The sequence below is a fragment of the Apium graveolens genome, unplaced genomic scaffold (assembly GCF_009905375.1).
Source record: "Apium graveolens cultivar Ventura unplaced genomic scaffold, ASM990537v1 ctg7820, whole genome shotgun sequence".
Classification (NCBI taxonomy): domain Eukaryota; kingdom Viridiplantae; phylum Streptophyta; class Magnoliopsida; order Apiales; family Apiaceae; genus Apium; species Apium graveolens.
This window is the reverse complement of record NW_027420657.1, coordinates 25,922-98,010: the sequence shown is the minus strand read 5'-3', so window position 1 is coordinate 98,010 and position 72,089 is coordinate 25,922. Positions and strand designations below refer to the sequence as shown.

Here is a 72,089-nt window from a genome sequence, read left to right as displayed (position 1 = left end):
TTTCAATGCCTTAGTGTGTGGTGATTGTATGATAACCTACTATTGGTTGTGCTTATTCGTCTTATGAGCATCGCGAAATTATAAGATAGCGTGTTAATTCTTAATGAAGCGAAAGTGAATTTGAGGATTTAGAACTTGTCATGCTAGCATAGGTTCATGTGTTATTGTTATGCATGATTCGTAGGTAATTTTAACTATCTTACTTGCCCTATGTAATCATGATAGATAATTTGTACATTAAACCGTCATGTTGTCAAATTCTATAGACATATAGGGTCTCAATATAATTGGTGTCTATTCAACTTCTATGTAATAACCCTAATTTTTGGAATTTTTGAAACCCTTATGAATAGTGATTTTGCCGATTATGCTGAATAAGAAAACTTTTCATACCACACTATGTAGGGGTTCTTTTATTGATCTTCTGAGATATTATTAGTACTCTATGTGGTATATAAGTGTATGTAAAGATCGTCATAATCCAAATCCGAACACTTTGATTTTTTCCGAAAATCCACCAGATACCGAAAGAATTGAGTATAAGGTAACATGGTTAAAGGGATTTAAATTCAAGGATTATAAGAGAGGATCATTAAAGGATTATAAGATATTGAGAAAGATTTAGGGGAACCCAAGTAATAAGATCCCGGATGTGATCCCTCAAACAACGAAAGAGAACAGAGTTAAGCGAACCGTAAAATAAATAAACGACCAAGGTACAAGCACATACAAGTAGAATGGGAAGGAAGCTTCCAAGAAAAGCTAAAACAAGTGGTTAAAAGAGAAGGTGACATCATCAAACCTTAAGGGAAAGACATGTGGCTTGGAGGTGAGGTCATCCAAGTGATGTCATCACTTTATCAAAGCAATCTCCACCAAGTATTCATTTCACAAACACCAAAATCAAAAGCAACCAAAACAAACTCATTTCTCTTCTTCCCCCATCTATTTCTCTCGGCTTTTCCATGAAAAGCAAAGGAAAAATTTCAAAAATCAAGCTACACACCTTCATAATTCAAGAAATTTGTTTCTTTAGCTTCCATAATTCATAACTTAGATGAGCCATAAGTTTAAGCTCAAGATTCCATGTTTAACATAGCTAATCAATTCATCAAAGTTCTTGGTGAATAGTGTTTTTCAAGAACTTGAAATTTTGTTCTTGAGTTTTTGTTTAGATTAAGCTTTGGTAAGGACTTTCAAGGGTGATTCCAAGCTCCTTAGTTACTTTTACTCACCAAGGAAGGTATAATATCATACCCTAGCCCTACTTTTGTATATTTAGAGTTTTTGTGTTTGGAATGGTTCATGAGAAGCTTGATTATTGTGTATTTAGAGATGTGTTGGTTTTGTGATGTGTTTGGAGTTGTAAATCTTGTTGATTAGTTAAAGAACTTATGTAAGCTTTTAGTTCATGATTGGGAAGTAGTGTAAATTGGAAATATTGAGTTGTTGGGGCTGTTGTAGCATTGTATGTATGGAGTTTGGTTGTATGGTTGAATTGTGGTTGATTGGTGGTTGATTTGGAGTAGGATAAAAATTGGTAATCGCGTAAACATAGCCGTCGTAATGTCCGATTTACTTTAGACTGTTTGTTCTTAACATCAGGACCCGAGAACTCACTGTTAGGTTTTGACCACTGCCATGATTAGATAGTTCATGTTACGAGCTTCATTTTGATATGTGGTTCATTTGAATCCGATGTACGGTTTAGGAGAAATGACCGTTTTAAGTAACGGCGTTTCGCGAACGAACCATTACCCCTCGCCTTACTTTGAAACCTTGGTTAAGGACTTTAAATGACTAATTGGGATATGAAACAATTATGTTAAGTGGATTAGGAAGTTGGTAAGGTACTCACAAAAGAATCGCCTTAAAACTCTTAATGGTTAATTTATTAAAAATGGTGGAGCCGAGGGTACTCGAACGACTTAGGTGATTCATTAAGCGTAGGAGTGACCATAAGCGAACGTTAGGGTTCAATTGGTTAAAGTCTAGTTTCTTAAGCGACCAGGTTTTAATTCCAACTTATGTTGTTGTTCATAGGTTATCGGACCCACTCTAAGCTTAAGTCTATCCGGGAGCACTCAGGCAAGTTTTCTACCCGTTATACTGTTATGGTGATGTATATATGTATATGCATTATCTTGTGATAGATGCATGATTGTTATTAGCAAATTTTGCGATATATTGAAGCATGCTGAGATGGTATATATATGCATGTCTGTTTCGTAATCTGGTTATCTATCTATTGATTTCAATGTTTATAGTTGCATAATACCTATGCTAGAGATAAGCAGTAGTTGCGTATACCCTTAGTATAGGGGACCCAAAGGTGAACATTTTTCTAAACCGGGAGTCGGTGTTCCCGAGTATAATATATATATATATATTTATATATATATATATTGATATAGTTTTCAAAACTATTAATCGAATAAGGTTTATTCGATAACTTTATTTTATTTATTTAATGAATATTATTTTGAATATTCATTCGAGGATTTATGACTCCGTTATTTTATTTAATGAATATTATTTTTGAATATTCATTCGAGGATTTATGACTCCGTTATTTTATTTAATGAATATTATTTTTGAATATTCATTTGAGGACTTATGACTCCGCTTATTTACTAAATATTATTCTTTATTTTATTAAAGAATAATGTTTCGATAATCAAACTTATTTGCGATTATTCAAATAAAGATAGTACTTTCGTATAAGTATATCTTTGATTATTTAATACTCATTTCAAGTATGAGTTTTAACACTTCTACTTCGATTATTTTTATAGAGATTATCCTTTTTGGGAATATTATTTAAATAATAATATTCAGATATTTTCTAATATATTGGGACTGATTTATTTTAATAAATCAGCAGTACTCCAAACATTCTTAAAAATGTTTCGAGTCTTCAAAATGATTTTTTAAAAGTTAGAGCGGATCCCAAAACTCATTTTTTTTTATATTTAAGATCTTCCTTTCAAAGGGGATTTAAATACTCGCTCAAAACCTAAGGGATCCGGCTCTGTGGTGTATTTTATATTCGCAACGAGGTTGCTGTTTGGATAAATGAATTGATTACTTACCCAACGTTCAGGAAGTAAGTCCATCTATTGAGTCAGCATAAGCAACATGGGCTCAGTGGGCGTCCATGAAAGTGTAAGTAGCTCAGTGGGAGTTCATCAAATGCGTAAGTGGCTGAGTGGCAGTCCAACATAAGGTCCTATTGCGGCCAGGGTGATGACCAGTGGGGAATTCATCCATCTACTAGTAGAAAAGGTTACTTATTGGTATCTTTGCCTGATCAGCAAGATATCAGGTTTATGCCAAGGTTTTCTCCTTTCCAAATTCATTGGATATTACAACTCTGTTTATAATTTTCATAACAGAGATTTTCAAGGAGTGTATGAAATGTATATATATATAGGTGTGTATATATATATCAGGACTTAATGAAGTATCTCGTAACTTCATTATTTATAATGATATTTCAAAGATTGAATCTATTCAAGTCTTATCTTGTAGTCTCATCAGTGTGATGAACTTTTGAAACTAATTATAACTTGAACGGTGGTAGTTCAAGTAGTATTCGGAAAAAATATAAGTATATTGGAGTATCTTGTAACTTCATCTTTTAAACTTATATCTAGTAAATGATTATCTTATGCATATCAAAGATTTTCAGAAAAACATTGAGCCAAGGTTAGATATATGAGATCACCTTGCAACGATATTTTTATACAGTTATAAACTGGAACTCTGTGTATATTATACATGTCAGAGGATTTCAAAGATTGTGAAAAGTATATATGTATGTATATACTGAATATTTTGCGACTTGGTCGCGTTAAGATATCAACTTGGTTCATTTCTTCTTGACCAAGACTTTCATGAGTACTATGAGAATGCTCATATATTGTTAATTATTATACATATTATTTCGGTGGGCTTGTTGCTCACCCTTGCTTTCTTCTTTCATCACACAACAACAGATAGAAAAGATGAACAGGACCAAGCTTCCAATTCGCAAGCGGTTAGGAAACGTTTCGCAGTTTTCTGGAAGCGTTGATGCCGCCGTAGCTGAGGTAGGAACTACCAATAGGCTAGGCTTTCAACTATTGATGAACCAGACTTATGTATATTATGAATTGTAATAATGGCAAAGAATATGTAAATTATTCAGAAACCCTTTTGAGGTGAAATGGTTTATAATTGTGGAGTAAAATGACTTGTGTTATTTTTGGTATTCATCTCTGAGACTATAACTTGTGGTGTGTGTGTGTATATTGTGGGGTCACAGTACGCAGCAGTTGGTTGATTGTTAAGGTTAAGTATTATTAAGGGAAATGAAACTCGTGACAACCCGAATCCCCGACCCCGGATTTTGGGGTGTTACATTCTATCTCTTTTGTGGATGTCTGGTAGTATGGTATTTGTAACGACCGAGAAAATTACGCTTATATTATACTCTAATAAAGATAATTATGTGTATTATTATGTGATTAAGTGTGTTAAGTCATAAAACCCTAACTGCTACGTGCTACGTGTTGTCTGTTTTGATCCGAATGTGTTTCGGGTAATCATTAAGCGTTTTATTATACGTTATAGGTTTTATATCAAAACCCGTACAACTTAAACAGTGTTTTAAAAGCCCGTATTTCAAACAAGATCATTGGCCCTATTTTTCCAAGAACGACCTATACCATATCGATATTCTGAACCCATAGACATTTTACAAATTTACATTTTTCGCGAAAAATGACTTTTCCGGACCCCTTCGGGAATCAAAAACCCCACAAAAATTACAATTTTATTTTTATATGATCATGAAATTATCAAACATTATTTTTCTTTGCATTTTTATAATATTCATAATTTTTGGGAATTTTTGGCATTTATTTTGTAGTTATTGGATATTTAAAAATTCATAATTGATACCCAAAAGTTATAAAAATTGGGGCCAAATATTTTTATTAGATGTGTAATTAGCCCCTTAATTTTATTTAGGGGTATTATTTTCATTAGTACAAATACCTGTTTTATTATTAATAATTCATTAATTAATTATTAAAAATCAGAAAAAAATCAAGAAAATCCGTGTGGGTGAAGAACATGGCATAAATTAAACCACAGGTTTGAAGGTGATCTGTTAACCAAATCGATCATGTGAGTAACCAAAATGATCCTCTTGATCTCTACTTTCTATTCATACCATCAATTTTATGTGTTGTTGATTTGATTTTCAATTCATTTTTTAGGGTTCATGTTCGATTTAGGGGTTTTTAATTTAAGAATCGTTTGTTTGTTCTGATGAGTTGTATAGCTTTATATTAAGTTGAGGAATGATTTTACATGATTAATTGGTTCGTATAACCCCTAGAAGGTATTGTTCGAGTTCTCGGGTTTTAGTAAAGTTTGAATTCGTTTTTATTAATTTGTAGATATTTTTGGTTATTGTGGATTGTTGGGATAGATTAAGGAACTCTGTAGCTTTGATTTGGCATATCGATGTTAAAGTTTGGTGTACGAACTTGGAAAATCGTCTTTTGGCTGGAAAAACGCCGGTGGCGGGCCGTTGATTGGTCGGAGAAGACGGAGGAGCATCTGGACGTGGTTTCGATTCCAACAATGGGGAAGAGGAGGTCGTGGTGATGGAGTACAGGGGAAGAGGGGGTCGAAACGGTGGAAGGCTGAGGTGTAATCGAGTCGTCGGATTTTGGCCGGAAAAGCTCGCCGGCGTCGGATTTCTGGGCAGCCAAGGGGCTGTTCTTGGTGACCCGAGGTCGACCCGGTTTCGACCCGGGAAATGACCCGGGTTTGATCCTCCAGAACCCGAAACCCTTCCCTGTTTTCTATTTTTGCATTTTTAATTATTTAGTTTATTTTATAAAAATCAAAATCAGTTTTTAATAATTCAAAAACCTAATTTAAAATTAGTTTTAAATTCTGAAAAATATTTTAATTAATTTCTAAATTATTTTATTAACTTAGAAATTTGAAATTGATTATTTGTTTATTTATTAAAATATTTATCTAATTATTTATTTAATTATTTATTATTTAATAATTAAGTAATTAATTAATAAATAAGATTAAATGTATTAAATAATATGATTAATAATTCGATAATTAATCGAATAATGCGAGTAACTCATAGTTGTATGAGTAGTAGTTCGATGAGTTGGATTATTATTCGAGCGTTAGTATATTTATTCGAATATAGTTATAATAGTTATTTGTATTGAATAATTATTCGTAAATAGTTGATTTAATCGAATAATTGGTAATAATTTGTAATTAATTGTAGCAATTTGTAATTAATTCTAATAATTAAGGATTAATTATTTTAAAATACAATAAATATTAATTAATTATTTAAAAATAAATTAAGGTTTACTTAATTATGATTAATTAATTATAATTGATTTATAATTAATTAAATCTTATTTAATGCATAGTAATTGAACCGTTAGTCCGATTTAAGTAAAACGAAGACCCTTAAACTCAGAAAAATGACCTGATTCCATTAAAAATAATTATAAATCATAATTTCTTTCGGAAACGAGTTGTCTTGTGGTAGTTAATTGTTTATAGACCCTATTAGGGGTAGAACCGAGTCTAATAAATCCCGAAAATGAGAAATCGAACCAGATAGTGTTTGTTAATGCGAGTTCAAGTCTAGTATCGATTCTAAAAATAATTATGAGTCTAAAATCAATTATGTGCCTTATGTGCTATATGTTTTACGTGATTATGTGAACCTTATGTGCTATATAATTATATATGCTAGTCAGATAGAATCATATGGGTAGACGATTAGGGTTACGTGGTATCAATTCGAGATACGCGTATGAACTAAGTTATCTAAACGAATATCTTTCCATGATAGATTCCATATCCTCAAGGCGAATCAAGCAAGAGGCAGAAGGCAGTGAATCGCACGAGGTGAAGTGCATACCAGGCAAGTTTTTCCCCTATTCTAAGTTCAGAATAGTGAAATATATCCCACTTTCCATAACAATTACACCTTGATAATTATTGTTCACAAACACTGATACACAATTATTGATTCTTGTTTCTATTTCATTTCGATTCTTGATTTCTCCCAATTTATTGAATCCTCTATTCTTATTCCAATACTTTTACTCTTGTTACATATACTCTGATATATCCTGATGTTGGGATACATCAAAAGCATACCGATTGTTCTGGATGCTAAGCTATGGACTGGATGGTTACGATATGGGTCGGGTATTAACTGGACCCTTTATTATTAGGCCATAGTTGCCTGGGTACCCCTTATGTTGGTTGGGTCTATGCAGTTGGGTATAGATCCGTATTATATCCTGACTGATCATCAGGTTATAGTGTATATGTTGGTTCTTATTTCCAGTCTTGTTCATTTGGCACTCGCCAGTAATGGTAAATTATGATTCTTTACAGAAACAAATGGTTGTTCAAACCAGCAGATCACCGGTTCATTTATTCTTCTCTCTTTACACTATATATATTGTTGCAGGCTTGTTGAGCAATTTTGGCTCACCCCCTTTTATTGTTGTTCACCTTGTTTTTCAGTTAAGGTAGAGAATGAAACCCATCAGAACCCGAGTAGTCAAGAAGCGAGTCAAGCAGCGGGACCCTCTTATACCAAGGGTGTTTGTCCCTATCCCAGAAGAGAGCTTTGAGTTGCCAGATCAGGTGTAGCAGGAAGAGTAATAGTTATAGTTTGAATAAAAGATGTTTAGTTTAAAATGTAAATAGAATAATGTTTTGTAACAAAGAGAGTTCTTGAGACAGGTTGTTTAAACTAGTTTGTAATAAAGTTGGTTTATCGTTCTTGTTTTCAATCCTTAACCTTGAAAAGATCTTGAGTAGTAGTAGTTTGGGGTAATTATTTTATTTATATCTTGTTTGTACACGTTTAGTGAGTAGTTAGTGTTAAAAATGTCCCAAATCTATACCCCGGATTTGGAGTGTGTTATAGTTGGCATCAGAGTTTAGGTTTTGGCCCTCGAAAACAAGAACATTAGAGTTAAGATAAGATAGGGAGATCACATAAGATAAGAATAATGGTATTAGGGTTGTTTGTTTATTAGATTAGGAGTTTGTGAGTTCTAGGAATGTGATTTGATTTTCCTTGTGTTATGGCTATTGTGTCAGATGACATCCTCAGCATCGTTTTCCGAGCGGATAGCCTCAGGACCAGCGATACCCCTAGGGTCAGTTCAGGTGTTTCCCCCATTACCACCACCTCCACCCTTGCCACAGGGACTAGTAGCAGATCAGCTACCAGCACCCGAGGTATCGAATTTCATTGATCACTTTCCCTACTTTGAGCCAGAGATACCTCAGCTCCCTTCATTAGAGTTTCCAGTATTCGATGTTCCTGATATAAATGAGTTTCCTCTGTGGGAGGATTTGGATCCGCAGGTTCCGATAGAGCAGCCTCAGATTCCATAGCCGCAGCTACAGCTAGAGCCCCAGATGTTCGCACCACCAGAACAACCTGTATTATTTCCTGCACCATTGGCTATATATACACCTGTGCCTAGGATATACCAGTTTCCTCTGCAAGAGTTCATGGATGAGGTAGTTGTTGACCAGCCATTACCTACACGAGGTTCTCACACAGATCTTCGCGAGCTCCATATGGTATCTTACCAGCAGTTCCAGAGTGAGAGGGAGGAGAGAGTGAAGCGTCTCAGAAAGAAAAGGGACCAGGAAGTTTCCAGAACCATTCCAACAAAAGGCCGGGATTTCAAGCCCGGGGAAATGTGAATTTCATAATGACAGAGTAGGGCAACCAGAGGATGGGTAACCGACTCCCAGCCCCAAACCAGTAGAGACTTATCCGACCACTTATACCTGATTGTAGAATATGTGGAAATAAGCATACTAGGATTTGTAACAAGCCAAATGTCACGTGTTTCAAGTGCAAGCAGAAGGGACACTACTCTGGGAGATGTCCAATTGGAAAGGCAGAAGTCACTTATTTCCAATGCGGAAGAAAATGACACATTGCCAAGGACTGTAGAGGAGCAACAATGGCCGCCAACATTCCAGAGGTTTTAGCATTACCATCACCACCACCACAAAATCAGCCCAAGGCAAAGACTTTCAACATGTCAATGAAAGAAGCGGTACATAGTCCGAATGTGGTTGCAGATACGCTTCCTGTAAATTCTGTAAATGCTCAAGTATTGATTGATTCGGGAGCTACGAGGTCTTTTATTTCTGAAGATTTTATTCCTAAGATATATTGTGAGATTCAATGGTTAGATGAAGTGTTAGTCATAAAGTTAGCAAATGATGATCAGATTGCGGTAGATCGAGTGTGTCTAGGTTGTGATATCGAAATAGCGGGACCTCATTTCTCAGTTGACTAGATACCTTTCAAGTTAGAAGAATTTGATGTTATTTTAGGAATGGATTGGTTAGCCAGTAATAATGCTCAGATCGATTGCGTAAATAAGAAGGTAAAACTGCAAACCAAAAAAAATGCAACGGTAACTTTCAAAGGTGAAAAGCAGAAGCAGAGATTCTTAACAATGATGCAAATGAATCGATTGTTACGTCAATGATGTCAAGCTTATTTAGCTTATGTATTGGATACGGAAAAAGAAAACTCTAAGATTGAAGATATTCCCGTAGTTTGTGAGTTTCTCGATATTTTTCCAGATGAACTTCCAAGTCTACCTCCGGATCGGGAAATCGAGTTCACTATTGACTTGGCACCAGGAACTGAACCAATTTCAAAAGCTCCGTATCGAATAAAGCTCGTTGAAATAAAAGAGTTAGCAAAACAATTGCAGGATCTTCTCGACAAAGGAATCATAAGGCCCAGTTTATCCCCATGGGGTGCACCAGTGTTGTTCGTGAAGAAAAAGGATGGTAGCATGCGACTATGTATCGATTATCATGAGCTGAACAAGTTAACTATTAAGAACAAATAACCGTTGCCCCAAATCGATGACTTGTTTGATTAACTGAAAGGAGCGATATGGTTTTCGAAGATTAATTCAAGATCAGGTTATCACCAATTGAAAATTAAGGTAGAAGATATTTCGAAGACAACGTTCCGAACGAGATATGGACAATGCGAACTTCTTGTGACAGCGTTTGGACTAACCAATGCACCCACAACATTTATGGATTTAATGAACCGAGTATTTAAGAGGTACCTGGATAAGTTTATCATTGCATTTATTGATGACATCTTGATCTATTCGAAGACTGAAGAAGAACATGTAGAGCACCTGAGAATGACATTAGAAATATTGAAAAAGAAACAACTTTATGCGAAATTTTCGAAATGCGGATTTTGGTTGAAGGAAGTGCAATTTCTAGGACATATCATCAGTGTTGAAGGAATTTAAGTCGATCCAGCGAAGATTGAAGCTATTTTAAACTGGAAAAGACCAAAGACTCCGACGGAAGTCGGCAGTTTCTTGGGATTAACAGGTTATTATAGAAGATTTGTCAAAGATTTTGCAAAGATAGCCACACCATTGACCAAGTTGACCCGGAAGAATGAAAAGTTCGAATGGAATGAGAAATGCGAAGAAAGTTTCCGAGGATTGAAGAATCGGTTAGTAACCGCGCCTGTACTTGTTTTACCTGACGATCAAGGACACTTTATTATTTACAGCGACGCTTCTTATCGAGGACTTGGATGTGTTTTGATGCAACATGGTAATGTAATCGCATACGCTTCTAGACAACTAAAGCCTCATGAGCAAAAATATCCGACACATGATCTGGAACTAGCAGTAATTGTATTCGCACTAAAACTCTGAAGACACTATCTTTATGGCGAGAAGTGTGAAATCTACACGGATCATAAAAGTCTGAAGTATATTTTCACGCCTAAGGAACTCAACATGCGACATCGATGCTGGCTAGAACTAATCAAAGATTATGACGTATCAATCAATTATCATCCAGGCAAAGCGAATGTTTTGGCAGATGCATTGAGTTGAAAGGAAAGATTGAATTTGTTAACATCTTCAGAAGACTTGATTAAAGAATTCGATAAATTGGAAATTGAAGTTCGTGTTCCAGAAAGTTCCACGGAAATTGTTAGGTCACACACACACTGTAGAGGGGGTGAATACAGTGTATAGTACACTCAAATCGAACTTTAAGAACTTAAGTAACAGAAAACAAACTTTATTGAAACAATAAACTCTGTTACAGTATGGAACTGTTACCTCTCAGTGATGAACAAATATCACGAGAGCTGCTAGGGTTACAATGAATAATCTTCTCTAATAATGATAACACTTATAGTGTAAACCCTATGTCTGTGTTTATATACTACACAGTTACAAGATAATAGCTAATTGATATGGAATATAATTCTACTTCCTAAAATATATCAATCAGATATCTTTTCTTCCAAGTATTCCATTCTTCACGGAATTCCTTCTTCATGCATATCTCTTCTTATGTTTATCTCAATCTTCTTTCCTTTAATCAACTACTGTCCTTATCTGATTATCCTTCAGCACTTAAGTTCTGATATCTTTCTTCTGATGATTATCTCCTGATAACATACGTACTGATATCCTTAAGTCCTGACTTCCGGTATAAGTACTGATCAACAGTTAAGTACTGATTTATCCTATTCAGTAAGATCTGAAAGCTAAACATAAAACATATTAGCCATGACATTATCAAATATATCTAACAATCTCCCCCAACTTGTAAATTAACATAATATACAAGTTTAACAGATATTTGATGATGTCAAAAACATTAAGTACAAATGCATGAGAATTAGACTAGATAACTACAACTTACAGTCCTTAAAGTTTTTACCAATTTCAACTTCTGATAACAACTTCAGTCTGTATAAATATCAGAATTTAAGCAGTTGTAGATCTTCGACTTGGCTTCTTCATTTTCTGATCTCTCTGATGTCAGGAGTTGTTCTGAGATAGTTCTTCAACAAACATTTCTCAGCATATCTTAGTTCATCAATCATTCTCCTTTTAACATCTTTAAGCTCTGCAGTATCTTCACCAGTTTGAAAGATTGCAGCTCTGAGATCATTGATCTTTGCTTTTCTCAACTCCTGATCTAGTCTTATAATATAAGCTTTGTCAGACTCTAGATTGAATTCAAGTCCCTTAATACCAAGATACGTTCTGATCTGTGCAGTATTAGGCTTCATATCAACAATATCACCATTGTGATCTCTCTACTTTGGAACATATATGCTGTCAAACTTAACAGAATAAAGCCTTTTCTGTCTCTGAATCTGTTCTTTTAAGTAGTTTGCAGCAGTCCATGTTATTCTGTCATCCACTTGAAGTAAGAAAAGTAAATGCTCCAATTCTTCAAAATACTTCAATGGAATGGCATTTTGTCTTATATGATAAACCCTACCATCTGTCATGAAATACAACATGATATATTCTTTCAAGTAGGTATGATAAACCATCTGTACAGATTCCAGTTGATTCAATCTCTCAGGAGTTGCTCCAATACCTGGTTCACTCAAGGAAGTTGGATCATTGGTAGTGTTGTGTACTCTTCTTTCATCAGCACTTCCCAATCCAGTTTTATCTCTAGCTTCCTTTCCAGTAACTACTCTTGCTTCAAAACCACTTGCAGTAGTCTTCAAAGATTGAGTCTGTTTTGCTTTAGTGAATCCTGGTAGGAGTGTCTTTGATCTATTTTCTGATATCAAGTTAACTTGAGCTCTGTCAGAGGTTATTTGCTTCTTCTGAATATCAGAACTTAAAATTTCTTGACTCTGAACAACTTGAGCCATGTCAGAGGTTGTTTTAAGAACTTTTCTTGAAGTCAGAGCAAGATCATCTTTTTCATCAGTAATTTCTTCTTCCTCAGGAGGTACATAAACCTTGATAGGTTCACCAACCTTTTCTTTACCCTTGGATCTTGGATCTATCCGTGGTTGTGATCTAGCCAATGTTGTTTCAGTATGTGTCCTTTCTTTGATCACAATGCCTATAAGTTTTGGAAGTGACTTTTTACCAGAAGCTTCAGATTTAGATGTGACTTTCTCTGATTTAAGTCTGGCTTCTTCTTCCTTTAAACTTTCCAAGTCCATTCCTGGATTTTCTTGAAGAAATAACTGTCTTGACATTTCTTCATCAAGATCTAGAAGTTCATCAGAACTTATCCTTTTACCAGCAGCAGAACTTATTCTTTTCCCAGTATCAGAACTTGTCCTGTGACTAGCTTGTCTTGATGTAAACCTTCTACATTGACTATGACCGCTACCCATTCCAGAGTATCCTTGATCATCATTTCCATCATCCTTTCCTTGCAGTGTCTTGTTAGTTTTGCATTTGGACTTAATTACCTTCTCCCCTTTTTGGCATCAGCAGGTAGTAAAAGAGAGATAAGTAATTCCACTGAGGATTGGATTTCAGTAAGTTGAGATTGCTGAGAAGCTTGATTGTCAGAATGTCATCAATCTGAGCTTGTTGTTTCTCTTGAGTTTTCTCAATATAAGCAATCCTGTCAATGGTAGGTTGAAAGAACTTTTTCTTATCAATTTTCCAAACTTGTTCTTGTTTGATAAAGTTCTCCTGAATCTTGTGTAGCTCTGCATGAGTAGTTGAATGAAGACCTTGTAGATGTTTAGTACTCAATGCACTGACTCTAAGCTGGGTTTTAAAATCATCAGAATTTAACATTTCATCAGCTTTAGTCAAGTGCTCAGCAAGATGTAATGCATTTGGAACACATGAAACTGAGTTCCATTCCTTAGTCCACTCCTGACCTGCAGGAGTTTCACTCCTAGGTACTGGTGCTGGTGCAGCCCTAGTAACAAACTTCTCTACCAGTTCAGACTTAGGAAGAGTCTGTTGAGGAGTATGTCCTGAAGGACCTGCTTCATCAGCATCTATAGTTGGAGCAGCATCACCAGTATCTCCACCATTTGCAGCATCAGAACTTAAAGAATCAGCATCTTCGGATAAGACAACAGTGTGAGTAGCAATGGAGGCTTCAGCATCCTCTAATTGCTGATCTGATACTAAGTTCTGATCAACAGCCAAATCCTGATGCTCACCTAAAGTCTGATCATCAGCATCTTGATGCACAGAAGGTGTTGTTGATAACTCTGGAGTTTGAACAGTATCAGTAACAGGTGTTGTGAAAGGATTATTTGCTGTTGGAGCTTCTAAGAAAAGTATTTCAGGCACAACCAGGTTCTGAATATCAATTTCAGCACTTGTGCCTGGATCAATAAGAGACACAGATGGTGAGTTAGCCTTGTCAGATACAGCTTCCTGAGATGGAGTTGATGGAGAAGAAGTGACTGGAGCAAATTCCTTGTCTTGTGAGATCAAAGATTCCTGATCCCCTTCCTTAGCTGCTTCCTCTTCATCATCTAAAACTGGCCTTTGTGCCCTCTGTTTCTTGTACTTCCTTGTTGATTTGGATTCCTTGGGAGTTTCAGGAACTATCATTCGTCTAAGCCTCTTGAGAAGCCTAGAACCCCCAATTGCAGAATCCTTCTGAGAAACCTCTTTCTCAGCTTCAGTAACAACAGGTTCTCGAGAAGAAACCTGTTCCTCAGAATCAGATTCATCTCTCAATACAATCCTCCTTCTCTTTCGAGATGTTTGAGGAATAGTTTTTGTCCTCTTTGGCTTGGAGGATGAGGGTTGAACAATCTGTGAAGTAGAGAGATAGGATTTGAGATAATTCCTGAGGGTAGGTTGAGTAGAATGAGTGGTAGGTGCTGAGGATGATGGTTTTTGGGTGCTTGTGGTTGGTTGGAAATCAAAGTAAACAGATCTATAAGTATCAGGATCAGCATTTACTAGGATCTGTTTTACAGACTGAGGAATCTGTAATGGTCTAACCACTTTTTTCTTAGTATCAGCATTTACCAGATCATTTAAAATATCGTTTTGCAACTCTAAAAGGTGGGGTTGAGGAACTGACTAATTGAGGTTCATCAGTACAAAAAGTATATAGAAGTTGACAGAATCTAGCAAAATAGACAATATTTCTATTCTCTGTCATCCTATCCCCAATAAAACCAATTATTCCAGTTGCAAAATCAAAATGAGTTTGATGAATAATAACATACCCTATGTGCTGACTCAGAATTGGGATAGCATCAAAATTCGAACATTTGTTCCCAAAAGCTTTGGTGATGCAGTCAAAGAAGAAACTCTATTCTCTTCTGATATTAGCCCTTTTTAACTGTCCAAGCTTTGCCAAACTCTTTTCATATCCCAAATCAGCCATTAACTCCTGAAGTGCTGATTCCTCTGGAGTTGAAAAAGTACAATTTTCTGGGAGATGTAGAGCTTTGCGTATTGTACCAGGAGTGACTACATAAGATGAATCACCCACTTCAAAAACAATACTGGGAGTGCCATGTTTACCACCATCATCAAAGTGCCCAGTCCGCCAATACGTCAGAACTTGTTGACTCGAAAAGACTTCAGGCTGTGTTAATGCGTACCCAATCTCACTGTGTGCAAGAAGATCTTGCACAAAATGCAATTCAGATGGAGCTTCAGCATGATCAAGAATTGCAGCATAGTTGTTTGGAACAAACTTAGCTCCATCAATGATTAAATCCTTTGGCGCCATGTGAAAAAATATTGAGATTCAAGTATGCCTGTTAGGTGTTTGAGATAATGTCTGTATGAAAAACCAACGTGAGAAAGAAAGAGAAAGAGAGTAAAAGAAAGGAGAGAGATAAAATGTAAAGAAAATAAAAGATTAAAGAAATCTTCTCTCTGTTGTACTTATACTCTGAACAAAAATGTTACCGTTGGACACCTGTCAGACATGCAGTAATAACGGACAGTTACTGGGCTCGAGAAAACAGGAATCATTACTTACCCAGTTGCCTAGTTTCAAGGAAAAACCGTTCCATTTATCAAGAGAAACAGTTTTAATTCAAAATTTAAACCGTTAGCACTGATTGAATTATTTTTCACTGCATCATTGAAATTCTGAAAATACATCACATGAAAATGACCAAGATAAATTAGATATGTAAGTGCTGAAAATGAATCAGAACTTAATATAAAACAAAAGTTATATGGTCATCAGAATATCAATCAGGATTTATCAACACAAGATAAAATAACTCAGAGACAAAATCTTGAAGTAAAAACAATTTTCATTAATATATCAAGACAATACATTTATGAAATGGAAATTACATCAATACTTATACAAGATTTTCCCTAAGCTTCTAATCCTAACATCAACAGCCTTAGTCCTAGCTAAGAAGCCTGACAAAGCTGATGATGAAGAAAAACAGGAAGAAGACGAGATTAAGTCATCTTCTTCTTCCTACTCTCGACAAACAGAATGGCGAGTCTGATGATTCACTCTTGTTGGCGGAGAGCTTCCAGCCTTTCCTCCTCCAATCGCTCCAGATGGCGATGAAAGTCCATATAGAAGAACAGGAGGCGTGTCAGTACCTCCTGTGGGACAGAGTCCCATATCTCCTCAGGAATGGCTGTGACATGCCATTCCTGCTGCCAATCGGCACAACTTAGCTCCATATTGAAGGTTTGGTAGTTCAAAAATATGTTGTATCTGACCATTGTGTTTTTGAAAGAAAAAGGAGGATAAGTGTGTGAGAAGAATGTGATGGAAAGACTGATGTGAAGTGGTTGCTTATATAGACAAGAGAATGCCAGGAGACGCAAAGAAATTGAATGCTGACAGGTAGAATTAATTCTACCTCGTCTCCCTAGACTTTGAAAAAGAATAACATTCATTGGAAAGAGGAATCATGGTTTAAACCGCACAAGAAACAAGAAACAGTGGACAGTTCAAGGACGAATACCATTAATCCTAATCATAGCGACTATTAATCTTCCACTTCAACATATTCTAGTTCGAACTGAGACTGTTATCAAATTTTATTCACAGATAAGCCAAGTAAAGGATTAGACTGAGAAATCAGAACTTAGACCTATACCAGAACTTAACAGTCATCAGAACATAATTTCTTAACTCGAAAAAGGAATGCCCATCTTAGTAAATCCTCATACAAGTTCTGAGTTATAGACGTCAGAACTTAATCATCAGAACATGTAACTAGAACTTGTCCTCAGAATTAGTGCAAAGTGACACAATGACTGTTTATCTAAAATAACATAGACCACCACAGAAATTTTCATCATTCAGATGGAGTGATTAGTGTGTGCATTAAGCTAAATAACAGACAAAGAGTAAAGTATGATTCACTTCAGTACATCTTAGAAATAAGGCATAACTAAAATTTTGCTAAGGAGCTGTCATTGTCCTGAAACCTACTGATGAATGAGTTTATGCTTGAGTCCACCTCAACTGTTTTGTGCTAATTTTATGCATCTTTTGAAATTCTATTTTACAGTGGCTTCTCAGTGTAAGTGAGTCACGACTGTTTATCAGAATTTATGCTATTATCAGAGTATTTCTCCAGTAATCATAGAGTGTGAAAAGTCACCAAGAAAATATTTTGCTTTTCTAATGCATATTTACTTAATACCAGCAATGCACTTGGGTCGTCCCTTCCATATTTTTACTCTAGATCTCAAAGGAGTACCTGATTTTATTCTTTGATCTTTCTGCTTTTTCTTTTAATAAGTGAGGTTTATCAGCACTTAGTACATTCAGCAGTTTTACTAGTATCAGAACTTAACAGATGAGTAGCATTATTCTAATTTATGACTTAGTAATAAGATATACAAAGTAAACTTAACTAAGCTCAATTATCAGAATTTGCTAGTGTCATAAGATTTCCACTGAAATAATTACTTCTTACATGGAATCATTTGTTTATTGAAGACTACTAGGTCAGTATCTAGCACATTTATCCTCATAGGATTGAATAGGTACTAGAACAGACATATCACTTATCAGAGTTTAGAAATATATATCAGACAACAGTCAGTACTTAAAGACATTTATCAATTAAGCACAGAATATACAATGAGATTAATTCTGTAAATACTGAGCATAAAGTCTGATAACACAGAACAAGTCTAAGCAGATTTAGAGAAAGAACCTGAAACCATTCCAAGTTCATTTATCAATCTTGTAAAAGTAGCTTCACACAGTGGTTTTGTGAAGATATCTGCCAGTTGTTGATCTGTTGTAACAAAATGCAATTCCACTGTACCGTCATCCACATGTTCCCTTATGAAGTGGTACCTGATGCTGATGTACTTTGTCATAGAGTGTTGAACTGGATTACCTGTCATAGCAATAGCACTTTGATTATCACAGTAAATAGGGATTTTGAAATATGTTAACCCATAATCCAGTAACTGATTCTTCATTCAAAGAATCTGTGCACAACAACTTCCTGCAGCAGTATACTCTGCTTCTGCAGTTGATGTGGAAATTGACTTTTGTTTCTTGCTGTACCAAGAAACCAATCTGCCTCCAAGAAATTGGCAGCTTCCACTTGTGCTTTTCCTGTCAATTTTGCACCCTACAAAATCTGTATCTGAGTAACCTATTAGTTTAAAATCTGATTCTCTAGGATACCATAATCCCAGAGCAGCTGTTCCTTTAAGATACTTAAAGATTCTTTTTACAGCTGTTAAGTGAGGTTCTCTTGGATCTGCTTAAAATCTTGCACAAAGACAGGTAGCATACATGATATCAGGTCTACTAGCAGTTAGATAGAGTAGAGAGCCAATCATACCTCTGTAGTCAGTAATATCTACTGATTTATCGGTATCCTTATCCAGTTTTGTAGCAGTGGCCATTGGAGTGGATGCACTTGAACAATCTTGCATTCCAAATTTCTTTAGCAAGTTTCTGGTGTACTTGGTTTGACAAATAAAAGTGCCTTCCTCATTTTGCTTGACTTGAAGGCCCAGAAAATAGCTAAGTTCCCCCATCATACTCATCTGATATCTTGACTGCATTAGTTTGGCAAACTTCTTGCAAAGTTTGTCATTTGTAGATCCAAAAATGATATCATCAACATAAATCTGGACTAGAAGTAAGTCCTTTCCATGGTTGAGGTAGAACAGTGTTTTGTCTATTGTCCCTCTGTTGAATCCACTTTCCAGAAGAAACTGAGCTAACGTCTCATACCATGCTCTGGGAGCTTGCTTAAGTCCATAAAGTGCTTTATCAAGCCTGTAGACATAATCTGGATGTTTGGTATCTACAAAACCTGGAGGTTGTTCAACATATACCTCTTCCTCCAATTCTCCATTAAGAAAAGCACTTTTCACATCCATTTGAAAGACAGTAAACTTTTTGTGAGCAGCATAAGCCAAAAATATCCTTATGGCTTCTAACCTAGCAACTGGTGCAAATGTTTCATCATAATCAATTCCCTCCTGTTGAAAATATCCTTTTGCAACCAGCCTTGCCTTATTCCTTGTAATTATGCCATCACTGTCAGTTTTGTTTCTGAATACCCACTTTGTACCAACAACAGATCTATTCTTTGGTCTTGGCACTAGGGTCCAGACTTTGTTTCTTTCAAATTCATTCAACTCTTCCTGCATTGCTTGCACCCAATCAGCATCTTGAAGAGCTTCTTCCACTTTCTTTGGCTCAGTCTGAGAGAGAAAAGAATTGTAAAGACATTCATTTGAAGTACCTGTTCTAGTTCTGACACCTGCATCAGGATTTCCAATTATCAAATCAGGTGTATGTGATTTTGTCCACTTCCTTGCAGATGGAAGGTTTTCTCTAGAACTGGATGCTCCCCCATGATCCATGCTATCTTCATTTTCATTTTCTGATGCTCCCCCTGAAACTATGCTCTCTGAGTTGGATTTTTCAGTATTTAGATTTTCAGCACTATCAGAGCTTGGCTTATCAGAACTTGACGAATCAGAACTTGAGGAGCCAGTTGCATGTTCTGATGTTTCTTGAGATGTGGTAGGATCTTGAGTATGCTCCCCCTGCATAGGTGCATCTTCCTTTGACATAGTCACCACAGTTTCAATAACATCAGAGTTTAATCCATCAGAGTTTACAGTATCAGGACTTAGACTGTCAGGATTTTCAGTATCAGAATTTGAGTCTTCATTTTCAAATCTCAGCTGATCATGGTCAATGAAATCTTCAAGACCAGTAATCTTCTTGTCATCAAAAGAGACATTGATAGATTCCATGACCACTTTTGTTCTCAAATTATAGACTCTGAAGGCTTTTGTGGAAAGTGGATATCCAACAAAGATTCCTTCATCAGCTTTTAGATCAAACTTTGATAGCTGTTCAGGATGAGTCTTGAGAACAAAACACTTGCATCCAAATACATGAAAATATTTCAGATTTGGCTTCTTTTTCTTCACCATCTCATATGGTGTTTTTCCATGCTTGTTAATGAGTGTTGCATTTTGAGTAAAACAAGCAGTCTGCACAGCTTCAGCCCAGAAATAGGTTGGAAGCTTTGCTTCTTCAAGCATTGTACGCGCAGCTTCAATGAGAGTTCTATTCTTCCTTTCAACAACTCCATTTTGCTGTGGAGTTCCAGGAGCAGAAAATTTTTGCTTTATTTCATGGCTTTTGCAGAACTCTTTCATTATCAAATTCTTGAACTCAGTGCCATTATCACTCCTTAAAATTTTCACAGAATCTTTGACCATTTTATCCAGCTGTTTGACATGATCAATCAAGATAGATGCAGTTTCACTTTTTGTGTGCAAGAAATACACCCATGTGTATCTGGTGAACTCATCCACTATGACCAACACATACTTCTTCTTTGCAATAGACATGACATTTACTGGACCAAATAGATCAACATGTATTAGATGATAAGGCTCAAGAATTGATGATTCAGTCTTGCTCTTGAATGAAGATTTTCTTTGTTTGGCTTTCTGACATGAATCACAAAGACCATCAGGAGCAAATACTGTGTTTGGAAATCCTCTCACAAGATTTTTCTTGACCAGTTCATTTATATTGTTGAAATTTAAATGAGAGAGTTTCTTATGCCAATTCCAGCTTTCTTCAATTGATGCTCTACTCATCAGACAGATTGCAGAACCATCAGTACTTGTTGAAAGCTTAGCTTCAGAAATGTTACCACGCCTGTATCCTTTCAGAACAACTTTGCCTTTAGATTTACTCACAATTTCACAGTGTTCTTCAAAGAAATCAACATGATAACCTCTGTCACAGATTTGACTTATACTCAGTAGATTGTGTTTAAGTCCTGAGACCAGAGCTACTTGTTTAATTATGACATTTCCAAGATTGATATTGCCATATCCCAATGTTTTTCCAATGTTGCCATCTCCATAAGAAATACTTGGGCCAGCTTTCTCCACAAAGTCTGATAGCAGGGCCTTATTTCCAGTCATATGTCTTGAACATCCACTGTCCAGAACTAGAATATTTTTCCTGTTGCCCTGCAATCACAAAGACCACTAATTATTAGTTTTAAGGACCCAGACTTGCTTGGATCCTTTGGCCTTATTAAGTTTGTTAACATTTACAGCGGATTTAGCATCAGAGTTTATGTTAACATTTTTCTTATCAGAACTTACACTATCAGACTTTGAATCAGAATTTACACTAGAAGGAACAATGGAAACTTTCTTCAAAGAAGGTTTTATTTGATAATAATCATAGTACAAACTATGATATTCCTTACAAGTATAAATGGAATGCCATAAACTACCACAATGAAAACAAGGATTTTGTGGTTTGTATCTAACAGACTGACTCTTAACTCCTGATTTTGAAGGTAAGGAGTTAATATTCTTATTCTTCCTGCAAAAAGAAGCCAGATGGTTAGAACTTCCACAATTATGACATGTTTTCCTAGGAGCATCAGGAACAGGTTTATAATCATTGCTTTTATTCACACCTTCCTTTCCATTCCTATTTTTCCTAGGTGATTTTACCTTGTTTGCATTCTTAACATCTTTCAGCTTATGTTTAAGCTGCTTCTTCGTCATTAAGCCTATGTTCACTTCAGCTGTCTTTTCCTGTTTTAGTTTGTCAGAAGTTGATTCCTTTGTAACTTCTGATTTTTCATTTTCAGACTTTACAGTTACAAACTTAACAGGTTTTAACTTTGGCTTTTGCTTATCAACAGACTTAATTTCTTCAGTTCCTTTATCTTTCTTATCTTCTCTATAACCTAAGCCCTCTTTCCAGTTTCCACTACTTAGCAAATTTTGAGTTGTTTTGCCAGAGTTAGTCCAAGTCCTGATAATCTCTCTTTCCTTTTCTAACTCAGTTTTTAGAGATTCATTTAATTTTAGCACTTCATTCCTAACATAAAAAGCATCATCTCTATCCTTCTGAGTTTGATGGAACATGACTAACTCTTTTTCTAAGAAATCATTCCTTTTCTTAAATGCAAGATTTTCAGAAGTTAATCTTTCACATGTTAAAGTTTGATCTCTATAGCTAACAAACATGGTTTTAAGATATCTTCTCAACTCATTAATATCATCAGTATGAAAAGCATAAGTAGTCTGAGGTACCTTTGTTTCAGCAGCTTCAGAACTGCTCTCAGCACTTTCTTTATCAACATTTGCCATCAATGCATAGTTCTCCTCACTTTCAGAGTCTGAGGTGTCTGTCCAGCTTTTCTGCTTTGTGACAAGAGCCTTGCCAAGATGTATAGAGATTTGAAGGAAAACTTTTGGTGGCCAGATATGAAGAAAGAGATAGCGGAATGGGTCAGTAAGTGTTATACGTGCCAAAAAGTCAAAGCTGAACATCAACGCCCGAGCGGATTACTACAACCACTAGATATTCCAGAATGGAAATGGGAGCACTTAGCAATAGATTTCGTAGTGGGACTTCCAAGGACCAGGGCAAATCACGATGCGATTTGGGTTATCATCGACAGATTAACAAAGTCAGCATATTTTCTTCCAATCAACGAAAGGTTTTCGCTTGACAAGTTAGTACATTTATATCTCAAGGAAATTGTGATGCGTCATAGAGTACCTGTGTCCATAGTATCGGATCGAGATCCCCGTTTTAATTCGAGATTTTGGAGACAATTCCAGGAATGTCTAGGAACCAAATTAAACATGAGCACCGCTTATCATCCTCAAACGGACGGGCAAAGTGAAAGGACTATTCAGAAGATTGAAGATATGTTACGTGTTTGCGTAATAGATTTTGAAGGCAACTGGGATGAGCATTTACCGCTAGTGGAATTCTCTTACAACAACAGCTATCATGCGAGTATCAGAATGCCACCTTATGAAGGTTTATATGGAAGAAAATGCAGATCACTTACATGTTGGGATGAAGTTGGAGAGCGCAAGATTCTAGGTCCAGAACTGATTCAGCAGACCAAGGAAAAAGTAGAACTTATTCGAAAGTGACTCGAAGCTGCGCAAAATCGACAACGTAAATATGCAGATCCAACCAGAAGGGATGTGGACTATCAAGAAGGAGAGCATGTACTGTTGAAAGTATCACCATGGAAGGGATTGACTAGGTTTGGCAACAAAGGCAAGCTAAAGCCTCATTATATCGGTCCATTCAAAATTCTGAAGAGAGTCGGAAAAGTTGCATATGAATTAGCTTTACCGCCCCATATGTAGCATATTCATAATATATTTCATGTGTCAATGTTTAAGAAGTATAACCCTGATACAAGGCATGTAATAGAATATGAGCCGATAAAACTTCAGGCAAATATTTTCGTATGTAGAGCAACTAGTAAGAATTTTGGATCGGCAAGAGAGAGTATTGAGAAATAAGTCTCTACCATTAGTGAGAGTTTTGTGGAGAAATCCCGTGGTTGAAGAATCAACTTGGGAACTTGAGAGTGATATGTTAGAAAAGTACCCTCAGTTATTTTCATAGCGTGATTCTGAGGACGAAATCCTATTAAGGGGGAGAATGTAACGACCGAGAAAATTACGCTTGTATTATACTCTAATAAAGATAATTATATGTATTATTATGTGATTAAGTGTGTTAAGTCGTAAAACCCTAACTGCTATGTGCTACGTGATGTCTGTTTTGATCGGAATGTGTTTCGGGTAATTATTAAGAGTTTTATTATATGTTATAGGTTTTATATCAAAACCCGTACAACTTAAACAGTGTTTTAAAAGCCCGTATTTCAAACAAGGTAATTGGCCCTATTTTTCCAAGAACGACCTATACCATATCGCTATTCTGAACCCCTAGACGTTTTACAAATTTACCTTTTTCACGAAAAACGACTTTTTTGGACCCCTTCGGGAATCAAAACCCCCACAAAATCACATGTTTATTTTTGTATGATCATGAAATTATCAAACATCATTTTTCTTTGCATTTTTGTAATATTCACAATTTTTGGGAATTTTTGGCATTTATTTTGTATTTATTGGATATTTAAAAATTCATAATTGATACCCAAAAATCATAAAAATTGGGGCCAAATATTTTTATTAGATGTGTAATTAGACCCTTAATTTTATTTAGGGGTATTATTTTCATTAGTATAAATAGCTGTTTTATTATTAATTATTCATTAATTAATTATTGAAAATCAGAAAAAAAAATAAAGAAAATCCGTGTTGGAGAAGAACAGGGCAGAAATTAAACCACATGTTTGAACGTGATTCTGTTAACCAAATCGATCATGTGAGTAACCAAAATAATCCTCTTGATCTCTACTTTATATTCATATCATCAATTTTATGTGTTGTTGATTTGATTTTCAATTCGTTTTTTTAGGGTTCATGTTCGATTTAGGGGTTTTTAATTTAAGAATCGTTTGTTTGTTCTGATGAGTTGTATAGCTTTATATTAAGTTGAGGAATGATTTTACATGATTAATTGGTTCGTATAACCCCTAGAAGATATTGTTCGAGTTCTCGGGTTTTAGTAAAGTTTGAATTCATTTTTATTAATTTGTAGATGTTTTTGGTTATTGTGGATTGTTGGGATAGATTAAGGAACTCTATAGCTTTGATTTGGCATATCGATGTTGAAGTTTGGTGTACGAACGTGGCAAATCGTGTTTTGGCCAGAAAAACGTCGGTGGCGGGCCGTCGATTGGCTGGAGAAGACGGATGAGCATCTGGACGTGGTTTCGATTGCAACGACGGGGAAGAGGAGGTCGTGGTGATGGAGTGCAGGGGAAGAGGGGTCGAAACGGTGGAAGGCTGAGGTGTAATCGAGTCGCCGGATTTTGGCCGGAAAAGCTCGCAGGCGTCGGGTTTCTGGGCAGCCAAGGGTCTGTTCTTGGTGACCCGAGGTCGATCCGGTTTCGACTCGGGAAACGACCCGGGTTTGATCCTCCAGAACCCGAAACCCTTCCCTGTTTTCTGTTTTTAAAATTTTAATTATTTAGTTTATTTTATAAAAATCAAAATTAGTTTTTAATAATTTAAAAACCTAAAAAAAATTAGTTTTAAATTCTGAAAAATATTATAATTAATTTCTAAATTATTTTATTAATTTAGAAATTCGAAATTGATTATTTATTTAATTATTTAATTATTTATTTAATTATTTATTTAATTATCTATTATTTAATAATTAAGTAATTAATTAATAAATAAGATTAAATGTATCAAATAATATGATTAATAATTCGATAATTAATCGAATAATACGAGTAACTAGTAGTTGTACGAGTAGTAGTTTGATGAGTTGGATTATTATTCGAGCATTAGTTTATTTATTCGAATATAGTTGTAGTTATTCGTATTGAATAATTATTCATAAATAGTCGATTTAATCGAATAATTGGTAATAATTTGTAATTAATTGTAGCAATTTGTAATTAATTATAATAATTAACGATTAATTATTTTAAAATACAATAAATATTAATTATTTAAAAATATAATTAAGGTTTACTTAATTATGTTCAAATAATTATTATTGATTTATAATTAATTAAATCTTGTTTAATGCATAATAATTACACCGTTAGTCCGATTTAAGTAAAACGAAGACCCTTAGACTCAGAAAAATGACCCGGTTTCATTAAAAATAAATATAAATCATAATTTCTTTCAGAAGCGAGTTGTCTTGTGGTAGTTAATTGTTTATAGGCCCTATTAGGGGTAGAATCGAGTCTAATAAATCCCGAAAAATTAGAAATCGAACCAGATAGTGTTTGTTAATGCGAGTTCAAGTCTAGTATCGATTCTAAAAATAATTATGAGTCTAAAATCAATTATGTGCCTTATGTACTATGTGATTTACGTGATTATGTGAACCTTATGTGCTATATAATTATATATGCGAGTCAGATAGAATCGTATGGGTAGACGATTAGGGTTACGTGGTATCAATTCGAGATACGCGTATAAACTAAGTTATCTAAACAAATATATTTCCATGATAGATTCCATATCCTCAAGGCGAATCAAGCAAGAGGCAGAAGGCAGTGAATCGCACGAGGTGAAGTGCATACCAGGCAAGTTTTTCCCCTATTCTAAGTTCAGAATAGTGAAATATATCCCACTTTCCATAACAATTACACCTTGATATTTATTGTTCACATACACTGATACATAATTATTGATTCTTGTTTCTATTTCATTTCGATTTGATTTCTCCCAATTTATTGAATCCTCTATTCTTATTCCAATACTTTTACTCTTGTTACATATACTCTAATATATCCTGATATTGGGATACATCAAAATCATACCGATTGTTCTGGATGCTAAGCTATGGATTGGATGGTTACGATATGGCCCGGGTATTAACCGGACCCTTTATTATTAGGCCATAGTTGCCTGGGTACCCCTTATGTTGGTTGGGTCTATGCAGTTGGGTATAGATCCGTATTATATCCTGACTGATCATCATGTTATAGTGCATATGTTGGTTCTTATTTCCAGTCTTGTTCATTTGGCACTCGCCAGTAATGGCAAATTATGATTCTTTACAGAAACAGATGGTTGTTCAAACCAGCAGATCACCGGTTCATTTATTCTTCTCTCTTTACACTATATATATTATTGCAGGCTTGTTGAGCAATTTTGGCTCACCCCCTTTTATTGTTGTTCACCTTATTTTTCAGTTAAGGTAGAAAATGAAACCCATCAGAACCCGAGTAGTCAAGAAGCGAGTCAAGCAGCGGGACCCTCTTATACCAAGGGTGTTTGTCCCTATCCCAGAAGAGAGCTTTGAGTTGTCAGATCAGGTGTAGCAGGAAGAGTAATAGTTATAATTTGAATAAAAGATGTTTAGTTTAAAATGTAAATAGAATAATGTTTTGTAACAAAGAGAGTTCTTGAGACAGATTGTTTAAACTGGTTTGTAATAAAGTTGGTTTGTCATTCTTGCTTTCAATCCTTAACCTTGAAAAGATCCTGAGTAGTAGTAGTTCGAGGTAATTATTTTATTTATATCTTGCTTGTACAGGTTTAGTAAGTAGTTAGTGTTAATAATGCCCCAAATCTATACCCCGGATTTGGAGGGTGTTATAGTATTCGTGCAACAAAAGTTGGCGTTTATCAGTTTCGTTTTATCTGATTAGTATCATCACCATTACATGCTAAGGTTAAGAACGAAAAGACTATTGAATGAAGTTGGAATCCCATGTTTGTCATATATATTAACTCAACCATTCTTATTCTCTTAGTTATAATTGTTAGCTTAACTTTAGTTAAAAACAATCTCAATTTATTAATCGTCTTAGCATTGAATAATAACCATAGATTGTTGCATAAATACATTGACTGAAATTACAAACTTAATTCTCTGTGGGAATTAACGAACTATAAGATATTCTATATTACTTACGAACGCGTATACTTGCGTGAATTTTAGCGCGTGTTTAGCGACTAACAATTATACGGTAGCACATATACATATCGATGACTAGGTGTAACAGCCCGCACTTTCGGACTATTAATTCTAAATAAAAATAAATATAATTTACTTATGCAAAATTCTATTACAAAGGTGATTATACGAAAGCGCAGCTAAAAGAGGAAGTCCAAAAGTCAATATACTCAAATTTTAAGTCCGCGAACTCTAATGCTATCCAATTCAAATCTTAGGCGAAACCTGAAATATTAAAAGGATGGGCGGCGAAGCCCAGCAAGTAACTACCGTCCAACGGATCAAAATAATATTTTTATATCATTTTCAAAATCACAACTTAGACATGCGACACATAACATAGATCATATTGGATTGCACAAATATTCGATAACAAAAATCACACAATATATTTTCTATGACAATGATCAAAACGAATGTTGTTTTATAATTCCCATAATCAACATTCTTAATCAATCAATAAATATTAATAACAAATTCTTATCTTTAGTCCAACAGTCCTAAATCACACCTTATGCCACACTTTACCAGTGACCGACATCTTATACTTTATGCTACACTTCAAAAGTGACCGGTTTCTAATTCTTATTCGATGGGGGGCTAGTTTACGTCTCTCGTCAAGTGAAACTGAAGCTTGACAAGATATCAATGTATTCTGGAACGTGCATAAACTAGTTCTAAGTTCTATGTATCATATTACCCAGTGATCGAGTTTTAATTCTTATACATGATTAAGACCGGGGATCTCCAAAAATTTGTTATCTTATTAATCACATACCGACATCATACTTATAATCACTAAACAAATATTGGAGAACATGTAATCACAGATAATATGACATGTTACACAATAAATACGGAGCAACATATAACTACATACATATTTAGAACATCTAATCAAACAAAGGTCACGCAATAATACAGATCAACCGATAGTCACTTACATAACACGTAAACAAATAAGTAATACAGAGTAACGAGTAGTTAATTACACAACACGTAGGCAAACAAATAATACAGAGCAACGAAAAGTTACTTGCCTCAATCATGCAAACAGATAATCAATAGTAGAGCACATAATCAATCGTTAGCAATCCATCAAAACGAAACATCTCATATCTCGAAAAACTCCACGATTTCAATTCTGATCAAATTCTAATTTTCCCTTTTGACCCTCCAAACGATGTTTTCTTGGAAAATACGAAACACGAAAGTTGTAGAGAACGAAAAGACCTTTCCGAAAAGTCAAAGATCAGCGAATTCAAACTTATTATGAATTTTCTACGAATTTTATAAGATCGCTGATTTTTCTATAGAGAAGCTCTACAAATTTTTATAATAAAAATGAGAAAGACGAATATGATGTATTTATAACGATACAAAACCATATTTCTTAACCTATAAGTTATCCATATTAGTATTATAATCTGATCCAAATTTTAAACCCATTACTCTAATTCAATTTTAAATCTTAAACCTTATATAATTTTAATATTTTTTTTCTATTATTCTATTATTAATTCGAATTCTAAAAAATTACGATAAAATATACCCTTTTCTCTCGGTGGTCCTATTGTTCAAAGGTAGTTTATAATATATGAATTCATTTGATTTCAATAATAATAATATTTGAATATCATCAAATTTTAAAAAAATTAAAATATAGATTAAGGAGAAATTATCAAAAATACCCTTTTTTGCGATTTACTAGTTTTTAAAAATATTTACAAAAATAATATGCAACCAAAATTAACAAGATATGCAATTAAATGCATAAACTTTTTTATTTGAATTTGAATTTAGTTGTAGAAATATGTTGATGTTGCAATTATTGAATCGAATCGCAGAAAAATCTTAGTTGTTTAAAAAATAAAATCAAAGAAGGTAATTTTGCAAATAAAATAAAAAAACACATTATTATATTTTTTTAAAATAGGATAATCTTTGCAAAAATCTTTTTGAACTTGATATTTTCAAAACAAGCCCAAAATTAAAATGTTGATCAAAATAGGTCAAAATCTTAGAACTGTTATGTACAACCTATTTGTGAATGACTTTTGCTTAACACAACTTTTGAAGTTCACAACCTTTTGCCTTCCCAAGCTTTAGATCTCCCAAGCCTTTGGCTTTTCATTATCTTGTAACCTATGATTAGATGGCCTATATAAAGGCTTGTTTGTACATTATTTACATATATGAATAAGATGAAGATTATCCTCTCCAAAGTTTCTCTCTAGTTTCTAGTATATCTATTATATAAATATAACACGTTATCAGCACGACGTTCTTATATTTAGCGTTTCTGTTTTTCTGGTGGCCGAGAGTCGATCTTTTAATGTACTTTATCTCCTTACTTCTTGTAACATGAAGTGCATGCTAATACTAAATGTTCTGAGCTCACATGCTAGTACTGGGTAGGCATCCTGCGCCATAAGTTTCATGTTCTTTATATGACGGCTCACATGTTTTCTGTAATGTATGTGTAATTACTTGTCCTTAGCATACAAATACATGACATGTGCACCATGGTTTTCTTGGATTGTGAATCACAAGTGACATGTGGTGGTGTAGCTTTTAAACTTGTTCATTTAATTTTCTGTATATATGTTTTGGGGTCTTCCTTTTGCTTTTGACTACCAGAACCTACTGTCTTTTCCTTTAGTTGGTGGAGTTGGATTTAGATTTGGTAACTCATTCACTCTTATGTTTGTACTATGGACTCAACGATTGTGGTTCCTGCAGTTTTTATAGTCTTATTATTTCCTATTATTTTCTAACCGTGTTATGATAATTAAGGTGAATATATAATTTTATTATATGTTCTGTATAAAATGTTTTATTCGACTTATTTATTAGTGTTCTTATCATCTTTGTTATAATTTACTATTGTTTCATATGATTTTTCTTTTAAATATAATTGTTTTAAATATTTGTGATTAAAAAAAAATATGTATTTGTAATAGATTAATGTGCACATACTTGTCCCGTATTTTTCTGAATCAAGTGTATAACATATTTTTAGTATGTACATTATATTTACTTGGTAATATATTTTAGTGACATGTTTGATCCTTTTATACCATGCATATAAATTATGGTGTATTTTTAAATATTAAACCGGGGTTTATTAAAATTATTATCCTCTTATTTTGATCTTTTCCTGCATAATATACCTTGTACGTAGCTTTTTCCATGTGAAAGATTTTATTTATATTCAATTGATATGCCTATTTTTAAACTTATAAACGTATTTGGTTGTCAAATTTTTGTTATTTTGTGAATATATGCTTACTTCTTAATAGCAATGGCTCGTGTATGAATGTGTATTCTTTTATACGTGTTTGATTTCATGAATTTAATTTAATTATATTTTTATAGAAAGAAAAATGTCAAATCTCAAGAAACTTGAATTCAACGCACTTGATATCACCGACAATAATTATTTAACGTGGATTCTTGATGCTGAAATCCACCTTAATGCTATGGGTCTTGGAGACACCATAAAGGAAGGAAATGTGAAAACTGAGCAAGAAAAGGCAAAAGCCATGATATTCCTTCGAAATCACCTTCATGAAGGCTTGAAAACTGAATACTTGACTGTTAAGGATCTGTTAAACCTTTGGTATGATCTAAAAGAGAGATATGATCATCAAAAAACTGTTATACTCCCTAAGGCTCGCTATGATTGGCTACACTTACGCTTGCAAGATTATAAAAGTGTAAGCGAGTACAATTCAGCAATGTTCAAAATCACTTCTCAACTGAAATTATGCGGTGAAAATGTAACCGATAAAGATATGCTGGAAAAGACTTATTCCACTTTTCATGCCAACAATATGCTCCTGCAGCAGCAATATCGTGAACGGGGGTTCACGAAATATTCTGAACTTATTTCTGTCCTGCTTCTTGCTGAGCAAAATAATGAACTTTTGATAAAAAATCATCAAGCTCCTCCAACTGGTTCCACACCATTCTCTGAAGTGAATACTGTTACTAATAATGATTTTGGACGAGGACGTAGATTTGGACGAGGCCGTGGACATGCCCGTGGATGTGGTTTTGGGCATGGTCGAGGTCATAAATATCGAAACTTCTCAAATTTTAAAAGGAAGCCTCACCACCAGAAGTGGACAAAGAATGAGGAAATGCCTAAGGGAAATATGATGGGTCAAAGGGTTGAAAGCATTTGTCATCATTGTGGAATGAAAGGGCACTGAAGTAAAATATGCCGTACCTCCAAACACCTTGTTGATCTCTACCAAACTTCTTTAAAAGGTGTTGAGACTAATTTTACTAAGCAACATGATCCTCTGGGTCTTTCCCAGCTTGAAACTCACCTTGGTGGAGATAATCAAATTGATCCACTCAACTCTACTCACATGGAAGTGTCTGATTTCTTTGGAGATGACAATATGGAGGTGGCCAAATTTGCCGGTGATGATGCCAATTAAATAAAAGGCCTTATTTTATTTTATTAAGTGTTTATGTATTTACGGATGAACTATAAACTTTTTGTTTGATATATTGCTTAATTTCAAATCAATGGAATGTTATGAGATCTTTTATTTTCTAATTTTGCTTTTTTTTGTGAAGAACATGGCCAGCAGCCTCTCATCATATGTCATAAAAGATGAGGAATCACTTTGCTTAGCAGACAGTGCAACAACACACACAATCCTAAAAAATCAAAAATATTTTTCGTATCTAAAGTTAGCTAAAGCTAATGTGAACACCATATCTGGTGCATCAGATCTTATTGATGGCTCTGGAAGAGAAAATATAGTGTTACCTAATGGAACACGACTTACTATTGATGATCCAATGTTTTCCATCAAATCAAAAAGAAATCTTTTGAGTTTCAAAGATATACGTAAAAATGGATATCACATAGAGACAACAAATGCAAATGATGAAGAATTTTTATATATCACATCAGTTGTCTCAGGGGTGAAGCAGCTAATTGAAAAGCTCCCCTCATATAAATCTGGATTGTATTACACCTTCATAAATCCAGCTGAATTATATATGGTGGTGAACAAAAAATTAGAGGACCCAACTAATTTTATGATGTGGCATGATCGTTTAGGCCATCCGGGTTCAACAATGATGCGAAGAATAATAGAAAACTCAGATGTACATCCTCTCAAGAACAAAATTGTTCCTTTATCTAAAGATGTCCCTTGTATTGCTTTTTTTCAAGGAAAATTGATAACTAAACCATCTTCTGTTAAAGTTTCAATTGAATGCCCAAAATTCTTGGAGCGAATACAAGGAGATATATGTGGACCAATTACCCCATCTAGTGGGCCATTTTAATACTTTATGGTACTCATTGATGCATCAACACGATGGTCGCATGTTAGTTTATTGTCCACTCATAATGTTGCTTTTGCACGACTCCTTGCTCAAATAATTCGGTTAAGAGCACAATTCCCTGATTATAATATAAAGAAAATAAGATTGGACAATGCAGGGGAATTTACATCACAATCTTTTAATGATTATTGTATGTCGATTGGGATTGAAGTGGAACATTCTGTTGCCCACGTACACACTCAAAATGGTTTGGCCGAATCTTTCATCAAAAGGCTACAACTGATTGCTAGACCTTTACTTATGAAAACGAATTTACCAAATTCTACTTGGGGACATGCGATTTTACATGCAGTTTCTTTGGTTCGATTACGACCGACCTCTTATCATCAATATTCCCCTATGCAACTTGTAAATGGTACAGAACCGAATGTCTCTCATTTAAGAGTTTTTGGGTGCGCAGTTTATGTTCCGATATCCCCTCCCTAACGAACAAAAATGGGACCCCAAAGAAGATTAGGGGTATATGTTGGGTTTGACTCTCCCTCAATTATTAAATATTTGGAGCCCATGACTGGTGATTTATTCAAGGCAAGGTTTGCCGATTGTCAATTTGATGAGATAGTTTTTCCTGCATTAGGGGGAGATAAGATAAAATTTGAAAAAGAAAAGCAAGAAATTTTATGGAATGCAGCATCCCTGTCTCATTTTGATCCTCGTACAAATCAACGTGAACTTGAAGTTCAAAAGATTATCCACCTACAAGAAGTCACAAATAGATTGCCTGATGCATTTACTGATGTCAAGAATGTGACAGAGTCACACATACCAGCTGTTAATGTTCCTTGTAAAATTAAACTTCCTGAAGAAGATAATAAAATCATGCTAGTAAATGAGTCTAAAGCACGCCAGAAGCGTGGTAAACCTATTGGATCCAAGGATAAAACTCCAAGAAAAACAAGGAAACTTGATAAGGAAATTTGGTACATCAAATGACATCATAGAATTGATCACTGAAGAGACGTCTTCTTAGGATAATTGTTGACAATGAAGAGATCTCGATAAATTATGTCATTTCAGGAAAGAGGTGGAACAGAAAAGAAATTGTCATGGATGATATATTTGCATATGCAGCTGCACTTGACATTTCTGAAGAAATCGAGGATCATGAACCTAGATCGATCTATGAATGTAAAAGAAGAAATGATTGGCCAAAATGGAAAGAAGCTATTGAAGCAGAACTAAAATCACTCGAAAACCCCCAAGTTTTTGGACCTATTGTCCAAACACCTGCAGGTATAAAACCCGTCGGATATAGATGGGTATTTGTGCGTAAAAGAAATGAGAAAAATGAAATTGTGAGATACAAGGCACGCCTTGTTGCTCAAGGCTTCTCACAAAGACCGAGAATCGATTATGAAGAAACTTATTCCCCGGTAATGGATGCAACAACATTCAGATTTTTAATAAGTTTATCAATTCTAGAAGGGCTCCGAATGAATTTAATGGATGTTGTAACTGCCTACTTATATGGGTCACTCGATAGTGACATTTACATGAAAATCCCTGATGGATTAAAAATGCCTGAAGCATATAGTTCAAGACCCCGAGAGATTTACTCAATTAAATTACAGAGATCATTATACGGATTGAAACAATCGGGTCGTATATGGTACAATCGTCTCTGTGAATATCTTTTGAAAGATGGATATACTAATAATGTAATATGTCCATGTGTTTTTATTAAAAGGACAAAATTGGGGTTTACTATCATTGTAGTATATGTTGATGATTTAAACATCATTGGAACCCCAGATGAACTTCATGAGACGATTAGATATTTGAAAAGAGAGTTTGAAATGAAGGACTTGGGTAAAACAAAACTCTGTCTTGGCTTTCAAGTTGAACATTTATCTAAAGGAATCTTTGTCCACTAGTCTTCATATATTGAAAAGATTCTTAAATGGTTTATTATGGATAAGGCATATCCTGTGAGTACACATATGGTTGTACGATCCTTAGAAAAGAATAAGGATCCATTTCGCCCAAGAGAAAAGTAAGAAGAACTTCTTGGTCCTGAAGTACCATATCTTAGTTCCATTGGTGCACTAATGTATCTTGCCAATTGTACACATCTTGATATTGCATTTTCTGTTAACCTTTTGGCAAGACATAGTTCTGCTCCAACTCGAAGACATTGGACTGGTGTGAAACAAATATTTAGATATCTTCGAGGAACAATGGATATGAGTTTATTTTATTCTAAAGACTCAAAAGTGGAATTAGTTGGTTATGCAGATGCATGATATCGGTCTGATCCACATAAAGGGAGATCTCAAACAGGTTATGAATTTATATATGGTGATACCGCAATATCTTGGCGGTCTACAAAGCAGACTCTTGCAACAACCTCTTCAAATCATGCTGAATTATTGGCACTACATGAAGCTAGTCGGGAATGCGTGTGGCTAAGATCTTTGGTCCATCATATTCGGAAATTATGTGGTCTTTTAGTCAATAAAGGAAGCCTTACTATTTTATTTGAGGATAATGAAACATGCATCACTCAGACTCGAGAAGGTTACATTAAAGGAGATCGAATAAAGCACATTGATCCAAAGTTCCTCTTCACCCATGAACTTCAGCAATGAGGTGAAATTAATGTTTGTTAGATTCGATCATGTGAAAATCCGGCAGATTTGTTCACAAAAGCACTTCCTACATCTTCCTTCGAGAAAATGGTACACAAGATTGGAATGCGTAAACTTCGGGATATATTGAAATGAGGGGGAGATATGATATTTCTTTTACATTACATTATGTACAACACATGTACTCTTTTTCCTTCACTAGGATTTTTTCCCACAGGGTTTTTTCTAGTAAAGGTTTTAATGAGGCATGTTGTTCGTATAAGTCATTCAAGGGGGAGTGTTATGTACAACCTATTTGTGAATGACTTTTGCTTAGCACAACTTTTCAAGTTCACAACCTTTTGCCTTCCCAAACTTTAGATCTCCCAAACCTTTGGCTTTTCATTATCTTGTAACCTATGATTAGATGGCCTATTTAAAGGCTTGTTTGTACATTGTTTACATATATGAATAAGATGAAGATTATCCTCTCCAAAGTTTCTCTATAGTTTTTAGTATATCTATTATATAAATATAACAAGAACCTTTTTTTAATCTGATTTTACAGTAAAATCTCTATAAATTAATATAGTTGGGACCGGAGAATTCTATTAATTTAGAGAGGTATTAATTAATCGATAAATTAATAATTATTAATATATAGAGAATTTTCGGTAGCAAACAAAATTAACTTTTGATTAAATTTTTATTCACATAAATTTAAATAAAATGAATTGTACAATTTATATTTTATACTTAATTCAATTAATTCAATGTATATGAATTTAGAAAGTCAATGTAATGTACAATATATTAGATTCAAAGTCCATGTAGTGTATAAGTTAAATTCATTGTATTTTACATAGAAAATATTCAATGTATATTAGAAAAATTCAAAGTACATGAATTAATTTAATTCATTGTATTTTACATAGAAAGTATTCAATGTATGTGTAGTCATAAAATATATTATATATACTGTATATACTAGATTGGGGGAAAAATTATACAAACAAAACAATGGCTTCTCATCTAAAAGGTGTCACAAAATCAACAATGACGGATGAAGCAAGAAAAGCATTATGTGAATATAAAAGAGAAAATTCATCATGCACTCAAAAAGATCTCCAGTTGTGGCTCGAGAATAAGTTTCATCTAAAAGTTAGTCAAGGTACAATATCAAATACACTGAAAAGGTCAGCAGACTATCTTGCAGCTAATTACTTGGAGAAAAGAAAAGATATTAAGCGACATAAACCAGCAAAATATCCAGATATGGAGAAGGTTCTCTATGAATGGTTTCTCCAGTACCAAGATCGTGTTAATATGACATGAGAGCTAATTTTAGAGAAGGCAAAAGAGACCATGAAAATTTTATACCCTCAACAAGATCAGGAGCACACTTTTTCTCAAGGTTGGCTTGAGAAATTCAAGTTAAGAAGCACTCAAGGCATCAAAAATGCTTAATAACTTTTTGATGCAACATGAAAGCACCACACCCGAGCTTTTGGATGCAATAAGGAAGATTAGGGATGAGCTTCATGTTGATTTAAATTATATGAAAAAGCAAACTACAATTGAATCATATTTTACAAAGATGTAATAGCTATATTTTTATGAATATAAGGGAATTATTAATTTATAGTTTTATTGGGACCATATTTTTATACAGGGTTTTCAAAAAAATTATTATCTTATTATCTTATCGAAATTGATCATTTTTTGAACTGGCCCAAGTCGGGACCGGACAAAATTATTATTTAGAGAGATTATTAATTAATCGAGTATTAATTTACAGAGGTTTTACTCTTCTAATTTTAAAATATTATTTAGAATCTAAATTAAACACACCAAAATCCAATAAAAAATCGTTTAAAATAGAAATTACATACACGATAAACAAGATCATAGGCATGTGGTTTGTTTGCCCAACCCTAGCCCCCCCGAACCCAATTGAGCGGCACTCATCATGTCCGGCGACCGTGATTCTACTGTTTTCATAGGTGATTCTCTTAATTTAATCGTATATACATATATTATTTGTGATTATTTAATAGTTTTTATGTATTGTAATTTAAATTCTTGTTTAGAATTTGCAGATGAGTATAGATGTTATGCCAATCTTATGTAATGATGTGTCTTTGTTAAAATACAGTAATTAATTATATGAGACCAAAAAAATACCCCGTAACCCCAACCCCGTTAAGCGATTTTATAACAAGGCTTTTTTAGTGCTAAGTGCGGAATTCTTTAAGTTTAGCTCTATTCGGTGTAGTTTTTGTGTATGTAGGGGTCCACTGTTAATCGCAGCCGGTCAAAATGAGTTAAACTTATAGAATTATAGAATTTCGCACTTGGACACACACTAGAAAAACTGTTATTATTTTGTTACCAGCTAGCTGCTAGTTCACTTGAAGATTGTTGACATAATTGGTATGTATGTCTTTTACACTTGTGAAATTTAAAAGTTTAATGGTTCGATTTGCTGCAATACATATTAAAGTTAAATTTTCATATTTGCCACTTGCAGGCAATCTGGATGAACGAGTGAGTGAGAGAGTTTTGTATGACATATTAATTCAGGCAGGGCGTGTTGTCGACTTGTACATTCCTCGAGACAGAGAAACTAATCGACCCAAGGGCATTGCTTTTGCTGAATATGAAAGTGAGGAGATTGCAGATTATGCTGTCAGGCTATTTTCTGGTCTTGTGACTCTTTATAACCGAACTCTGAGATTTGCGGTATGCCCCTTTAACGTTCTCTCTGTAGGTAGCTAATACAAATTTAAAAAGTTGATAGTTGGCACATCGATGCCTTGTTACCTCTTATCAGCATTGTATGTTGCCAACTGGCTCTTGTACTTGTCACATGACTACTTCTACATTAGTAAACTGCATTTCTGAATTTAAGATGTCACGAAATTCTAGTTTCCAGTCTTTTCTTCATGCCTAGTAGCTTAAGTTTTATTAATTGCTGCTGCTAGGACTGTAATTAAGTTTAAGTTGGTCGAATCTTTTGTCATGCGGGCTATTATGATTCTAAATGAGCTGACCCTTTTTGCTTTCGAGAAACAGTTTGAGCTCTAGTATTATGTGTATAATACTTGATAGTTAAGGCACAAAGAGACCCTAAGAAAAATGTCCTGATTGCTAAACTCAAACTCAATTTATTGTACACAAAATAGAAGAATTGTCCAAAATTATCTTTGAAAAATGCACTCCAGCAGAGCTGAGGTTTCGGAAAGATACAAGTTCTTATCCCTATATGAAGACTGTGGAAGCATCCAATGCTTCCTTTGACATTATAAACTATGTTTGAGTTGTTAGTTTTACTCCGAGTCTTAAAAAGTCATTCGTTAAAAACTATGTTAAAGTTAATAGTTTTGCTATAGGAGTCTAGAATAACTTATATTTGTTTATTGATGAACGGGATCCATGAAAAAAAGATTTCTGGACAAGACAAGGTTGCAGTTGGCTCCATGCCTAAAGGAAGACAGTACACTGATACCGAAGATGTTACTCCACACTCCGCACCACATTCATCATATATGTTCTCATCGCCACGATCACAGTATGCTCAAGGTGATATGTTTTTCTTTTCTATTTAGTTTTTGTTCAAGTTTTTAGTTCTCTTTATGTACATATTTTTTATTGCTTCTAGTGGCCTTTGTTCATCCTGTCTGATGTGCTTACTCTAATGCCCCTAATACCTTCTTTTCCATTCAGTGCCAACTCCTCCTGGTGTTTCTCATGAATATAATCGTCCTAGATCATATTCTGACCGGAATGGGTATGCTTATAATGGTGGAAGACATTTTGGGTCAGCGTTTGATAGTATAACCAGATCTAGGTAGAGACACAATAATACAAGTAGCTACGTGATTTGGTCCTTGATTTATATGACCATTAATTATTAGGAGACCAATCCTCATTGTTTTGTATTAGAAATTTACTTAGCTATTGTGATAATGTGAAAAATTTATGTGCCAAACTGTTGTGCTGGGTTGATCAATCATATGTTAATATGGACTTGATTAATTGTATTTTGATGCACTATTAATGTAACTAGCACTTTAATCGTATCCATTGGTGCACAATCTTTCATGTCATACCTTTCCAGTATCTTTTCGATATAGCTCTTTTGTGAGAATCCAAGAATACCTCGAGAGCAATTTCGATGTATCTGAATTCCTAATACAAAAGAGGCGTTACCAAGGTCCTTCATCTCAAATTAACTAGTGAAAAATTTCTTGGTATCGTGTAATAAGCCTATATCATTAGTAGAAAGTAAGATGTCATCAACGTATAAGAGAAGAAAGATAAATTTGCTCCCACTGAACTTGTGATATACACAATATTCCACCAAATTCATTTTGAAACCATATGATGTGATAACATGATGAAATTTGTGATACCATTCATGAGAAACCTTCCTGAGACCATAGATGGACTTCTTTAATTTGCAAAACACAGTCTTTGGATCTCCAATGACAAAGTTTTTCGATTGTACCATATAAATTGTCTCGCCAATGTTTCCATTGAGTAACGCCATCTTTAAGTCCATCTGATGTAGCTTTAGATCATAATGAGCCAAAGTGCCATAAAAATTCTAAATGAGTCTTTTATGGAAATCGGAAAGAAAGTCTCATTATAGTCGATAACTTTATTTTGAGTGAATCCTTTAGCGACTAGACGAGCCTTATATCTTTCAATGTTACCACTCGAATCCCTTTTGGTTTTAAATATCCACTTGCAACCAATAGGTTTTGAGCCTTTAGGCAACTCGACAAGATCCCAAACGTCATTGTCTTTCATAGATTGCATCTCTTCATTTATGGCATCAATTCACTTTTGAGAGTTAGGGATCTGCATGGCTTGTTGAAGATTTACATGATCGTCTTCCCCAATTCCAATTCCATCTTCATATTCTTGTAGAAAAACAACATAATTATCTGGAATTACGCTCATTCGCTCTCTAGTGGATCTCCTTAGTGGCCCTTCTTATGATTCATGAGGTTGTTGAGTTTTCTTAATTGATTCCTCTCGGGGAATTTTAGTGTTGTCTTGAACCGGAGGGCCTTGAACAATGATAGGTACCTTAATCTGAACATTATTCTTGGCAGGGTCATAAATATGATCATAACTATCTTCTTCAAAGATAATACTTTTACGTATATCTTCCCTCCCAAAATCAACATCCTAAAAAAATCTTATATTTTCAGTCTCAAAGAAGGATCTAGTAGCGGGATCATAAAACTTGAATCCGCGAGTACATTCCGGATACCTAACAAAATGGCAACCGACTGTCCTAGAGTCCAATTACTTTTCATTTGGCCTATATGGCCTTACCTCAGCTGGACAACCCCAAACATGTAGATGCTTAATACTAAGTGTTTTCTTAGTCCAAAGTTTGTAAGGGGTTTCGGTCACTGCTTTAGTTGGAACCCGGTTAAGGATATAAAATGCAGTCTTTAGTGCATCTCCTCAAAGTGGCCCAGGTAAGGAAGAATGACTTATCATACTTCTCACCATATCTTTAAGATTACAGTTTCTTCTCTCAGCAACACCATTCATATTTGGTTTTCCTGGCATAGTATATTGTGGGACAATTTCACACTTCTTTAGAAAGTTAGCAAAGGGTCTTGGACGTTGCTCACTTGATCCATCATATCTATCATAGTATTCACCACCACGATCGGATCTGGCAGCTTTAATACTACTATTTAGCTGAAGTTCAACTTTAGCTTTATACTCTTTAAATACGTCCAGAGCTTGCGACTTCTCATGTATCAAGTATAGGTAACCATACCTATAGTGATCATCTATGAACGTGATAAAATATCGTTGACCGTTCCAAGAGGCTGTAGGGAATGGTCCACATATATCGGTATGAATCAGTTCCAAGATACTTGCAGCTCTATTGGCACCTAACTTTCTCGAGTTTGTTTATTTTCTCATAATGCATTCTACACAGACTTGAAAGTCACTTAAATATAAGAGATCAAGCATTTTATCATTCACAAGCCTCTGAATTCTCTGTTTAGAGATATGACCTAATCGCTTGTAGCATAATATAGCAGAATTCTCAGTTAACTTACGCTTTGTACCTCTTGCACTTGAGTGCAAATTTTCATTATTGAAAGCAACAATATCAAACATAGAAAGATTATCAATCAAAGAACCGGTGGCAACCAAATTTAAATTTAAAGAGAAACATACTTTATTATTTCTAAAGGAACAAGTGTAGCCATATTTGTCCAAACAGAAAATAGAAATAAGATTTCATCTCAAAGACGATGCAACAAATGTCTCAAATAAATCCAAATAAACACCAGTTTTTAATAATAATCTAAATGTTCCAACAGCTTCAACTGAAACTTTATTTCCGTTTCCCATATAGATGAATCTTTCAGCATCAATTGGCGGTCGGCTCCACATGCAACCCTGCATAGATACACTTATGTGAGTAGTAGCACCAGAATCTACCTACCAAGTATCCTTAGGTACAGAAGCCAAATTAACTTCTAAATAAACATATACATGAGTCTTACCCATCTTCACACGCCAAACAACATATTTGGAACACTCTTTCTTCATGTGTCCAACCTTCTTATAAAAGTAGCAGGTTATTCCCTTATCCTGCTTCTCTTGCAACTGATATTTGGGTTTTCCACTTACAATATCCTTACCTCACTTTATTTTTCTGTCATGAGAGCTTGATGCCAAGTGAGCACTCTTAGCCTTCTCTCACAAAACCCTCTATTCCTCTTGCACAAAGTGTGAAATGAGCTTATTAATAGTCCATTTTTCCTTTTGAGTATTGTAATTCACCACAAAGTGTCCAAACTGAGGAGGCAGAGAAATAAGAACCAAGTGAACAAGTAAGTCATCCGAAAGTTCTAACTTGAGTTCCTTGAGTTTTCCAGCAAAATTAGACATCCCAATGATGTACTCCCTTATGTTCCCCTTTCCTTTATACTTCATGGTCACGAGTTTTGACAGAATATTACTCGTTTCCGCTTTCTCATTCTTAGAAAAATATTGCTCAATCTCGGAGAGGAACTTCTTGGTACTTGTGCTCTCAACAATAGAGCCCCGAAATCCAGTGGGAATCGTTCGCTTCATGATCGCCAGACACATGCGATTTGAGCGCCCCATTTCTCAATTTGATCCATTTTGGGATCATCCGTAGTGGGAACTGGTTGATCTTTCCTTAGCACAAGGTCGAGATCCATACACCCAAGAACAGTTGTTAGGAATATGTTGTAGTCTTGATGATAATTCACCGAAACACCACAAGTAGATTTATTAAGTGTCTTTTGTAGCCTTCAATGGATAACCACAGTTAGTCTATCCGTTGAAGGAGTAGCTTATGTTAATAAGTATGCAACACATTCTGTACACTAGAATAGCTGGGGGATTTGGTAATTATTGTAATTTCTAAGTCATGTTGACTACTAGCAAGATATATAAAATAAGTGAGCTAAGTGTAAATATAAAATTCCTTGTAATTTTGTATAAGTGAAAGAGTATCAACTACTAAAGAAACATCTTCAACTACTAAACTACAAGCTTCAACGAATGACTCTACAAGCTTCAACGGATAACTCAATATGCCTTCAACGGATAAGCCAGTCAAGCCCTCAACGGATATCAGATAAAGCTGTCAACGGATGCTATCAGGAAAGCTTCAACGAATGACATCAATATAATGTTAATGGATAACATCTATGAAGCCCCAACGGATAATCAACAAGATAGCAGTTGATAGTGACTTGACAGAAGCTAACAGAATGTGGCAGCCTGATTATAGGTTTTAAAAGAAAATGAAGCATTTCTATTTCCATGCAAAACAAGCTCGTTCAAAGATGATGTATCTTACTTGGATTGCATTGGATTGAGAAATGAAGAAACATGTGATTGAACCTAGCTGATAGAAATATTACTCTTATCTTATTGAACATGTAAACTTGGTGATTATATAAACCAAGTATAGCAAGTATCTTAGAACTTAACTAGAACAACAAGTAGAACAAAAAAGCTGTATCTTTAGTACTCTCAAGTTCTAAGTTGTAAGATATACTTGTAAGCAGTTGTGTGCACTTTGCATCACATAGATTTCTTCAATATATACATCTCTAGTGGAAAGACAAATCCACCAGAAAGTTATTAAACTTGTGTTTATTTACTTTGTGTTAGTAGAATACTTTAAAAGCCTTATCAGCATTCTTGCATATTCACAAACACAATTGTATATTTAAGAAAGAGTAATTCAGAAAAGCAAAAAGAAAGCAAAATTCCATTCAACCCCCTTCTGTAATTCTGTTATTGTATTGTTAGGGAATAACAATTGGTATCAGAGCAAGCTCTTAACATACAAAGAGTTTAAAAATCAAAGCAATCAAACAACATGAGTAGGAATGATGTTATAGTGAAAATTCCAATTCTAGACATATACAACTATCATCACTGGAAAATGAAGATGCACCTTCATCTACTCTCTCAAGATGAAAGCTATGTCAACTGCATAGAGAATGGACCTCATGTTCCTTGCAGAGTTGCAACAGAAGCTGGTGAAGTGACTAGAAATGAACAAACTGTTCCAAAGCCTAAATTAGAATGGACTGATAAAGATATTGAAGCAGTTCATAAAGATAAAAAGACCATGAACATTTTTTTCAATGGTCTAGATCAAGACATATTTGACAACGTCATAAATTGCAAAACTGCTAAGGAAATTTGGGATCAATTTCAAGTGCTATGTGAGGGAACTGAGCAAGTCAGAGAAAACAAGATGCAACTTCTCATTCAACCATATGAACACTTGCATTTTGAAGATGGCGAGTCCTTGAATGAGACTTTCAGTAGATTTTAAAAGTTTTTAAATGAACTAAGTTGTATGGATGAGTTTACCAAACCATGGATTCCAACCTAAAATTCTTAAGGTTTTTACAAAAGGAATGGAAGCCAATGACAATTTCTCCTAGAAATTCACAAGAGTAAAAGGATTTTACTCTTGAGAGACTGTATGGAATATTGAAGACCTATGAGCTTAAAATGGAACAAGATGAGCTCATAGAGAAATAAAGGAAGAAAGGTGGGCCTGTGTCATTGGTAGCTAAGCATGAGAGAGTGGTGGATATGAAGTTTGAAGCTGTTAAATTTGCACCAAACATTAATGTTTGTGAAGGTATATCTGAGATTAGCATGGGAAAAAGGTTGATGGATGAAGATGAAGACTGTCCAAGCCAAGATGACATGTATGAAGTTGATGAGCATCTAGCCTTTCTGTCTAGAAGATTTACAAAGCTCAAATTCAAGAAAAATTTTGGAGTTGCAAAGTCCAACAAAAATATGGTTGACAAAACCAAATTCAAATGTTTCAAGTGTGGGCTGAGATTTGCAAATGAGTGTAGAAATCTAAATTCTGAAAAGAAAAGGTTTGAGCCTGTAGACTACAAAAACAAATATTTTGAGTTGCTCAAACAGAAAGAGAAGGCTTTCATAACTAAAGAAAATGACTGGGCAGCTGATGGAGATGATGCAGATGAAGACATGAACTATGTCAACCTTGATCTTATGGCCAAGTCAGATGAAACAGAGGTTAACTCATCTATCAATTAGGTAATCACTACTAATCTTTCACATCTTTCTAAAGATGAATGCAATGATGCTATTAATGATATGTCTACTGAATTGTATCATTTGCATGTAACACTTAAATCACTCACAAAAGAGAACAATAGAATTAAAGAGAACAATATATTTTTAAGTGATAGAAATGCTGCATTAGAAACTCAATTCATTGAGTTCGAGAAATTGAAAATTCAGTGTAAAATTGCTAAAGATGAGTTACAGAGTCTTTGAAGAAAGAGAAAATTCTGAGAAAGCAACTTGAATGAGAATAAGAAGTCATTAAGGACTAGAAATCTTCTAGCGATGTTAGTGCAAATATTGCCAAAGTTTAAGGGATTGAATCATTTTGTGAAGCAGCCTGGAAGAAAGACAAGAAGAAACTGAACCAATAGTTAGTTGATGATTGGTTAACATATATTGAATCAACGGATGATGAAGCGTATCCGTTGAATGATAAAGCTCACCCGTTGAATGATGAAGCTCATTCGTTAAAGGAGAAAAGACTATCATCCAAGGAAAGCTAGCAAAGCTTAATGAGAAATATGGTTCAGTTACAAAGAATTTTGTCCCAGGAAAATCAAGCAAAAGCAAGAATACAGGGAAAGTGAATGTAGGGCATCTGTCAATGAAATAATTGAATGACAGGTTGGAAAATATTGAGGTCAAAATAGAATCTAAAAGTAAAAAAAGAATGGGAAAGTAGGGATTTACAAACACAATAACTACACACCTGATATGTATGCGCCTAGAAAAACATGTGTGAAGTGTGGTAGTGTTAATCATCTATCTTCTAACTGCAAGTCTGTTATGAATGCACCCATATCCGCACCTCCCTCTTTGCCTAACATGCCTATATCACTTATGCATGTCATGCCTATTATGCCTCCACACAAATCACTTGCACATTTTGCTAATATGTCATTTTCCCACAATCCTTACTATTCTGCATTCAAAATGCCACAAATGTCATATAACATGCCTTTCTGGAATAACATGTATGCACAATCCATGCCATATCATGTCAATCACAATGTGCCTGATGAAACTCAAACTAATAATGTGTTTCAAATTCTAACCTCCAAAATAAAGGTTGATCTTGAATCACCTGAGTCTAGTGGTGGAAAGTCCAAGAAACTTAAGAAGAAAGCTAACAAGGCAGGACCCAAGGAAATTTTGGTACCCAAATCAACTTGATTTGGTTTTGATATGTGCAGGGAAACATAAAGAACCTATGGAATTTGGACAGTGGATGCTCAAGGCATATGAGTGGATATTCTACCCTGCTCACAGAGTTCAAGGAAAGAGCTGACCATAGCATTACCTTTGGAGATGATATAAAAGGATTTACTATGGGATATGGATTGATTTCAAAAGGGAATGTCATCATTGATGAAGTTGCACCAGTTGATGGACTCAAACACAATCTATTAAGTGCCAGCCAACTATATGGTAAAGGCAACTCAGTTACCTTTAATTCTGAAGCTTGTGTTGTCATTTGCAAAATGAACAACAAAGTGGTTCTTACTAGAGTAAGAAGAGGAAATGTGTACTTTGATGACTTTAAATCCATATATGTGTAGGATTTTATCTATCACGGAAGCATGGTAAAATAATTTTCATGATATAAAATCCATATAATATGCATACAGATCGTAAATAAAATCGAGGGATCAATTTCTAACCTTTAAAAGCGATCCAAGAACAACGACCATAGGTCCCTAGCAGCTGCTCCTCAAGTGTGAAGCACTCCACCGGTATCCACCAAGAAAACAATGTAATGAAGGAGGAGGAGGTGGAGAAAATTAGGGTTTTGTAAATCTTTTGGGTTGAGGCAAAAATAGGGTTTATAATAGTATATTTATAAGCAAAATTTTCAGCTGAAAATTTTCCCATAAAATATTATTATTATTAACCCTTTATTATTCTCACTAATAATTAAAAACACCTTTTAATTATTAATCCTTTTTCTAAACACTTTAGAAATAATTCTCTCACTTGATTTAATTTCCAAAAATTAAATTCTTAATTAATAATATTAAGAACCTTTTCTTAATTAATTTATAATCAATTAAATCTCATTTAATCAATTATTAAATTTTCTAATTAATTATTTATTTCATAAATAAATAATTATCAGCCATTATTAATTAATTTCTCCACCATTAAATCATTCTCTTTTATGGTGTGACCATGTAGGTTCAATATTAAGCCGGTAGTAGAAATAAATAATAATAAAATTATTTTATCATTATTTATATAAATTCTCTAATTCATTAAATATGATTAATTAATTAATCATATTTTTTCTACATCGTGAGGGATACTTCTCAGCATATCGCGACTATCCGGATAATACGAATTCACTGCTTAGAATACCAATAACCTATTCAGTGAGTAGTTACCGTACAATCAATTCCTTCTACCCTGCAATGTCACGATTAAATACAAGGCATGGAACTTGTGTCAAGCCTATTTTATTTAATCACTTGCTTTCTCATTCACTATGCTTAGTTCTATTTAATGTAAATTAGAAACTCCTTTCTAATTTCATTCACTCTGGTCAGAGATTCCTGAACTAGCATAAGTGGATCAGCATTGAACATTCTCTTCCTTCACTGGAAGGGGTAGATCCTCTATTGATCATACACTATCTTCGTGTACAAATTCCTATACCCAGTAGAGCCCTTATAATTGTCCCTGGAGACTAAGAACTAAACTAAAGCATAGTTCAGTGTACACAAGATGACTATGATGACCTCAAGTCTAAGGATACTTGTACAACTATCACTATGTGAACAACTGCTGACACATGAGTGAACTCCATCAGTTGTTCAGCTGTGTGAGTCATGTTCAGTGAACTTATTCTATAATAAGCACCTACATACTAGCTATAGTGTCACCACACAAATGTCTATGAGAACAGACATCCTTCATAATGAAGCAAGCATAGTATGTACCGATCTTTGCGGATTATTAATTACCAGTTAGTAATCCTACGACCAGGAACTATTTAAGTTTAGAGTTATCATCTATTAGGTCTCATTATTATGATCTCATCACAATCCATAAAAAACTTTACTCTAAACTGTGGTATATCTTATTTAAACACTTAAAATAGATAGAGCCCGTAATAAAAATAAAACAAGTCTTTTATTAATATCAATGAAATTAAAACAGATTACATAAAAGTTATTCCTAAATCCTCATACATGATTGGACTTAGGACATATCTCTTTCAATATGTAGACTCAATTACTTGTCTTTTCAGCAAAATAAGTCAAGATGAAAGTTGGCTATGGCACAAGAAGCTATCTCATTTGAATTTCAAGACAATGAATAAATTGTCCAGGAAAGACCTTGTTACAGGTATTCCTCAAGTTAAATTTTCAAAGGATGGACTGTGTGGTGCTTGTCAGAAAGGAAAGTTAACGAAGCTTGAGACAACAATGGATGAATCATTACAACTACTATACATGGATTTATTTGGACCAGTCAATGTATTGTCAATTTCTAAGAAGAGGTATTTCCTAGTGATTGTAGATGATTTTTCTAAATTCTCATAGACATATTTTCTTGGAACAAAGGATGAAGCAAGTGAAATCATCATCAATCACAACTGGCAAGACAACAATCATCCTGATCTCAAAGTCAGAAGAATCAGGAGTGACAATGAAACTGAGTTCAAGGATTCTACAATGAGGATGTTTTGTGAAGAAAATGGAATAATTCATGAGTTCTCAGCTCTAAGGACACCACGGCAAAATGAAGTGGTTGAGAGATAGAACAGATCATTAATTGAAGCTGCAAGAACTATGCTACAAAAATCAAAGTTACCAACTTATTTTTGGGCTGAGGCTGTCGACGCTGCATGTTACACTCAGAGTACTTATTTGATCAATAAATTAACTAAAGGCATGACTCCTTATCAATTGTTAAAGAAAAGGAAGCCAACACTGAACTTTCTTTATATTTTTGGATACAAGTGCTATATTCTAAGGAATTAAGTTGTCCAACATAGAAAGTTTGATGTAAAAGCTGATGAAGGTAACTTTGTTGGATATGCTGTTGGAAAAGCATATAGAGTCTACAATCTGAGAAATAACATTGTTATGGAATCTGTACATGTGTTTGATGATAAAAAGATTGAAGGACTAGAAGATGAAGGTTTCCATGAAAGCCTCAAATTTGATAATATTGAGATGTATTGTGATGATAGTGATGATGAAAGTGATCTAGAAGGAATGACAAACAAATATTCAAAATTGTCATCAAATGAAGCAACAACAGTTGATGCACAGAGTACTACATCCGTTGAAAGACAAAGTGATGCGATTGTTGAAAGACAAAGTACTGCATCCGTTGAAAGACAAAGTACATCATCCGTTGAAAGTCAAAGTGCATCATCCGTTAAAAGACATAATACAGTATCCGTTGATGATCATTCTTCAATAGGCGTTGAAGGTCATACTAGATCACTGTTTGATAGAACTCATTCTTCAAATCAAAGATCCACCAACTCAGGGGGAGTGTCATCTAGTCAACACTCAGCCACATATCAAGACACCAACGAGGCCACTTCATCTAGAGTAAATCTACCACCTCAAAGAAAATGGACTAAGGATCATCCATTTGAACTGATCATTGCTGATGCAGCATCTAGAGTGCAACTAGGAGAGCAACTCAAGATGAATGTCTGTACAGTAGCTTTCTTTCATAGGAAGAACCAAAGAGGGTAAAAGAGGCTTTAATGGATCCAGATTGGGTTTTAGCTATGTAGGAAGAGCCAAACCAATTTGAAAGAAACAAAGTATAGAAGATGATACCCAAACCTAAAAATAAGAGCTCTATTGACACTAAGTGGGTTCAGAAACAAGATAATGGCATAGTCATAAGTAGGGCTGTCAAAAAAATTCGAAAAATCCGATATTCGTCCGAAAAATCCGCATCCGTATCAGAGAAAAAGCGGATATTATCCATATCCGCGAAAAAACGGATATTATCCGTATTCGAATTCGGGATATTCGAATCCGAAACTAAATACATATATGATATTTAAATTATATAAATATATAATTGTATATAATTTAAAATTTATTGTTTTAGTTTGTAGTGTGTGTAAATGTATTAAATACTATGTTTATACAAATTTTATATAATTCTACACATACTTTATACATATATAAATATATTATTTTTATTTAATCGTAGAAAATGTTCTATAATCATCGTCAAACGATAGGGGCAACAAAAAAAATTCAAAAAAATATGATATTCGTCCGAAATATCAGCATTTGTATCCGAAAAAAGCGGATATTATCTGTATCCGAAATAAAGCGGATATTATCCGTATTCAAATCCGATGATTGCAGATGCGGTTACAGATATAGGTATATCTGTATCCAAATTATCCGTTTGACAACCCTAGTCATAAGGAACAAAGCTAGATTAGTTACCGAAGGGTACTCACATCAAGATGGAATATATTTTGATGAGACATTTGCTCCAGTTGCAAGACTTGAAACTATCAGAATCTTACTAGCTTATGCAGCCCATGCCAATTTTAAAGTCTATTAAATGGATGTAAAAAGTGTATTTCTGAATGGAGAATTGAAGAAGGAAGTTTATGTCAGTCAACCTCCAGGTTTTGAAGACCCCAACTTTCCAGACTATGTATACTAACTATTGAAAGCACTTTATGTATTGAAGTAAGCACCTAGAGCCTGGTATGGAACCTTGTTAAAGTTCCTTTTATATAATTACTTCACTAGAGGTACTGTTGACAAAACTCTTTTATTTAAAAATGTAAATGGATCTAGTACACTTGTTCAAATTTATGTAGATGATATAATATTTGGCTCTACAAATGATAAACTTTGGAAAAAGTTTTCCAAATTAATGCAAAACAAATATGAAATGAGCATGATGGGAGAACTAACTTATTTTCTTGGTTTACAAGTTAAGCAAGTTAGTGATGGAATATTCATTAGTCAAACTAAATATATTCATAATTTTTTAAATAAGTCTGATTTATTGGATTGCACATCTGCAAAAACTCCCATGACCACTGCCACTAAACTTGAATTGAACACAACTGAAAAGTCGGTTGACATTTCAAGCTATAGATGTATGGTTGACTCACTTTTATATTTGACAGTTAGTAGGCCAGATAGAATATTTTCTACATGTCTTTGTGCTAGATTCCAAGCTGATCCTAGGGAATCTTATTTAATAGCCTTAAGAGGATTTTCAGATATATCTAAGGCACACCAAAACTTGACATTTGGTACCCCAGAGATTCTGGTTTTGATCTAATTGGCTATTCATATGCAGATTATGCAGGTTGCAAGATTGAGAGAAAAAGTACAACAAGAACATGTCAATTTCTAGGAAATAAGCCGGTGTCCAGTTTTAGTAAGAAACAACAATCAGTTTCTACTTCTACAGCTGAGGCTGAATACATTGCTGCTGGTAGCTGTTATGCACAGATTCTATGAATGAGAAATCAATTGTTGAATTATGGTCTACATATGGACAAGATTCCAATCTTCTGTGATAACACAAGTGTCATTGCCAATACTGAAAATCATGTACAACATTCAAGGATAAAGCACATTGACATCAAATATCATTACATTAGGGAACATGTTATGAATGGTACTGTAGAATTTCATTTTGTTCTAAGTGAGCAACAACTTACAGACATCTTTACCAGGCCACTTGATGAATCAACTTTTATTAGATTGGTAATTGAGTTATGTAATTAACATGCTTAAGTCCATGGGTTATGCTTAAGTCCTGATATTGGGTATTTACTTATTAGGTTCATACAATAAAACTTATTACCGAATTGGAATTCCTGTCAGGCGCAACTCATGAAGGCCTACCATTGGATTATCATATACGTTCCTTTTTTGATTATTCTCAAACTCAAAGGGGAAGATTATTGTCTTTTAATTGTGTTTCTTATTTGATCATTTAATTTAACCCAATAAAATAAATAATTAATATATTTATATGTAACCCATACAATAATTATTATTATTAAAATAATAATAATAAAACATGCCAACATCTGATGCTATAATTATAGTTATATGGCATAACAAGTTTTCATATATGATTGTCATTTTCTCAGCTCCACCAAACCAAACTATACTCTAAAATACTCAAAATTACGACATTATAGGTAAGGGCAATAACAAAATTACAAGATCTTATTGACGTACTTTTATTAGAGCTTGAAGGTGCAAATACATCCTATCTTCAAACAGACTCAAAACAAACACAAACATTCCAGCAAAAACAACTTAAAAGACAAGGAACGGACCAATCTACATATCGGACCAAAGTGAAAAAACAGGAATACTCTGCTCATGTCTAAAGAAGTTGAAAGGATCAGCTATTGACTTCACCAGAACCAACTTATCAAAATTAGCACCAAAGTAACGCTTTCCCCATTTACTAGCCTGGAGATAACTTGTACTTCCTGTTGGATTATTCTGACCCATCCAAAGATTCACATAGTTCACATATGCACTCCGAGGGTTGCTACTAACATAAGGAGTAAGATATGTATCCAATTTTCTAACCCATTCCATACGATTAGCTTCGTCCTCGTGAGTCATCGCAAAGAAATTAAACATGTACAAGTAGCCAGCTCTATACGGAAATGGCAGAGCAGTCGCGGAGATTTCATTCATTCTACCTCCATAGGGAGTGTATTGTAGGTATGCTTGGCCAGCAGGAAGTTGGAACATGTAATCCCACAGGCCTTGTAATCCTTTTACAGACATCGGTTTCTTGAAGAAATCTGATCTTCCCTTGAAAGCTGGACGAGGTAAAAGAGTCTTATCTAGTAAAATCTCTGGCGGGGCTTCGGATGGGAACTCCGAGAAAAATACCATAGCTTTAATATAGCTAACTTCATACACATCCTCTTTAACCAATCCCAACTCTGGAAACTGCTTTTTTAGTATTGCAAGAACATCCTTGGCTCGTCCTAGGTACAATGATTCAAAGCTCATTTGCACTGTCTTTTTATCAGGTCGCGGGCTGGTTTTACTTGTGTTAACTATTCCAGTGCACCTGTTTCGGGCATAACCAAAAAAACTTAGTAAAAATTGAAGGATGTCCCTCGTTTCAGTAGAAATCAAGGGCTTAAAACTTTAAATCACGATATAAAGTGCAAGGCTTAAGGTATAAAATAAACTTAACTAGTTAAGTCAAAAGATTAAAATTAAATTTCTTAAATAGTTTGTCCCTTGCCTGATATCAAGTTCCTTAGGTAGCAGAGGTGCAACAGACTGCCACTTGAAGAAAATATTGGTCATGTTTTGTTCCAGAGTTCTGAATATCTTGAAAATCGAGACAATTGGAGGAACAGGTACAAGATTAACTCTCCATGACACAACAACTCCGAAGCTTCCACCACCACCTCCTCTGATTGCCCAGAACAAATTTTCACCCATGGTTTTCCTGGTAAGGATTTTACCATCAGCGCAAATTAAACGAGCATCGATAACTTGATCTGCAGCCAATCCATATTTCCTTCTCAACATACCGTATCCACCTCCACTTATAATCCCACCAACACCGACATTAGACCATAGTCCCGATGGGAATCCATAAACTGACGTGGCCTTATTGATATGATAGTAAAGTTCACCATTTGTTACACCACTATCAACCCATGCAGTTGCGGTTGACACATCAGCAGTGACCTTATTAATGTTGCGCAAGTCCAGTACCATAAACGGGACTGATGAAACATACGAAAGGCCTTCGAAACTGTGGCCACCGCTTCTGATTCTCATTTCGAGACTTGTTTTCTTGCAGCAGTAAATAACATTTTGGATATGAGATTCGGTTTTCGGGGTGACAATAACTAGAGGTTTGGGAGTGGTGGGCTTGGTGAAACGAAGGTTGTTAATAGAGTAGAGTAATGCATCATTGAAAGTAGAGTTAGCAGGGGTGTAAACAAGTTTGGAGATTGAGTTAGAGTCAGAAGACTTGGCTAGGCATTTTAGAAAATCATTTGTTTTGGTTGCTGAAGAAGAAATATAATAAGTTGACAACAGAACAAGAAAAGGTAAAAATGAAGTTGGGAGCTTCATTTTGAGATTGATAGATGAGGATGATGTTCTCTGTGCATGCAAGTGTCCTTTATATAGAGTGAGAGTTCAGTCCATGAAGCTTGGTATACTTGGGGCTGGAAAAGAGTGTCTCTGTGAAAATTGAAAGGTAAAACAATTTATTAATGCGGTATCAGAAAATAATCAAAATTTAAATAATATATTAAAAAGATCATATTAAGATTTTCTTCAACAAAATTATATTAAATCAGTATTATGAACATTTAGCAGATGTGCTGTCTGAGTCGTGAAAGAAACAAGGAGAGAGATTTATTAAAAAAATAATAATAGAGAAATGAATTATTAAAAACATATGTACGCCAAATAATATCAAACATGTCTATATTGGCAAATAAAGTTATAATATATATACATATATATATATATATTCTTATCTTCTCGAAAATAAACTTTAGAAAAAATATATTTTGAGTCAACTAATGTATCTAGAATTATAGCCGTCACTTGTATAATTTTCAATAAAATTGAGATCAATTTTTTTTATATAAAATCTTCTAAAATATCTTGTTATCAAATTTGTTAACCGTGTCCATCTTTTTGGACGATAATTTGTTATGTTTTGATTATATTGCATGTTATATTACAGATTTCGGTAGTTCTTTTAACATGGATTCATATACAATTTCTGTAGATATGTGCAAGACTTATATTGAATGTGGTATGTGGTATGATGGTGAATATCACAAAATATCTTATTTCACAACAAAAAATTTTCATATTTTGTGTTCATATTTTAGAGTATTTCTTACTCCAATATCAATTGATGTTACTGATACTTTATAACATTAGAACATTGATCGCATATGATATATAATTAATTGCGATGTTACTAGTTACGTAATTTATGTAATTTGAATTGTTCGAAATATCATTGTTAGATATATTTTAGATTAAAATTTTGAAAATTCTATATGTTAAGCGATGTGAAAACAAAACATACATTTGTTAAACTTTTTTTTTATTTTACAATTAAATTCTAGTTGACAGTTTAGAAGTTTGTTCCGCTGAGTTTCAATATTTTTACTGAATCTTTCACTTATTCGTAAAAAGGATATATTTTCTCTTAAGTCCTGAAAAATAAAATTAAAAGCAAAATTATCATGTATAATCAATATTGCACCCTAATTAAAAGCAAGATATATTTTATAATAAGAGAAAATAATACTTTTAAATATAAAATTATATGCACCCTATATATATAATAAATATTGGAAAAGGCGAGTATTAAAAAATTACAAAATACTCTCCCCGTCCCTTTTTAGTTGTCACATTTTTTTTATAAAAAAAATAATAAGCAAATTATAATGTATTATAATAAGAGAAAATAATAATTTTAAATATAAAACTATATGCACCCTAATTAATAAATATTGGGAAAGGCGAGTATTAGAAAATTACAAGATACTCACTCCGTTCATTTTTAGTTGTCACATTTCTTTTATAGAAGTCAAATTGACCAAATTTTAACCGAAAATTAAACATTACTCTTATATTATTTTAAAAAATTAAAAATGATATATTAAAGTAGATTACATATACTTTCCGGTAAGTGACTTTTTTATTTTATTTAATTATAAAATATTAATAAATTTTGCTCAAACTTTAATCAATTTGACTAATCAAATTTAAATATGACAAATACAATAAAACGGAGGGAGTATTAAACTTTGCTCGACTAGATGCCTTTCATCATTTTTTTAGGAGAAATCTAATGGATGCATTAGATGAAAGGTACTTCGCTTTATTCAATGATACAAAATATTTTTAATGTCAGTATATTTTTGTTAATTATTTTTTAATTTTTTTATGAAATAAATTTTTTTTATTTTAATTTACATGTCTTTTTAAAAAAATAAAAAAAATACGGTTAAAATATTTTAAAATAAATAAAACAACTAATTTGAGATGGAATAATTATAATTAATTAGATAGCTAGAGTTCTTAGTGTTATCAATTTAATATCTTCCACGAGGCCGATTTAATATTTCCACGAGGCCCTTACAGACAGAGTAATCTTAAAGATTTCTAAAAGAATTCTAAATCAGCAAATCTTTTCCCCTGTCTTCGAGAAAGAAAAAGACAAGATTTATATATCATATTTTTATCTATTCGAGCAGAAAGACGATTTAATTAATACTTTCACTTTATGATCTGGTTTCGCATAGGCGTATAATTAAACCACGCAAAATTGTTTGTATATGCACGTACTCAAGTCTGATCTAAATATGAAACGTGGGCATTATTAATCTGTACTTCTACGATTTTCTTTTCACTGCTGGCACTGTTTTAAGAGTTTTTTAAGTGTCTCTAAGCTTGTTTTAAAATTAATAAGTCTGCTGAGGTATGTACGAGGCTATATTTTATGTCTAGGGTTGTCATGATATTGAAATTTCTATTATATCTTTTTAAAAAGTTATATGTATTTATATATTAATTTATTAAATTACGCTGCGTAGCAATCATCTAAAATAATATTTAGTTATTTTTCTTTTTTATACTTTTTATCTAATTGATCATTCTGAAATTACGAATAATAAATCAGAAAATTTAAAAATTTATTCTCTCATTAAACATATTTACTCCAATTAGTCGCTTTCTCATTATTCACAAATCTAATATCAAAAAATTATATTATTTTTTTGGTAAATAATTAATGTAATATTTTTTCTATTTAATAATATAAAAATTTGATAAAATTACAAAATAGATTGAAACGATACGAGAGATGCCACCTCACCGCATTCGTCTTCTCCTTTACATATCCAAAGACCGTGGTTTGCAAATTAAAGAAGTCCGTCTATGGTCTCATGCAGGCTTCTCGTGAATGGTATCACAAATTTCATCATGTTATCATATCATATGGTTTCGAAGTGATGCAGGCTTCTCGTGTATATCACATGTTCAGTGGGAGCAAATTTATCTTTCTTCTCTTGTACGTTGATGACATCTTACTTGCTACTAATGATATAGGCTTATTGCACGATACTAAGAAATTTCTCACTAGTCAATTTGAGATAAAGAACCTTGGTAACGCCTTTTTTTGTATTAGGAATTCAGATACATTGTGATCGCTCTCGAGGTATTCTTGGATTGTCACAAAAGAGCTATATCGAAAATATCCTGGAAAGGTATGGCATGAAAGATTGTGCACCAATGAATACACCCGTGTCTAAGGGAGACAAATTTAGTCTCAAACAGTGTCCCAAGAATGAACTTGAGAAAAGGGAAATGCAAATGATACCATATGCATCAGCAATGGGAAGTCTAATATATGCTCAAGTTTGTACTCTTCCTGACATAACATTCATTGTTTGTATGTTGGGAAGAAATTTGAGTAATCCGGAAATGGAGCAATTGAAAGCAGTGAAACGAGTCTTACGGTGTTTGGAGAAAACAAAAGACTATATGCTCACATACAAGACATCAGATCATCTAGATTGGATATATAGATTTTATTAAATGTCACTCTACTTTTGTTCAATTTTCTTATTGTGGTTTAACATTGAGTTGAGAAAATTGCAATCAATCTTGTTGAGATTGACTAAGGACTAGTTGGAAATAGATATTATATAGATCAAATTATATGTAATTTACATGCCACTTATCCATGCATTGATTCATGTCGTTGAATATATTTGTGTGGTGACCATGGAAGGTTTAGTCACGTAAAGTTTGTGACGAATACCGCCAGAATCTCATGCATATATATATAGTAGATGGACCAAATTATTTTGGTAAAATCTAAGAACGATAAATAGCATAAAGTTGCGCACTAAAGTTTTGTATAATTGATTTTGGATTTATATGAAGCCCAAGTGGGAGATTGTTATTATTATTTTAATAATTATTATTATTTTATGGGTTACATATAAATATATCAATTATATTTGCTATTTATTATATTGGGTTAAATTAAGTGATCAAATAAGAAACCCAATTAGATTTTAATTTATTTTATGGACCTTGGATACCTAATACCATGCCCAATTAAATTATAATGGGAGATTTAATTAGATGGTATATTTGTCTTTTAATAAAGTCGCGCTGCGCAGCGGCCCTAAAATAATATTTTTTTTAAAATTTCATATGAAGATCATTTAAGAAAAATATGAACTATATTTAATAATAAAAAAACTATTCATAATTATTGTCATTTTGTATCACGCTTTGTTAGGCCGACACCCGTTATAATATACATAATAATATAAAATTCCGTACATATTTTTTCATGATACCAAATTATATTACGTCTTCTTAAATCGATAATAATTGAAGTAATTATGATGTATTGTTAGCCCGACGTCTGTTGTAATAAAAAAAGATTGATTAGATAAATTCTAAAATGAACTAATATTATAATTTAGATAAAAATTAGTTTAAGCCCCTCTTCCTTAAAATACAATACTAATAAAAAATATTATTTTTGATATAAAAATTAATCCGAGCAACCCTCCGTCAAACATAATAAACTAATAAAAAAATATATTAAAATTTAGATAAGATTTAGTTTGAGCCGCCTACATGTCAAACACAATACTAATAAAAATATTATAATTTAGATAAAAATTAGTTTAATCCGCCTCCCGTCAAACACAATACTAACCAAAAATTATTATAATTTAGATATAAAATATAGTTTGAGCCTTTCTCCCGTGAAATACAATGCTAATAAAAAAATATTATAATTAAGAAAATAAATTTAAATATTGAAACAATAAACAGATGCAAACTCATAACGAATATTGTATTGGATATTTTTATATAGACTCGAAAGCCGACATCTGCAATTTTTTTTAAAAAGAGCATTACAGTAAACAATATTAAAGATTTGTACATGGAGGGTCTATCGACCCATTTTAACTCCCATGACCATGGGTCCTTCCTGTTTTTCTGCATGCTGAGAATTGTTAATGTAATATGCGGGAAAAGTATGTGAATATTATATGTTAAATAAATAGATATTATGTGTCTTATAAATTAAGAGTAATCATTGTCATGATATTAGATGTTACAGCTGTTATGTGTGTTTCTGTGCGGGCCAGAAATTTTTTCGATTGATTAAAATGTGTTTAAACTGCAATTATATGAACCTATCTGCAATCGGGACGCGTATTTATTAGCGTCTTTATTAAGATACTTGTTTTATTTCAATTTATACGCGTTTGAATGCATTTTATGTGTTATCTGATTTTTCTGGTAATTTACGAATCGTTCCCGTTTTTCAAAAATCATCGCACCGGGACCCCACCGGGACGACAAACCCCACAAAATCTGTGTTTTTATTTTTATAAAATTATTCGTATTTCAAATACCCTTTATTTTTGTATTTTTGAATTATTCGCAATTTTTGGAAAATTTTGACATTAATTTTGTATTTTATCGTTTTTAAAATTATTCCCCGTAATTATTATTTTGGGGGCCTAATTATTATAATTAGGGGATAAAAACACCCTTAATTTATTTTGGGGTATTAATTTCTATACATATATAAATAGTTGATCTGAAATTATTTTATTTATTTTATTTTATTAAAAACTTCAGAAAATAAAAGAAAAACCAAGAAATTGTTCTTGGGGGGTGTTCTTGAGGGTAAGAATTAAAACCCAAAGTTGAAGGTGATTCCGGGATCCATTTGGGACGCTTAAGTAGTCGATTTGAAGCTCTCTTCAAGCTCCATCTACTGATATAAACATCATTAACTGAGGTTGATTCTTCTGTAACTTCGTTTTTTTTTCATTTTCTTGTTATTTAAATTCGTTTTGATTATTAAATGATTATTTGATGATTTGGTTGCTTGATTGATGTTCCTGGGATCCTAAGGATCGATTTAGTATATTAATTCGTTAATTTTGATTAGGATTTCATTGAAACCGAGTTCTTGGTTTTTATAGTTTTTTATTTTGATTTTGTGGATTGTTTGTGAATCGTTGGTATGTTTGGATCATGGTAATAGATCACTGGGTTTGCTAGCTTTGATTTAAGCTATATTTCGCAAAGTTTAGTTTAGAATCAACGGAAATCGAGTTTTTCGCCGGAAAACTCGAAAAAACCGCCGGTTTTAATGGCTTTTGGCCGGAGTATGGAGTTACAGCGGCGTGTGTGGCCGTGGTTGTGTTTTCTGGGTTGCTGGAGGAGTGTTGAATGGATTCGAGGGGAAAATCGGGGAAAGGAAGTCGATTTAGGGGGGCTGTTGAACCGCCGGAGTCCGGCGAAGACCGCCGGAATCTGGGGATTTCCCAGAAACCGGTCGGTGTTCTTCCCGACCCGGTTGGATTCTTCTAACCCGGTTGTAACCCGGTCAATTGACCCGGGTTCAATCTGTTTTCCCCATCTACAAATCCAAAAGCCTGTTTTTGGTATTTTTCTTTTTAGAATTTATTTTAAAAATCATTTTTTTAATTCCAAAAATCACTTATTTTATATTAAAAAATCATTTACGTATTACTTTAAATAAAAAAAATAAATTATTTTCTTAATTATTTTAAATTCCTAAAATTATTTTCTTTTATTATTTTCAAAAATAAAATTTGATTTAATTATTTATAATTTATTTTAATTAATTATTTATGAATTTAATTAATTGAATTAATCAATTAATTTTATTTATAAATAGTTAAATAAATGTAAATTATTTATAATTAATTCAAATAATTTCTAAAAATTATTTTAAGGTTTTAAAAATTATATTTTGGTATTCAAAAGTCAATTAATATTATTATTAATTGATTTAAATCTATTTAATTCTTATTTTATTCATAATAATTAAACCGTTCATCCGTTTAATACGAAACGAACGCGTACAGACTCAGAAAAATGTTACACTTCCAATAAAAATACTATTGAGACCTAATTTCTTTTGTATTGCAATGTAATTTGATTTGTATATCAGTTGGAGTCGATATCGGTAAATATTATTAATGACCTGATTTTTATTATGTACGCACTAAGACCTACCTTTTAACGATCTGACTTACGTGTTACATGAAATATGTGATTACGTGTTGTACGAATGCCATGATTACATGTTATATGATATGTATGCTATCTGTTTACAGTTTTAAAATGCCATGCCTAGTTATAAACGATCGTATAAATGTCAAGACGTATAGTTACGTCGATTGAGTTTGGTTCTGTCAATTAAGATAGTCCTTTTGTTTATAGAATCGATTAGAAAGGAGTGTGGTCAAGTGTTAGACGGAGATAGTAGCCAGCAGCTATAAACCAGGATTTTAGTGAAAATCTAGTGAGCATACCAGGCAAGTATTCTCCCATATTCTGAATTCAGAATAGTTTATTGTTTTACATATTCAAATATAAGAACTGTTTATAAATACTCTGATAGCATATTGAATATCAATACTCCTATATTTATTGACATTCTTTTATTTCTAGCAATCATTCTGCTAGAACCAATCCTTTGATTCGATAGATAGTGAATAACTATACTATCAAGATATACTCTATATAATGAAATATTGAATTGAGATTAGCGAATAACTAATTGTTCTAGTTATTTCGCCATCAGTTGTTGAGATAACTCCGAACCATGTGACATGAGGAGTTGAATGGATAAGGATGTCATTGATCTGACTCCTTTAATCAAAATTATTTTGTGAATTGTTTATCGGTTAGCGTAAAAGGCCGAGGCACCGGTCCAGCGTGAGTTATTATACGAAAGTGTAATATCTTACTAGGCGAATATATTCCTTCTTCATGGATATCCAATAGGTACGGTATGGCTGCGGGATATCGATACCTATATTTACGGTATGGCTGCGGGATACCGGTGTTGTTTCGTGACTGATCATCAGGAACAACATAGTGCATAATTGTGTTTGATTAAATTGTCGCTTAAACGTTAAAGTTTATATCAGCTTGGACTCTTACTCAGATATTGTTATTGTTGTTCACTTACGAACTTTATATTACTTGCTGAGCATCTTTTCACTCATACTTGTTTATTAATATAATCTTTCAGCTAAATCGGAGCAGGCTTGAGTTCCAGGTTTGATTAGAGGTCAAGCGCTTGTAAATAGTTTGGTGTGTTTTCCAGGTAAATAGTTTGGGACGCTTGAATAGTATAAGGTTTGTAATAAAATTTGAATAAGTTGTAAAACTAATTAGACTTATGGTTTGTAATAACATTTGGTTTGTATTAGTGCCTGTTCCATACTATAACCTGTGATCGATCCAGTTGCATGCAAGGGGTCATATTTATTATATTATTCCGCTGTGATTATTTTATTATAGTTTATTGGCTAGTGATCCCCAAATCTAGACCCCGGGTTTGGAGGGCGTCACAGGTTGGTATCAGAGCTACAGGTTATGGTCACTGAAATAGGCTTAGGATTGTCATAGGTGAGTCATAGGAAGATCACATAAGATAGGTGCGTGTAGTTTAGCTCGTATAGGGTTAATTTTAGGTTATTGGGCTGGGTTATAGTTAAGTTGTTTAGGTTCCCTGTTTTGCGTTTAGCTTTTGGCCTTGTGTCATTGCCCTGCTATTTTGTTGGTATAGTTGAGATTTCAGGTAAGGATTTAAAAGGTTTGGATAATTCTGAGTAAATTTTCTTTGTGTTATTACTCTCGAGATGATAAGCAGGATTATGTGATAATCATGTCGCTTGTGTTAATATAGTAGCAAGTTTATGATATTTTGAGAAGAGATAATGTTTGAGAATTTTGATATGCTAAGGAATTGCTACATATTTGACACAATGCTTGACAGATTATTATATATGTTGCTTGTTACCAGAATAATGGCACCGAAGAGAAGGAATAATTAAGGAGAGGATCATACCGAGGGTCGGACAGATCCAGCGATTGTCCAGATGTTGGGACTGATGCAGCAGCAGATGTTACATCTTACGCAGCAGCAACAATAGCAGCAACAGCAGCAGCAACAGCAACAGCAGCAGCACCACCTGCAGTGACTTTTAAGTAGTTTCAAGCAGTAAAGCCACCTGAGTTCAAGGGAAGTGTTGATCCTGTGGAAGCCAATGCATGGATCAAGGAAATGGAGAAGGCTTTTGAATTAGTTGGAGCAGGAACTGAACAGAAGACCAAGTTTGCAAGTTACTTTCTGAAGGGCGAGGTGAACTATTGGTGGGAATCCACACGAGCATTGGAAGGAGATGAGTTTATAACTTGGGAAAAGTTTACAGAGCTGTTCCTGGAGAAGTATTTCCCGAGGTATATGAAGAATCAAATGGAGATTAAGTTCTTGAACCTGACCCAAGGTGATCTTACCGTGGCTGAGTACGAGGCTAAGTTTACTGAGTTAGCAAGGTTCGTGCCAGACCAGATTGATACAGATGAAAAGAAAGCAAGAAGGTTTGAACAGGGATTGAAGTTTTGGATTCAGAACAGAGTGGCCATGTTTGAGTTAACTTCATATGTGGCAGTAGTTCAGAAAGCAATGGTGATCGAAAGTAGGAGTGACATGTCTCAGAAAGGAAATGATGGGAAGAAAAGGAAAATAGAAACCTCAGAAGGAGGTTAGCAACCAAATAATTTTCAGGGCCGTTTTAACAAAAGGTCAGGATTTCAGGGTAATAGAAATGTGGGATTCAAGAGACCACAATCAGGAAATGGAGGACAAGGCAACCATTTTCAGAATTCAAATCAGCAGAGGTTTAATCGTCCACCAATGCCAGATTGCAAGTTTTGTAGCATAAAACATTCCGGGATTAGCAAAGCTAATTCTGTGTGCTACAAGTGCAATATGAAGGGACATCATGCGTATGAGTGCCGCAATCAGATGCCAGAAGTTACATGTTTCCGGTGCGGGAAGACAGGTCATTACGCCAACAACTGTAAAGAGCAAGCTCAAGGTGCAAATATACCACAGATCACAGGATCATCCTCTCAGGGTGTGCAAAGGATTGAGGGGGCACCAGCAAAGAATCAGCCATAGGCCAGGACATTCAATATGACAATGAAGGATGTTGTTCAGAGTTCAGATGTGGTTGCAGGTACGCTTCTAGTCAACTCCGTAGATGCTAAAGTTTTATTTGATTCTGGAGCTACAAGGTCATTTATTTCTCAAGATTTTGTCGATAAACTGCATTGCGAAGTTAAGTTGTTAGAACAAGCATTAATGATAGAGTTAGCTAATAAGAATCAAGTTTTCATCGACCGAGTGTGCCCGAGGTGTGACATTGAGATAGGAGGACATCATTTCCATGCCAACTTGATACCTTTTAAGTTGGGAGAATTTGATGTTATTTTAGGAATGGATTGGTTGTCATAAAATAACGCTCAGATTGATTGTAAGAATAGGAAAATAAGACTTCAGACCTTGGATAGCAAAAAGAAAATAATATTTCGGGGGAATAAGCAAGAGAAAAAGTTCTTAACGATCGCTCAAATGAAAAAGTTATTGCGTCAGAATTGCGAGGCGTATTTAGCCCATGTGATTGACACCAGCAAAGAAGTTCCAGCACTAGAAGCGATTCCAGTTGTCAATGAATTTCCAGATGTCTTTCCAAACGATCTACCAGGATTACCTTCCGACAGAGAAATTGAGTTTGCAATTGATCTAGCACCCAGAACAGAACCAGTTTCTAAAGCTCCGTACCGGATGACACCAGTGGAGATGAAAGAATTGGCAACTCAGCTACAAGATCTTTTGGAGAAAGGAGTTATAAGACCCAGTGTATCCCCATGAGGCGCACCAGTACTATTTGTCAAGAAGAAGGATGGGAGTATGCGATTGTGTATTGACTATCGAGAACTGAATAAGCTGACCATTAAGAACAAGTACCCGTTGCCGAGGATCGATGATTTGTTTGATCAATTGAGAGGCGCTGTATGGTTTTCTAAAATTGATTTAAGATCTGGATATCATCAACTGAAGATCAAGCCTGAAGATATTCCAAAGACTGTATTTAGAACCAGATATGGGCATTACGAGTTTCTAGTAATGGCAGTTGGATTAATCAACGCACCAGCAGCTTTCATGGATCTGATGAATCGAGTATTCAAGAAGTATTTGGATAAATTTGTGATCGTGTTCATAGACGACATCTTGATATATTCTAAAACAGAAGAGGAGCATGCAGAGCATTTGAGGATAGTTTTGGAGATACTGCGATAGGAGAAATTGCACGCAAAGTTTTCCAAGTGTGAATTTTGGTTAAAAGAAGTACGATTTCTTGGGCACGTGATTAGAAATAAAGGAGTAGAAGTGGATCCAACAAAGATTGAAGCCATAATCAACTGGGAGAGGCCGAATACCCCAACGGAAGTACGAAGTTTCATGGGACTGGCAGGTTACTATAGAAGATTCGTACAAGATTATGCAAAGATAGCTACGCCGTTGACAAAGCTCACCAGGAAGAATCAGAAATTTGAATGGGATGAGAAATGCGAAGAAAGTTTCCAAAAATTAAAGAATAGATTAGTATCTTCTCCAGTGCTAGTCTTGCCAGATGAACAAGGAAAATTTGTGATTTACAGTGACGCGTCGTACAAAGGATTGGGATGTGTTTTGATACAACATGACAAAGTGATAGCCTACGCTTCAAGACAGCTAAAACCATATGAAGAGAAGTATCCAACTCATGATCTGGAATTGGCAGCTATAGTGTTTGCATTGAAGATTTGGAGGCATTATCTTTATGGGGAAAAGTGTGAGATCTACACGGACCACAAGAGTTTGAAGTATATCTTTACCCAGAAGGAATTGAACATGAGGCAGAGAAGATGGCTAGAACTAATCAAGGATTACGACTGTACTATCAACTATCATCCAGGCAAAGCCAATGTGGTGGCCGACGCGCTGAGCAGAAAAGAAAGGTTGAATATGATAACTTCATCCGAGGAATTGATCAAGGAATTTGAGAAGCTTGAAATAGAGGTCAGTACCCCAAGTATGTCTACAGAGGTGTTGTGTGCAATGTCTTTTCAACCAGAACTATTAGAGAAGATAAGAAGATGTCAGGAAGTGGTCATGAGCCATGAACGAGACAGTTCGGCAGGAGAAGAGACAGGGAGTCAAAAAGATGATAAAAGAATATTAAGATTTTCTTCCCGGATATAGATACCCAACGTAGATGAGCTAAAAGATGAAATTCTTCGAGACACTCACAACTCCAGATATTCAATTCATCCCGGAAGTACGAAGATGTACAGAGACTTAAAAGAAAACTTTTGGTGGCCAAGCATGAAAAAGGAAATTGCAGAATGGGTAAATAAGTGTTACAATTGCCAGCGAGTCAAGACGGAACATCAAAGACCCAGTGGACTGATACGACCATTGGACATTCCAGAATGGAAGTGGGAGCATATAGCGATGGATTTTGTAGTAGGATTACCGAGGACCAGGGCAAATCATGATGCTATTTGGGTTATTATCGACAGATTGACGAAGTCAGCGCATTTTCTTCCTATCAATGAGAGATTTTCAATGGATAAATTGGTTCGGTTATATCTTAAGGAAATTGTGACCCGACATGGAGTTCCAGTATCCATAGTTTCAGACAAAGATCCTCGATTTAATTCAAGATTTTGGAAAAGTTTTCAAGATTGTCTCGGAACGAAGCTGAACATGAGTACCGCGTATAATCCGCAGACAGACGGTCAAAGTGAAAGGACGATTCAGACTATTGAAGATATGCTAAGGATATGTGCGCTAGATTTTGAAGGGAGTTGGGACGAACATTTGCCATTGGTTGAATTCTCCTACAACAACAGTTATCATGCCAGCATTGGAATGCCGCCTTACGAAGCTTTGTACGGGAGAAGATGCAGATCTCCAATATGTTGGGATGAGGTTGGTGAGAGAAAGATTTTGGGTCCAGAATTGATCTAGCGGACAAAGGAGAAAATAGAACTTATTTGGAAAAGATTAATGGCAGCTCAAGATCGTCAAAGCAGATATGCTGATCCTATCAGAAAAGATATGGAATTTGAAGTTGGTGAAGCAGTGCTATTAAAGGTTTCGCCTTGGAAAGGTTTATCAAGATTTGGAAAGAAAGGAAAGCTGAGTCCGCGTTATGTTGGCCCTTTTGAGATTTTGAAGCGTGTGGGAAAGGTTGCTTACGAATTAGCGTTACCACCTCACATGCAACATATTCACAACGTGTTCCACGTGTCAATATTGAAGCGTTATTTGCCTGATTCCAATCATGTGATAGAATATGAGCCAATCGAGATTCAGCCAGATTTGTCTTTTGTAGAGCAACCAGTGCAGATTTTAGATAAGAAAAAAAAAGAGTACTTAGGAATAAGTCTGTATCTTTAGTGCGAGTCTTGTGGAGGAATCCCAAGGTTGAAGAGTCGACCTGGGAGTTGGAAAGCGAAATGCAATCCAAGTATCCTCATTTGTTTTCTTAGGCTGATTCTGAGGACAGAATCCTGTTAAGGGGGAAGGATGTAATATCCGGGAAAATTATGTGAATATTATATGTTAAATAAATAAATATTATGTGTCTTATAAATTTAGAGTAATCATAGCCATGATATTAGATGTTACAGCTGTTATGTGTGTTTCTGTGCGGGCCAGAAAATTTTTTGATTGATTAAAATGTGTTTAAACTGCAATTATATGAACCTATCTGCAATCGGGATGCGTATTTATTAGCGTCTTTATTAAGATACTTGTTTTATTTCAATTTATACGCGTTTGAATGCATTTTATGTGTTAGGGTTTTTCTGGTAATTTAGGAATCGTTCCTGTTTTTCAAAAATCATCGGACCGGGACCCCACCGGGACGACAAACCCCACAAAATCTGTGTTTTTATTTTTATAAAATTATTCGTATTTCAAATACCCTTTATTTTTGTATTTTTGAATTATTCGCAATTTTCGGGAAATTTTGACATTAATTTTGTATTTTATCGTTTTTAAAATTATTCCCCGTAATTATTATTTTGGGGCCCTAATTATTATAATTAGGGGATAAAAATACCCTTAATTTATTTTGGGGTATTAATTTTTGTACATATATAAATAGTTGATCTGAAATTATTCTTGGGGTGTTCTTGAGGGTAAGAATTAAAACCCAAAGTTGAAGGTGATTCCGAGATCCATTTGGGACGCTTAAGTAGTTGATTTGAAGCTCTCTTCAAGCTCCATCTACTGATATAAACATCATTAACTGGGGTTGTTTCTTCATTAAATTCGTTTTTTTTTCATTTTTTTGTTATTTAAATTTGTTTTGATTATTAAAGGGATTATTTGATGATTTGGTTGCTTGATTGATGTTCCTGGGTTCCTAAGGATCGATTTAGTATATTAATTCGTTAATTTTGATCAGGATTTCATTGAAACCGAGTTCTTGGTTTTTATAGTTTTTTGGTTTGATTTTGTGGATTGTTTGTGAATCGTTGGTATGTTTGGATCATGGTAATAGATTACTGGGTTTGCTAGCTTTGATTTAAGCTATATTTCACCAAGTTTAGTTTAGAATCAACGGAAATCGAGTTTTTCTCCGGAAAACTCGAAGAAACCGCCGGCTTTAATGGCTTTTGGCCGGAGTATGGTGTTACAGCGGCATGTGTGGCCGTGGTTGTGTTTTCTGGGTTGCTGGAGGAGTGTTGAATGGATTCGAGGGGTAAATCGAGGAAAGGAAGTCGATTTAGAGGGGCTGTTGAACCGCCGGAGTCCGGCGAAGACCGCCGGAATCTAGGGATTTCCCAGAAACCGGTCGGTGTTCTTCCCGACCCGGTTAGATTCTTCTAACCCGGTTGTGACCCAGTCAATTGACCCGGGTTCAAACTGTTTTCCCCATCTACAAATCCAAAAAACTAGTTTTGGTATTTTCTTTTTAGAATTTATTTTAAAAATCATTTTCTTATTTCCAAAAATCACTTATTTTATATTTAAAAATCATTTACGTATTACTTTAAATAAAAAAAATTAAATTATTTTCTTAATTATTTTAAATTCCTAAAATTATTTTCTTTAATTATTTTCAAAAATAAAATTTGATTTAATTATTTATAATTTATTTTAGTTAATTATTTATGAATTTAATTAATTGATAAAAAAATAATTAATCAATTAACTTTATTTATAAATAGTTAAATAAATGTAAATTATTTATAATTAATTCAAATAATTTCTAAAAATTATTTTAAGGTTTTAAAAATTATATTTTGGTATTCAAAAGTCAATTAATATTATTATTAATTGATTTAAATCTATTTAATTCTTATTTTATTCATAATAATTAAACCGTTCGTCCGTTTAATACGAAACAAACGCGTACAGACTTAGAAAAATGTTACGCTTCCAATAAAAATACTTTTGAGACCTAATTTCTTTTATATTGCAATGTAATTTGATTTGTATATCAGTTGGAGTCGATATTTGATCGGTAAATATTATTAATGACCTGATTTTCATTCTGAACGCACTAAGACCTACCTTTTAACGATCTGATTTACGTGTTACATGAAATATGTGATTACGTGTTGTACGAATGCCATGATTACATGTTATATGATATGTATGCTATCTGTTTACAGTTTTAAAATGCCATGCCTAGTTATAAACGATCGGGTAAATGTCAAGACGTATAGTTACGTCGATTGAGTTTGGTTCTGTCAATTAAGACAGTCCTTTTGTTTATAGAATCGATTAGCAAGGAGTGCGGTCAAGTGTTAGACGGAGATAGTAGCCAGCAGCTATAAACCAGGGTTTTAGTGAAAATCTAGTGAGCATACCAGGCAAGTATTCTCCCCTATTCTAAATTCAGAATAGTTTATTATTTTACATATTCAAATATAAGAACTGTTTATAAATACTCTGATAGTATATTGAATATCAATACTCCTATATTTATTGACATTCTTTTATTTCTAGCAATCATACTGCTAGAACCAATCTTTTGTTTCGATAAATAATGAATAATTATACTATCCAGATATACTCTATACAGTGAAACATTGAATTGAGATTAGCGAATAACTAATTGTTCTAGTTATTTCGCCATCAGTTGTTGAGATAACTCCGGAACATGTGACATGGGGAGTTGAATGTATAAGAATGTCATTGATCTGACTCCTTTAATCAAAATTATTTTGTGAATTGTTTATCGGTTAGCGTAAAAGGCCGAGGCACCGGTCCAGCGTGAGTTATTATACGAAAGTGTAATATCTTACTAGGCGAATATATGCCTTCTTCATGGATATCCAATAAGTACGGTATGGTTGCGGGATATCGATACCTATATTTACGGTATGGCTGCGGGATACCGGTGTTGTTTCGTGACTGATCATCAGGAACAACATAGTGCATAATTGCGTTTGATTAAATTATCGCTTAAACGTCAAAGTTTATATCAGCTTGGACTCTTACTCAGATATTGTTATTATTGTTCACTTACGAACTTTATATTACTTGCTGAGCATCTTTTCGCTCATACTTGTTTATTAATCTAATCTTTCAGCTAAATCGGAGCAGGCTTGAGTTCCAGGTTTGATTAGAGGTCAAGCGCTTGTAAATAGTTTGGTGTGTTTTCCAGGTAGATAGTTTGGGACGCTTGAATAGTATAAAGGTTTGTAATAAAATTTGAATAAGTTGTAAAACTAATTAGACTTATGGTTTGTAATAACATTTGGTTTGTATTAGTGCATGTTCCATACTATAACCTGTGATTGATCCAGTTGCGTGCAAGGGGTCATATTTATTATATTAATCCACTGTGATTATTTTATTATAGTTTATTGGCTAGTGACCCCCAAATCTAGACCTCGGGTTTGGAGGGCGTCACAGTTAAAATATTATACATCTTTGAACAATTTTCATTTATATATAGTTGTTGTAATTTTATTAGTTTAAACAATAATATATGAAGTTTAATTTGATTTAAATTCGAATTTTATGTGCTACTTGCGTAGTCTACACAGTTTCGGCAATATCTGAAATTCTAGAAGTCCAATTCTGACGTTTAAACAGCTCACGAAAAATATGTGAGAAAAACTATAATTCAGAAGTGGTCTTGAATTTAAAGTCCAGCCGAATCATCTCAAAATTTGAGTCAAAAAGTCAATTATGAAATTTCACTTTCTCGGGAATTCAGTTTTAATTGGGAAATAAATACTAAAAATCGGATTTACTACTTTAGGTTCTAAATTTTAGGTGAGGAAAGACCTATAATAATTAAAACTTATTTTAACTTATTCAAAATAGAAAAAGAAAAATAAATTGTGACCAACACATTCGAAATCGAAAAGACTTATGATAAATAAAACTTATTCAAGATAGAAAAGAAAAATAAGTTGATATTAAGATATTCAAAATAGAAAAGAACTCCATATTTTTCCTTATATCTCCTCCATACCTACAATAAAATATTAATATTTTAAATAAAAATTCAAATGAATGCAAAATAACAAAATTATGAGGTTTGTATTAAGATAAAGTGCATGCTCGTTTATTAGTGTAGAAATATTGATGAGTTATAAAGAAGAAGCATTGCAAGTAATGACATAACCCATATCCAAACTTGTAGATGTTATTATACACATAACTTAACATAAATTACATACTATTTGCCCGCAAGGGTTGGCTCAGTTGGTTAAAGAGAAAATAATTATTCTCTTGGTCGCAGGTTCGAATCCGACAGGAGGAGAATTTATGATTATGCCTCCTGAATCAGAGCCTATTATTTTATAAGTGCGGTTTATCTTGGTTCACGTG

General features: G+C 34.1%; 5 protein-coding genes across 5 annotated transcripts; 3 read left to right on the top strand and 2 right to left on the bottom strand.

Moving 5' to 3' along the window:
• Window positions 1–31,094: 31,094 nt before the first annotated feature.
• On the top strand, window positions 31,095–31,925 carry LOC141704426 (uncharacterized). The gene has a single exon (XM_074507667.1). The coding sequence runs from the start codon at window positions 31,095–31,097 to the stop codon at window positions 31,923–31,925; it is 831 nt and encodes a 276-aa protein (XP_074363768.1).
• Window positions 31,926–36,671: 4,746 nt separating this feature from the next.
• LOC141704425 (ARS-binding protein 1-like) lies at window positions 36,672–36,986 on the top strand. The gene has a single exon (XM_074507666.1). The coding sequence runs from the start codon at window positions 36,672–36,674 to the stop codon at window positions 36,984–36,986; it is 315 nt and encodes a 104-aa protein (XP_074363767.1).
• A 526-nt stretch (window positions 36,987–37,512) lies between these two features.
• LOC141704422 (uncharacterized) lies at window positions 37,513–39,705 on the top strand. The gene is made up of 4 exons (XM_074507663.1): window positions 37,513–37,654; window positions 38,182–38,393; window positions 39,098–39,233; window positions 39,378–39,705. Exons 1-4 carry the CDS (start codon window positions 37,621–37,623, stop codon window positions 39,503–39,505), a joined length of 510 nt encoding a protein of 169 aa, XP_074363764.1. The 5' UTR covers window positions 37,513–37,620; the 3' UTR covers window positions 39,506–39,705.
• A 2,705-nt stretch (window positions 39,706–42,410) lies between these two features.
• LOC141704424 (uncharacterized) lies at window positions 42,411–42,809 on the bottom strand. The gene has a single exon (XM_074507665.1). The coding sequence runs from the start codon at window positions 42,807–42,809 to the stop codon at window positions 42,411–42,413; it is 399 nt and encodes a 132-aa protein (XP_074363766.1).
• Window positions 42,810–52,482: 9,673 nt separating this feature from the next.
• Window positions 52,483–54,430, bottom strand: LOC141704423 (monolignol oxidoreductase AtBBE-like 13). The gene is made up of 2 exons (XM_074507664.1): window positions 53,553–54,430; window positions 52,483–53,372 (listed from the first exon to the last, which is right to left on the bottom strand). The coding sequence occupies exons 1-2, from the start codon at window positions 54,398–54,400 to the stop codon at window positions 52,619–52,621; spliced, it is 1,602 nt and encodes a 533-aa protein (XP_074363765.1). The 5' UTR covers window positions 54,401–54,430; the 3' UTR covers window positions 52,483–52,618.
• Window positions 54,431–72,089: the final 17,659 nt, after the last annotated feature.

Bases quoted from the DNA above. Each gene is read 5' to 3' on its own strand.
- LOC141704426 (XM_074507667.1), top strand. From the start codon at position 31,095: ATGTCAAATCTCAAGAAACTTGAATTCAACGCACTTGATATCACCGAC.
- LOC141704425 (XM_074507666.1), top strand. From the start codon at position 36,672: ATGGCTTCTCATCTAAAAGGTGTCACAAAATCAACAATGACGGATGAA.
- LOC141704422 (XM_074507663.1), top strand. From the start codon at position 37,621: ATGTCCGGCGACCGTGATTCTACTGTTTTCATAG. The intron at 37,655-38,181 runs GTGATTCTCTTA...TGCCACTTGCAG, and splicing joins TGATTCTACTGTTTTCATAG to GCAATCTGGATGAACGAGTG. The intron at 38,394-39,097 runs GTATGCCCCTTT...CATGAAAAAAAG, and splicing joins ACCGAACTCTGAGATTTGCG to ATTTCTGGACAAGACAAGGT.
- LOC141704424 (XM_074507665.1), bottom strand. From the start codon at position 42,809: ATGGGGCGCTCAAATCGCATGTGTCTGGCGATCATGAAGCGAACGATT.
- LOC141704423 (XM_074507664.1), bottom strand. From the start codon at position 54,400: ATGAAGCTCCCAACTTCATTTTTACCTTTTCTTGTTCTGTTGTCAACT. The intron at 53,373-53,552 runs GCAAGGGACAAA...TGCCCGAAACAG, and splicing joins CCTAAGGAACTTGATATCAG to GTGCACTGGAATAGTTAACA.